This window comes from Copadichromis virginalis, linkage group LG3 (genome assembly GCF_057382275.1).
Source record: "Copadichromis virginalis isolate Kocher_CV1m ecotype Utaka linkage group LG3, C_Virginalis_male_GT1.1, whole genome shotgun sequence".
In the NCBI taxonomy this organism is placed as follows: Eukaryota; Metazoa; Chordata; class Actinopteri; order Cichliformes; family Cichlidae; genus Copadichromis; species Copadichromis virginalis.
Genome location: NC_140620.1, coordinates 12,625,164 through 12,696,045, shown reverse-complemented (window position 1 = coordinate 12,696,045; position 70,882 = coordinate 12,625,164). Strand labels below are relative to the sequence as shown.

The 70,882-nt window shown below is 41.2% G+C and overlaps 5 protein-coding genes and 1 long non-coding RNA gene across 6 annotated transcripts; 4 read left to right on the top strand and 2 right to left on the bottom strand.

Annotated features, from left to right (window-relative positions):
- Positions 1–12,696: 12,696 nt before the first annotated feature.
- Positions 12,697–14,064, top strand: LOC146712856 (P2Y purinoceptor 14-like). Its single transcript, XM_085452655.1, has 3 exons — positions 12,697–12,801; positions 12,901–13,160; positions 13,368–14,064. Exons 1-3 carry the CDS (start codon positions 12,697–12,699, stop codon positions 14,032–14,034), a joined length of 1,032 nt encoding a protein of 343 aa, XP_085308781.1. The 3' UTR covers positions 14,035–14,064.
- Positions 14,065–25,165: 11,101 nt separating this feature from the next.
- LOC146712855 (P2Y purinoceptor 14-like) lies at positions 25,166–27,131 on the top strand. Its single transcript, XM_085452654.1, has 2 exons — positions 25,166–25,457; positions 25,763–27,131. The coding sequence occupies exons 1-2, from the start codon at positions 25,228–25,230 to the stop codon at positions 26,409–26,411; spliced, it is 879 nt and encodes a 292-aa protein (XP_085308780.1). The 5' UTR covers positions 25,166–25,227; the 3' UTR covers positions 26,412–27,131.
- A 1,767-nt stretch (positions 27,132–28,898) lies between these two features.
- Positions 28,899–35,686, top strand: LOC146712854 (P2Y purinoceptor 14-like). Its single transcript, XM_085444813.1, has 4 exons — positions 28,899–28,974; positions 33,141–33,255; positions 33,353–33,612; positions 33,773–35,686. Exons 2-4 carry the CDS (start codon positions 33,151–33,153, stop codon positions 34,368–34,370), a joined length of 963 nt encoding a protein of 320 aa, XP_085300939.1. The 5' UTR covers positions 28,899–28,974; positions 33,141–33,150; the 3' UTR covers positions 34,371–35,686.
- A 4,894-nt stretch (positions 35,687–40,580) lies between these two features.
- LOC146712853 (P2Y purinoceptor 14-like) lies at positions 40,581–42,870 on the top strand. Its single transcript, XM_085437116.1, has 3 exons — positions 40,581–40,679; positions 40,771–41,030; positions 42,237–42,870. The coding sequence occupies exons 1-3, from the start codon at positions 40,581–40,583 to the stop codon at positions 42,868–42,870; spliced, it is 993 nt and encodes a 330-aa protein (XP_085293242.1).
- An 11,428-nt stretch (positions 42,871–54,298) lies between these two features.
- LOC146712852 (putative C-type lectin domain family 20 member A) lies at positions 54,299–55,672 on the bottom strand. The gene is made up of 4 exons (XM_085452653.1): positions 55,338–55,672; positions 54,903–55,247; positions 54,729–54,817; positions 54,299–54,645 (listed from the first exon to the last, which is right to left on the bottom strand). The coding sequence occupies exons 1-4, from the start codon at positions 55,663–55,665 to the stop codon at positions 54,520–54,522; spliced, it is 888 nt and encodes a 295-aa protein (XP_085308779.1). The 5' UTR covers positions 55,666–55,672; the 3' UTR covers positions 54,299–54,519.
- Positions 55,673–66,388: 10,716 nt separating this feature from the next.
- LOC146712851 (uncharacterized) lies at positions 66,389–69,412 on the bottom strand. Its single transcript, XR_014919261.1, has 5 exons — positions 69,330–69,412; positions 68,712–68,763; positions 67,879–68,026; positions 67,436–67,604; positions 66,389–67,324 (listed from the first exon to the last, which is right to left on the bottom strand). It is a non-coding gene; the product is annotated as an uncharacterized LOC146712851 (long non-coding RNA).
- Between the last annotated feature and the right edge of the window lie 1,470 nt (positions 69,413–70,882).

The following is a 70,882-nucleotide window of genomic DNA, read 5'->3' as shown; positions in this document are numbered from 1 at the left end:
TAAAAGGACCAGCAGCGTCTCCACTTTCTGAGAGTGCTCAAGAGGAACAACCTGGAGGAGAGGCTGCTGGTGACATTTTACAGAGCCACCATAGAGAGCATCCTAACGTACGGCATAACATCATGGTATGCAGGGTGCTCAGCTGCGGACAGGAAAGTACTGCAGAGGGTCATCAACACAGCCCAGAAGATCACTGGCTGCTCTCTGCCCAGCCTGGAGGTCATTGCATACTCTCGGTACCTCAGCAGAGCTGGCAATATCATCAAGGACCACTCTCACCCCAGCAACCAACTGTTTGAACTATTACCGTCAGGCCGACGGTACAGGTCACATAAAACCAGGACAAACAGATTCAGGGATAGCTTCTTTCCCAGAGCTATCACCGTAGTAAATAAGCACAAAAACAATTGAACCTGCTTAGCTATACCATACCGTCACTGCCATTATATTATGCTGCTATTCATACTGTCATTATATTAATGCTGCTATCCTGTATATATCGTACTTACTATTGTTTGAGTACTTGCGATTATTTTATTGTACTTTTTATATTTTACATTTATATTTATTATTTATCTTGCACCAAGGGAGTGGCACTCCAATTTCGTTGTACTCTGTACAATGACAATAAAGGCTATTCTATTCTATTCTATTCTATTCTATTCTATTCTATTCTATTCTATGTTTCCCTACTGTAGGGGTCTGTTCAGGGCTCTGAGAGGGTACAAGATGACAACTTTGGAATTCTACAAGAAACAGTCGATCATATTTGTTTGTCAAAGCTGAATCCAGGGCAAACTACGCTAAATTAGCATTTTTAGCTAACAACTACAATAAGCATAAAAGTTACTGTACGGCTATCATTTGTCAACATGACGCTTGTTCTTTTACATGTAATACATTTATTAACAACCTGAGAGTTTATCCGCTGGTCATTCGACATGACGAATGATTTCTGAAGTCTTAATTCAGCTCAAGACGCTGTAGATTCCCGTCAGTAACACTTTCGGTCCGCTAGTAAAACGTAGTTCTATTAATCTGCGCTTGATTACTTTTGAACCGGAACCGGATGTAAGTCCCAAAAAAACAGAATTTTGGAACTGAAACTGAATTGTAGAACTGAAACTGAATGGTGAGAAGTGAAACTGAAATTATTCAAGAGCTAAATTTTTAAAGGATAAAATATGGTTTCAAAGCAAATGAATTCATTTTCAAACTATAAAATTCAATTTCAGCTTAGTGATGATCATTTTCAAACCAATAAATTGAATTTCAAATTAGGCTAATTCATATTCTGTTTTTAAAAGCATTTATTTAAGTTACAATTCAGATTCAATCCGAGCAATTCAAATTCAAATTGAACTTATTCAAATTCAGTTTCTGATGGCACAGATTTCTGCCCATATGAAAGGGCATAGCCTAACATATAAAACAGGAACAGACCGCTATGTAATTCATTTATTTCAACAAAGTAACTTTATTCTGAATATCACCTTTTTAAACGGTAACTGTAATGGACTACAGTTACTAAAATTTTGTTTTAAATATGTAATGCTGGTACATGCACTCTGTTACTCCCCAACACTGTCTGTGTACAATATATAGTGCTCTAGCATGGTCCATGGTAGTGATGTGCAAAAACACAGTGACTTCCAAACCCTTTTCTCAGTGATGATTCAGCTCTCATAACTCTCCTCCTCTCTCCTCTCAGTTCCAAGTTCCACTTAATACTTAATACTCCAGGGCTGACTGAGGCCCTCTGTTAAATAGTCAAGGCAAGAAGATTAGTGGCAGGTTTGACGTCTCCAGCACGGGAATGCTCCCAAGAGCGCGTGACCTTGATAAACATAAACAACACATACAGAGGGAAATGAGAGGGAGAGGAAGTGAGAACACCACACCAACGCAAGTCGACCGGTGAAGATCATCAGACCTTGACAGTTTCCATTTTGCATCATAGTCTAAACTTTGTGGTGACACCTCACGGACTAAATAATGAGTGATTTAGAAAAGTTAACATCTACAAAAGTGACCAAAGAAAAAACAAGGAGGATTTTGGTGAAACACCTTCAGTACAAGTGACTTTAACCAGCATTAGCCAAAGAACAACCAGCAAGTTTCATGTTGCCATGTTTTTATCCATGGCAACATGATGTTGCCAGGGGATCACCAACTGGTTTCTATGCTTAAGTAACTGTGGTGCAGCTGAAGTCATGTTTCCGATATCATTATTTTAACTATAACTGTGACTCTATTATTTTACAAACTTCAGCAACGTGTCTCATTACTGTCACACACAGGCATTAAAAACAGAAATATTATGTTCACTGTCATTAGTTCAAAATGAAAATATATTGTTCAAAAGGACAATTACTGAATTTTAACATTTGATATGTTCGCTTTGTGCTATGCTCCAGGACTTGATGACTCAATTTTCTTTTATTTATATTTAATTTGAGACAATTATTTACTGTACAGCTAACAGAGAGGAACTCATGTGTTTCCAGAACGATGAAGCCACTCACCCAGAAAGATGAGGAAAAACTGTGTGATATAGCTGACGTCACTACTGAGCATCATTTCTGGAACTGCCATATGTTGTTTCCTGATGTCTTTGTTTTTTTCTAACACAATAATTCCAGGTTTCAGTTCATGGCTTTGCTTTTGTTCCGGTTTGTTTGTGTTTTTCAGTTTGCCTATCGATAAAGATTTATTTTTTCAAGTTTATTAGTATTAAAGTTGGCATTGCAGGATAACATGTAGGTTTTCATTTTCAGATTCTCCCTTACACTAAAAAGTCGTCTTATCCCTCAATTGCAGCGGTGTGAAACATAAATCTGGTCCACTGGAAGGCACAAAATTTGGATTTTTAATTGTATTTTCATATGTATTACAGCTTTTCCTACTAAAGGTCATTCATACTACACCATGATAATGAAGTACAATACTACATAAACAATTAAATAACCAAGAAATGTTTTTCAATATCTAGTATAAAAAATAAAATAAGACATTTCTTGTAAACTGACAAAGATATTCTTTAAAAAAAATACAGGTCAATCAATGAATACATGAATGTAAATTTGACATATTCATATCCATTTTTCACGGCACGGTGGTTAGCACTGTTGCCGCACAGCAAGAAGGTCCTGAGTTCAATTCCACCATCAGGCCGGGGTCTTTCTGTGTGGAGTTCGCATGTTCTCCTCCTGAGGATGCATTTGTAGGCCGATTACGTCACAGCAACGCAACGAAGGCTGTCCAAATTCGTAGACTCCTCCGAATGCAGTCGACAAATGCGTCCTCTTTTTCCCTGAATTTGAAGGATGGGTCGGGTCTGTCATTAGTTGCCCAACCTATCCCAGAATTCATAGCGCGGTTCCAATTCCAGTTTCCAACAATGGCGGCCGCTACTAAGTTTTTAATATCACTCTTATTATTCTTTCTGGGTCAAAAAATAAACTTTTAACATATTTGCAGGCGAGGATGTAGCTGTGTAAACATTAAATATCTGCTCGGTTTATCAAGATATCACATATTTGCAAAAGTGCTCCGACGTTTTCGGAGATGTCTGTTATCCACCAGCTCGATAGCTATCCGAGAGCTCGAGGAGCAGAGAACAGGAAACTCCCGGCACATCATTTTCAGTTCACCGCAAGGAGCAGACGGCCGAGTTTATTAAACTCCACCGAGACAGCAGTGACACAAATCCAAAGGCTACACCGTCCAATTTCACAGGGGTTTACTTTCAGCCTACCCGACCTTTTGAGGATCCGGCCCACGTAGACCGTGAAGGCCGGGTCCTCAGGAGGATGCAGCCCATGAATTTGGACATGACTTATATACACACAATTTGTAGAACTACTTATTGAGATGGGCAGCTGGCTGCTTTCTGTCTCTGTCAAGGCTGTCCATATCTGAGAGGAGACCGTGGAGCTACAGTAGGAAACCATTTGATATTAAAGACAGAGCTTTATCAAAATACCACCATCCATGTGTGTAATGAACTGTTCAGATGGGTTACTGGAACAATAAATAAGTTTAAGTATAAATTTTCATAAGATAGAAAGAAAATGATGTTGGAGTCATTTAAAAGAAAAGTTTGTTGTGGAAAAACTGTTTGTTATTCTATAAAAAAGCTCTCGGCAAAGTTAGGACAATTGGAACAGCCCCACTCATCTTTCCAACACTGTAGCCAAAGACCCAGAGTTCAGTTCACTGAGTAGTCCCTTAACTGTAACTAGCAATTAATTTATGAATTATCTATCCATCCATCCCTCCTTATCAGGGTCAGATCAGAACTGGACACTATCCCAGGTACCATAATAATACATAATTCTTTAGGTTTTAGAGAACAAGACTGTGAGACTTTCTGCAGGTTCGAGTTAGACGAGATTAGACAAGGACCTAATAAGGCAATCAGGAATGATAAGGAAGGAGATGGTGAACAATGTGTCCGCCTCTGCCAGGGCCAAAGCAACACGTCCAGTGACCAAAAGACAGATGAAAAGTGAAATTCACATTTTTCTATCTTTACTATCTTTACTCTTCTATCTTGTAGCACATTGCATTGGACCCATTTATCCTTCAGAGACTAAAATAAAATAAAAAAATCTGAATATAATCCAAGTAAATAATATGATGACTGGTAAAAATAAAAAGATTACAGACAGTATTGTGGAGCCCACCATCTGTATCCCCAAAATTACCTGACTGTGGAATCTGTATCGTGAGGCCATGGGTCTTTCATCTAGTGTTTGCAAATATACACCCAGAAACAGGAACTTAGCCCAGACAGGCAGAACCTGGACTCATGGGCCAGAATGGAAACATACAGCAACACCCTTGACACTCAGCATGGACCATGACACTATTGATCTTGTTTTTAGAGTTTGTTCCTGTGTTGCTATGATTAGTGCCACTGTGCCATCTTTCAGCCCAGCTTTGTCCATCCACTGGTCCAGATTTCTAATATTAGATTAATATCAGCCACTTCTTCTAACTGTTGGTGCTAAATACCATGTTTTCATGTTTTCAATAATGGTTGCTCTTGCTCCTCTTTTTTCTCTGGCTTCGGCTGTCTGAGATAGTTACTAAGCAAATAATAAGTCGTAACTATCTTCCTGATGTATTCATGAATCTTTGTTGTTTCGTCCTGGAAAGGGGTTCAGACACTATCTAGTCTCCGGGTGCCTTCCTTCTGCTTAGTGTATGTAACACTCCCCTAGTAAGAGGGCAACAAACAGCTTATATATGGTCCTGAAAAAAAAGAGTAAATGATGAGATGGATGAAAGGTAGTGTGTTTTCCTCTCCCGCATCTGCTAAAGCTTTATTTATACACATTCACATGTTCACAATAGGTTACAAAAACTTCTTAATCTCTTGTGTCACATTACTAAAATCTGAGTAAACTAAAATAATATAAAAAAAATCTAAACAGTCATATCTGTTGCTTGTTACTCAAAGTTACACATGACACTCTTTTTCCCCACACATAGTTTAATAGAACAAACATTCGTACTGGTTCAAATACAAACTTGTATTGGAAATTTCCACATCAACATTTCAGAGTGACCAGAGTTGTTATTACACTAACTTTAGACAATTACAGTGGTAGAACATCAAACTGTCTCTGTGAACTCACTAATATAGAGGAGCTGTGGTGTACTGTTGTTACAAGAGAGTGCCTTCAGTTTAGAAGAAGCCACAGACAAAGGCTACTCCAGCATGCGGTGAGCTAAGCTAGCTCTGCTCTCTTAACCATAACACGTTTCAAAGAGAAAAAACAGACAAATACAGATCCCACCAAGACAAACTGTTGGTCGGGTTTTAACCCTTATTTGGCATCTTAATCATGTGGACCACATGTGTTGCCTTATTATTTACTAACCTGAAAAAAACAGGTGGACTACAGGTAGTGTGTTTTCCTCCCTCGTTTCGGCCAGATCTGAAGATGAGCAGTAGCTCACACTAAACCGTCTCACTAGGGTGGAGGTGCCCCCTTGTGGCGCAACTTGGGATTGCACAACATGTTGACTCTCCACCCAAAATCACCAAATTAAGGGCCTCCTTTAAGAAAAATACACCTGGAAACTTATACAATACACAAAAGGTAAATCACATAATAACGCTACCACACATTACGGTGTATCACATACGTTCTTTTTTTTTGTCCCATCTTATCTTAATGACCTTGTAGTACCATATCACCCTATTAGAGCGCTTCGCTCTCGCTCTGCAGGCCTACTTGTTGTTCCTAGAGTATTTAAAAGTAGAATGGGAGGCAGAGCCTTCAGTTTTCCGGCCCCTCTTCCGGCCCCAGCTTCCACTTTGGATTCAGGAGACAGACACTATCTCTACTTTTAAGATTAGGCTTAAAACTTTCCTTTTTGCTAAAGCATATAGTTAGGGCTGGACCAGGTGACCCTGAATCCTCCCTTAGTTATGCTGCAATAGATGTAGGCTGCCGGGGGATTCCCATGATGCATTGAGCTTTCCTTTCCAGTCACCTTTCTCACTCACTATGTGTTAATAGACCTCTCTGCATTGAATCATATCTGTTATTAATCTCTGTCTCTCTTCCACAGCATGTCTTTTATCCTGTCTTCCTTCTCTCACCCCAACCGGTCACAGCAGATGGCCCCGCCCCTCCCTGAGCCTGGTTCTATCGGAGGTTTCTTCCTGTTAAAAGGGAGTTTTTCCTTCCCACTGTCGCCAAAGTGCTTGCTCATAGGGGGTCATATGATTGTTGGGTATCGATGAAGCGCCTTGAGGTGACTTTTGTTGTGATTTGGCGCTATATAAATAAAATTGAATTGAATTGAATTGATGAATATCACATTATCAACTTTTTTTTTTTTTTTTTTTTTTTGCCTGTCCCTCTTTTGCCATCAGAATTATTGTCTAAAGGCAAAGAAAGATCACATACGTTCTTAAAATGCAGATAAGGAGTTTTCTTGTCTCTCCCCTTTGCTCTCTCTCTCTCCCTCTCTATAGACAGTGACATGTTTTTTGTGTGTTTCTAAATCTGTTGCACTTTTATTGCAGTGAAGACAAACAGGAAGTAAGTGAGAGTGCAGGGTAGAAGTGTGATCGCGGTGTTTCCAGATTTAAAGCAGTACGATAAAAGAGCACATAAAAGCTCAAGCAGCTTTTCCTACTCATTGACAACTGCAGAAACATAGGTGAGTCCTGCTTGTTTTTCATCTTCCACTTTTTTCTTCTACTGATTTCATGTTTACCTTAAAATATGCATATATAAAAAATACTTTACCAGCTCTGACACGCTAGAAGAGAAACACTATGTTCCTTCGATACAGCTATCGCAGCATCACAGCTGGTTTCTGGCAGTGTTCAAGATGCACAACCTACAGCTCTATAACACTTTTTTATTAACTAAGAGCTCCTAACTAGCCTGCAAATCAACCTTACACTCATTTTTTGCATTTATTATGAACAATCTGTGAGTAACACAACATTATATTTAAAAGTGTTGTATATTCAGCAATGCAATATATTTGGTCATTTTCCATCTGCATACAGGGATTTCTTCTCTGCATTTATACATGACACACATACTGTGGCCCTTGTTAACGATTTTATCCAGTTGCTATTGCAGATGACAGCTTTAATCTATGTACTGAGGCGTATGATGACCCAATTTCGGCTTTTCAATCGGCTTTTAGAAAAGCCAGATAGTAAGGAAAGTAACAAATGTTGAAACATTGATCAGATTAGAGAAGGAAGTTAAACAGTTGATACTTGTTTAATGTGCAAGTTATGATAGGGGGCAGGGGCAGGGAGGAAGCAATTGCATGGGCACTGCTGAGCAAGAATAAAGTAGTTGTGGTAAACCAGTCATATGACCAATTTAAGGCAGCATAGTAATAAGATGCTATGTACCCATTTTTAAATTGTGGTGATAGGCCAGGTAAAACCAGAGTCATGATAAAAAACAAAAAAAACAAAACGCTGTGTTTTTTCCTGAATACTGTCGTCACATTTACTGTCTAAGGACAGCGCTAGAAAGCAGTCTCTGCTGATGACCCCCCGAAAGTTTAGAAAACAAAAAACACCATTTCCTATCGGTGGAAAAAGGTACAATGTTGACCTATCAAAAAATGATATGGAAACATGGTATTTGTTTTTTTAGGAAGAGGGGGACGTTTTAGGAGTGATGGTTGTGAGAGAACAAAAGAGAGAGAGTTTTAAGATGTGAGAGATTTGTGACATTTAGGCTACGTTCACACTGCAGGTCTTAATGCTCAATTCCGATTTTTTGATCAAATCCGATTTTTTTGTCTGCTCGTTCACACTACAAATAAAATGTGACAGCACACGCGCTCTAGTGTGAACGCTCAAAGTGGCCCGCATGCGCAAAAGAAGACGTCACACACAACGCGCTCTGTTTAGACCAAGAACAAACAGCATTGTTTGACTGATGGTCTTAATATAAAGACTTCGGACTTGTGTTATTTTGTTATTTACATAATAATAGGGTCAGAAAAATCGGATTTGATGCGCTTTCGCCTGCAGTGTGAACGTAGCCTTAGTGTGTTTAGATAGTGTAATTGTTCGTGTTCAGGTTATTTTCTACGTGCTCGTGTTTATCTGTGCCACCTTTCTGTCTCTGTGCATTATGTTCTAGTTCCACTGCATATGTCATTAGTCAGATTATGTTCAGCCCTGTACTCACCCTGCTGACAGTACCCCCCACTCCCCCCGTCAAAGGCCGGCACTCGACCAACCAAAAAAGGGTGGGCGGATGGGACCCAGGACGGGGGGACAGACTCCAAAACAAAGACAGTTCAGGTGGGCGGCCACGTGACCAGTGGCTGAGACAAGAAAGACAGTTCTGGTGGGCGACCACGTGACCGGCGGTGATGCTGGAGTAGATATGGTGGGTGGCCGCGAGCATGGCAGCGGCAGCCGCGAGGAAGACGGCGGCTGCCACTGAGCAGGTCCGGCGGTGATGGAGGAGCAGCTGCAGGTGACGGCTTGGGAGGTGCAGGTGCAGGTGCGGAAACCTCTGGCTGAGGAGCGAGAAAGCTCACAGCTGGCTCCGAATGCTGTGGCGGCAAGTCAGGGAGCAGAACAGGATGATACATGAGTGACTGGGCCAAAGACTGGGTAGGAGACTGGACTACAGGCTGAACTGACTGGACTACAAAAGACTGGACGACAGACTGGACTGGCTGGAAGACGGGCAATTGGGGGACAGGAGGAGACTGAACCAACTGGACAGGAAAGGCCGGTAGATTAACAGAGGTAGGGGAGGCTAATGGCTGAGGTTGGTGAGGCTAATGGCTGAGCTATAGACTGAATTAGTGAGGGGATAAAGCTGCAGCTTGGGCTAGCGCATCAGGTGCTTGAGCGGGGAAGAGCTCAGCTAGCCTAACTAGAGATAGTGTGAGGGCATGAAAGGCTGGATCAGGAGGTGGATGGAGTGATAAACTAGCAGGTGGACGGGCTAGTTCTTCGAAGCCTCTATACAGGTCTGGTTGGGTTCTGGCTGCCCTCAGCCTGGGTGCTGGGGCAGGCATGGAAGGTGGCTGGACGCCAGTCACCTTCCCACCCAATGAACACGAACAGCTGCAGGAGTGGACTGGGTCGCAGCTGCCCTCGTCCTGGGCAGCTGGTACAGGTGTGGGTGTAGTCTGACTGATAGGAGTGGAAATAATGACTGGGTGAGTGATACTGAAAGGTAGGTGCAGGAGGATTTTTAAGAGTAGCCTGGGCTGATGAAAACTAAACAGGCTGACAGGTGGACGATGGAGCAGTCTCAGATAAAACAGTCCTAGAGTGAGCAGACCAAGGGCTTGAGTACACAGGGACCGTAATAGATTTATCAGAGAATGTTCTGTCCCTTCTGCCATCACCATTTACAGTCTTTAATTGAACAGTCTTCGGGGGTGTTGAAGTGCGGATATTGTCCTTAATAAATCCCAGCTCAGAGGGAGCAGAGCAGAAAAATTCTTCCCAGTTCACATCATCCTCCAGGAGGGAAACTCCCCATGGATCGGAGATTAGTCTATTATTTGTTTTAAGTGAAGAATGAAATGAGGAGGGTGGAAAACAGTCACTGGAACTCAACACGGGGAGTCGCTCAAAACGGTCCATTTTATGGTGGCATATGCACCGCTTTCTCCGGGAAGAGGAAGCGGACGGTGTAAACAACTGAGCGTCTGGTGCGGGAGCCTCCGTTGAGCGGAGGTGGGAGGCGTAGCCGCTGTGCCGTGGCGATGCGGAGAGGCCAGTGAGTGAAGCGGCCGGCAGGCGAGCGAGGAGCCGAGCGAGGGAGTGAGCGGTCGAAACTTGACCAGTGACACCCACCCGGCAAATGCTCTGATGCAGGGGAGGCAGCAGGTTCGCCCAGAGCCAGATGAGTCCCTGCAAAGATGTGTTCTCTCTCCGCGAAAAGTCGCTGTTTTCCCCTAAGCTCCTCCGGCCACCGAAGGAGCGCTGCCTCCTGCCGTTCCTGCTTTGTTCATTCTCTCGATCCAATAAATCTTTTTCACTCCTGACAGAATGACGCGACCGGTGCCAAGAAGACACACTTTTGACCCAGCGGACTCTGACTTTTTCGAGCGGCAGGAGGCAGCGCTCTCCATGTGGGCAGAGAAGCTTCAGGGGAAACAGGGAGCAAATCTTCGACATGACTCGTCTGGCTCTGGGCAGCCCTCGAAGATGCCAGGGTCCTCCACCTGCTGCCTCACCTGCTTCGGAGCATTCGCCGCGGAGAGTGGGTGTCACTTGCCAAGCTTTGGCCGCTCTCTCTCTCGCTGCTCCGCTCCTCGCTCGCCCGCCAATCACATCGCCCGCCTATCACAGGCCACTGCTCAAGACATTATCACTGCTAAACCTGGTAATTTCTCCCACTCAATCACCATTTCACCCATCAGTCAACCTTTTTCTGCTAGCAGGGCAGCTCAGAGACTGCCTTCCCTTCCATCTGTTTCACTTTCTCAGGTGAGGGCAGCTATTGCTCAGCCTGTCCCTGCAGCACCTCCTCGGGTGGCTAGGGACCAGCTAGCACTCACTCCTGTGCCAGCTCCCAGGACGAGGGCAACTGTGACCCAGTCTACCTCCACACCCATTCCTGTTTTTCAGGTGGGGGTGACTGTTGCCCAGCCACCTCCCGTGGCTTTCCTAGCACCCAGGGTGAGGGCAGCCAGAATTCCACCTGACCCCCCTAGAGGCTCAGCTGAGACTCTCCAGCTAGTGCCCTCATGCTCTGGAGGCTCGGAACAGCTAGCCTGTCCACCTGCTAATCCAACACCGCTTCCATCTCCTGATCCAGCCTTTCATGCCCTCCCACCTTCCCTGGTGCCTTCAGCCTGCCTTCAGCCAGAGGTTCCTGCACCTGCTGACCCCACTTGCCTTCAGCCAGAGGTTCCCGCACCTGCTGGCCCCGCAGCTGCCGCTCCGTCACCGCTGGCTACATCACCGCCGGCTCCTACACCGTCGTCTGAAGCTGCCCCTCCGTCACCTGCAGCTGCCCCCTGTCGCCATGCAGCTGCCCCTCCGTCACCACTGGCTCCCATGCTGTCGCCTGCAGCTGCTCCTCCGTCGGCTCAAACGCCGTCGCCGGCAGCTGCTCCTCCGCCGGCTCCCACGCCATCCTCTGCAGCTCGTCGTCTGCAGCTCGTCGCCGGCCTGGTCGGCCTCCGGACCTGCTCAGTCGCCGCCACTGCCTTCGGCATGGCTGGCTTCTGGACCTGCTCAGACGCCGCCACTTCCTTCTGTGTGGCATGCCTCTGGACCTGCTAAGTCGGCGCCACTGGCTTCCGTGTGGTGGGCCTCTCGATCTGCTTAGTTGCCTCAGCCACTGGCCGTGTGGCTGCCTGTTGGATCTGTGTTTCCACAAGCCCCGCTGGTTTAGAAACTTATTCTCGTTAACGACAAAAACAAGATGAACATCTTTTACTTGCTAGCAAGGGAAGTCTTTGGTTAAGAACCAGCTCTTGGAGCTCACGCTCCTAACCTGCCTCTAGCCCAAAGTCCTTTAAAGAGCAGCTCGCTGGCAGCTATTTATTGACAAACTGTTACAATACACAATACAACACAAGCACCTACCACCGTAAACCCCCACAATGGTTCTAAGACAAGGCATTATGTGTGTGTATGTGTAAGCATCTATATCCATGTGCAAGAACCTTCGGCCGCCAGGTACCGGCCTTTGAAAGGAGGGGCGGGGGGGTCATCTCTTCCTCACCTCCACACATGACACTCCTGACATTAAGCCACGAAAATGATTTTTTAAATATAAAAACTATGACTTTGATTCTGAATTTATGGTTTTTGTCTGTGTTCAGATCAATTGTGTTAATGCAGTATGTCAAAATGAAAAAGAAAAAAAGTACATTCAGACATGTGAGATCGTGCTGAAAAGAAAGCCAAGTAGGCAAAGTAGTCAAAAACGGCCAATTAAACCCTGGACCCCAGAGGGTCAGTAAAAGTTTAAAGTAACACAATGGTTACTTTTCCTAGTAATTACTTTTTCAAAGTACCTTGCCCAACACTGGTCTTGAGACACAGAGTATGGTGATTTAGATCTGAAAAAAAGAAGAATGAATTAAAAAACAATACTAATGATAAAGTGTTAGTATAATTGGTTATTAAGACTGAGCAGTGGATTTCTATGACTGCTCCTTCTTGAACTCAATAAATTGGATTTATTTTTCAGCTCCAGAAACATGGCTGACACAATAAATGTGACTTCATCTTCCAACCAGACCTGCGATGCTGTTAACACTTCAGCCTATCCTTTCTTTATGCTGGTCTACAGTCTAGTGTTCCTGGTAAGTTTCAAATCATCAGATCACTGTTAAAACTGTGTTAAAGGTTCTCAGTGTATGTGCTGAAGTCCTGTCCTCTCCATCCTTTCTGTGTTTCTTTAGGTGGGTTTAATCCTCAATGGCTTCATCATGAAGTTTCACTTTTGTGGAGCACAGCAGCGGGCATCGAGCAGCTTGAAGATCTACCTGAAAAACCTGACAGCTGCTGACTTCCTGCTCTGCCTCTCTTTGCCACTCCGCATCACCCACTATGCTAGCAGCTCTGTCATCATTCGGCAGCTCTACTGTAGTTTTGGAGCTTGTGCCATCTTCCTCAACATGTACGCCAGCATCATATTCATGGGCTACATCGCTGCCAACAGGTAAACGTCATGATGAAGATTAGAGGAACCTTTTACTGAATTCACACTGCATTTCATGACAATGTTTTTACTACAAATTCTGATAGCCTGACTAAATCACTGACATCACTTTTGACTTTATTAATTTCTACTGATCTGAAACCACTGTGACTGATTAATGAATAGTGACTGATTCATCTACTCAACCCCCGTTTCTTTTCTCTTCAGGTATCTAAAGATCATCCAGCCTTCAGGAACTCACATCCTGCAGACAGCAAAAACTGCCCACATCATTTCCATCATTACCTGGGTGTTTCTCCTGGTTCCGACTGTGACATACACCATCCTGTTTTTCATCACCCAGACCCCTGTGACCTCTAACCCCAGCTGCTGTGATCCCTTCTTTAGTGAATCAATCAAGCTGTTCTTCACAATCATCCACACTTTGTCTCCCATTATCTTCTTGTTGGTCTCCATATGTATGGTCTTCTTCTACTACAGCACCTCCCGCAGGGTGTTGCAGGCACAGCAGAGTCAGCTGGCCTCCTCTGGCTCCGAGAAGCTTGTGAAGTCTCGCAGGAACATGTTAGTGCTGGTCAGCATCTTCTGTGTTTGTTTTGTCCCCTATCACCTGGCTCGTCTTCCCTATAGTCTTCTGTGGAGCAATGACTCTGTAGGCTCAGTCTTGAACTATGTAATGGAGGTGACCACCATGGTGGCAGTTTTCAATGTCTGCCTGGACCCTGTTGTTTACTTTTTCCTCTGTAAGTCTTTCCGGGCAAAGATGAGGAAGGTGGCCATTGTGACCAATATCCGACAAGCAACTGAAGAGAGTGAGCTCAGCAAGGAGCATCTGGACATTAACAGTCTGCAGGAGACAGACACAACACTGTGAGCACAGAAGCAGGCATCAAGCAGCTTTCAACTCTGCCCTCAACAGTTCTCTACGTTTCATATACTGATATAATCTCAGCGATTTTAGTAAAGATTATTTACTTTTGTTACGTTAAAGAAAGAGGAATTTTCTGATCTTGGCCCATGAGAAGTCCATAACAAATAACTTGGTTATGAATGAATCTGTAAGAGTTTTTGGAAAGGAAAGCAAAAGACATCCCAGTGTACTTCAGACCCAGCAACACAATCAGACAGAAACTGGTTCATCCCGAACACAAAACTCCTAAACACAGACTTAACAATGTGGTGTATGCTGTACAGTGTAGCAAGGAATGCCCAGACCTCTACATCGGAGAGACCAAACAGCCACTTCACAAGCGCATGACACAACATAGAAGAGCCACCTCCACAGGACAAGACTCAGCAGTCCATCTGCATCTTAAGGATGCCAATGTTCACATTTTGGACAGAGAGGACAGATGGTTAGAAAGAGGAGTGAAAGACACCATTTTTGTCCACTGTGAGCGACCATCTTTGAGCAAAGACACCAGCTGTCTGCCATCTATAATCCAGTTTTGAGATCCCTTGCCAGACACCTTAACGCCCACTCACATCCTGGGCCATCTGGCCTCAGGAAATCACATGATGGGGTGGGGCCAGGTTTCACAATGAGCTCACCCGAAACCCTGGCTGATTGTGACCTAAACCCGTTTTCACACCTTGGCTCATGTGATTACGTAGAAGATCCCTAAGGGGTCCCTAACCCTCTTGGGGACACTCGCATAGGGCTTAAAATCTGTGACTCTCCTCCAATTGCTCTTAGAACATCTTGCTTAACTGTAACTAGCAATGAATTTAAGAATATCTTTAATCCATTCATCCATCTTCTCCTGTATATATGTGTATTACATATATCAATAATGTGATTAGGTAGAGGATCATTAGGGGGTCGATTGTCCCTCTCGGGGGAATAATCCCCAAATCTGGGACTCCCCACCATTTGACCTTAGAACTGAAGAAGCTTCTTGTATGAGAGGTGAAACGTCTTCAAACAACTTAAAGAAGTCCAGACGCTTTTCTTTCCAAGGTCCTTAGACTACGATGAGCTGGATGACTGAGAACCTTCACAGACAAGCAGGAGACTGTTGTTGTACAGTGGATTGAAGAGAGAGAGGAGCAGTTCGGTTTCAATCAGAGTTCAGTTCCTTGCAAAATAAATAAGCTTAAAACAAGACAAAATCTGTTGTTTTCTACAAACAGTGTTGGGGAGTAATGGAATACATGTACCACCGTTACATATTTAAAATCCAAAATATGAGTAACTGTTTTCCGTTAGTGGTACTGTTTAAAAAGGTAGTATTCAGAGTACAGTTGCTTACACAGAAGTCTGTTCCTGTTTCGTATGTTAGGCTATGCCCTCTCTATTTTAGGTAATTCCACGGTGGTGGAAACCTAAACAAAACACGCATTAAGAGGCTCTAATGCCTGTGTCTCAATCTCGAGTCTCATAATGGCGTGAGGAAATATTTTTAAGAATAATTTAATATGAAGGCAAAGCGGAGTGTTACAGGTATAGCCCTAAAGAATGTAGCCTCGTGGGTAGGGATGGTATCGTTTAGGTTTTATCTGATACCGGTGCTAAAACAGTACTTTTGAAATGGTGCCGGTGCTTAAACGGTGCTTAAACTGGTGCTTAAAGAATGAAGAACACAAACTTTGTCCAAAAACCTCTCACGTTTAGCTGTTTTTTTTTGTAAAAAGATAACAATGTTAGCCTTTTCTGCAGCTATAGGGCATATATGGTATCACTCTTGGCTGGAAGCAATGCTTAAACAGTGGGAAAAAATCCAAAAACCTCTCATATTTAGCTGTTTTCCACTTTTTCTTTGGTCATTTTAGCCTTTTTGGCCAGGGTGAAGAGAGTATCTGCCATCAAACAAGAAGACAGCCGCATGTAACTACAACGGTGTTTGCTAGTTCACCTTACGTGCATTAATGTAATAACGTGGTTAGCCTACTCAACGTAAATTACACACGAACAACATTAAGCTACTCGCCCAGAGAAGAACGGCTGCTGCTGCATCATCATCCTCATCATTTCTGCTACACTGGCAGGGCTAGGGGCCAGGACTCTACTCTTTGGGTTTTTGGGGGATGTTGCAAACTCCGGGCCCGATAACAGGCACCACACCTGCAGTAGATGTGCACAGTGTGAGGTCTCGCAGCAAGCTATCAAATACGGTGCATTTCTCGGCTTTTAACAAAACGCTATATGTCTCAAGGTTTGTCGTCAGATTCAAGGTGTTACCTCCTTTGACAGTATCACAGTATCAGCTTAAAGCACTTGTTGCAGGCTGCTGAGTTTGCATCTTTTGCTGTGAAGTACAGCCAGACTTTTGACCGCTTCGCCTTGGGCATTTTTAATCTGTAGCTCTTCTCTAAAAGAACGTACGTACCTTGGCCCGCTTACTATCCTTGCAAAGGTAAAATTATTGGCTAGAATCCAAAGTGTATCACATCTCAGGAAAAAAGGCAACTACCGTTTATGTCAGACCGGTACACATCCCTACTCATTGGCAGTGTAGTCTGTGCCGCAGGGAGAATGGACTGCCATATCCGTTATGTGTCTGTGAGCGCGAGGGAGGGAGAAAAAGGAGAGGCTCAGAGAAGAGCTCGAGAGGATGTGGAGGGTGAAGGTAACGGTGGTCCCCGTGGTAATCGGAGCACTAGGTGCGGTGACTCCCAAGCTAGGCGAGTGGCTCCAGCAGATCCCGGGAATAACATCGGAGATCTCTGTCCAGAAGAGCGCAGTCCTGGGAACAGCTAAGATACTGCGCAGGACCCTCAAGCTCCCAGGCCTCTGGTAGAGGACCCGAGCTTGAAGGATAAACCGCCCGCAGGGGCGTGCTGGGTGTTTTGTTTTTTTTTTTATATATACACACATATACATATATCACTGACTTTCAGCTTGTTGTGTTTGTGGATATATGACTGACTTTAATTATTAAACATTCGCACATAAATAAGTGACGTCATATTCAGTACTTTTGACAGTTCACTCTTCGGCCGCTCCATCTTATTAGGGAAATTCCATATACATAAATGTAAATTTCAAAACTCAACCCCATCATTTAATTTGTTTTTGATTGAAATTGAATATTACTTAAACTCTCTTAAATTAACTTCCACTAAAAAAGGTTTATCATTGATTGAAATTCATTCAGAAATGTTTAACGAATGAGCTGTCACAACTTTCAAGTACAAAGTTGTTATGAAGTCTGTCACATTCCCCCCCCCCCCCCCCCCTTTTTTTTCCCTTTTGTTATTTAAGAGATAAGATAAAACTTTATTAATCCCTCGGGTGGGTTCCTCTGGGAAATTCGGTCGCAGAGGATTTATCCTTCTTATTTCATTGTACTGTATATTGTTACTCTTATTTGCCTTGTATGTCTACTGTACAAACTGAAGTGGAATGACTGGCTGTTCGCTTTATAATTTCAATAAAGTTTGGAAAAAAAACAACTCTTCGGCTGCTCCCTTCTGCCGTATTTTGCGGCAAAATTATCCACACCCACCGCCGCGCTATGAATTGTGGGATATATGGGACCACGAAGTGTGCACTGGACCACGCTTGATATTTGGGGAAATCGACGGCGCATTTGTAGTATGCATTTGAAGCACACTTCGAATTGGGACAGCCGTCGTCGTGTGGCGGTGACGTAACCGCACTTAAAATGCGTACTTCAAACGTGCAGACCCTGAATTGGGACACAGCCAACATGTCTTGAAGTTCTCCACAGGTCTGGTAATGAGCTAATCATTTGATTCAGGTGTGTTTACCCAGGATGAGATGCAGGGACACCAGCCCTCATGGACTGGGATTGATTTATGTGATGGCATGCCATATCTGGCCCGATTTTGGTTTGTTGTATGTGGCCCAGGGCCATAGAAAACAGGTCTTCCCTGGATCCGGCATCAAGCTGGCAAATTAACACCAGTGAACTCATTGGGGTTTCTTTTCTGAATCTTATTAACAGTTTTTATAAGCAGGTCTTCTCTCTGTTTTAATGCCGAGAGGAACACACATCAAACCCTGAAGAAGAGTTAAAAGGGACTGCTGAATATTCTGTAGTAATCTTGTTTTTAACATTAAGTGGAGTTCACACTTTCATTTTTACAATAGAAAGGACATTGGTCAGGATTGTAGAATAACTACAGGTCTGGAGTGTAGAAAACCTTTTACATAAAGACATAACAGCTATTTCGAGGTTGATCCTAGAAAGTTGATTTTCCTTATCTGGATGTTGGTTTTCAGTGGGAGAAATGTTTTGTGAGTGCTTCGGTTTCTTTTAGAAATGTTTTTCCGAAAATACAACGGCCAGATCAAGAGAATGAAGTTTCTGGGATTTCCTTACCTGGATGATTGACCATGTATCAAGAGATTTGGGGGTTCGTGTGCGCAGATATCTGACAGGTGCTGTACACTTAATGTTCAGGTTCCTTGTCAGTTTGTTACATTCTGTTGTTTACTGTAGGAGTGTAATTTGGATTACCAATGGGAAAATGGCCTGTGTCTATATTTTATGCAATAGCAGTGGCCTGTGATTTTAAGAGATTGCAAAGCATTCTGGTTGGTGAAGGATTTTTTAATCGTTCAAACAACAGAGACCAACTCTGGGCTGTTTCTGTGGTTAGAAATAAAAAAGTTAAAAATTTAAAAGTAATTACAACATTCTACAGCACATTTGGCTTAATTTCTAACCTTTGTACCCTTTTCTCCACACTAACTTGTAGCTCAAACAGTTCACTACATTTATATCTCATTTGCTTTCTTTAAATTTTTTAGTGATGCAGTTTTTAAAAAAACAATTGTCACTAATAGCTGCATGGTCATCCACTTTCCTGCTTTTGAGAAACTTCAGTTTTACTGCAGGCCTGAACTCATGCACCTATGGACACACACACACGTACAATGTTAGACTTTTAGGAGTACATTAATCTTGTGGTTTCAGCATGTCTTGAAGTAGCTCAGCAGTCTGTCACCTCTCTGGCCCACATGAGTGTCCTTCCTCTTCATCTGGAGTGTTTTTATATTTCTCAGGTCTCATTAAAGAAAAGAAAACCAATGAAAATGTGAATTATCTACCCTAACACCTGACTAACTCGGGTGTCCCACCTGATGCCCCCCCATGTTAAAGTGGCTATTCTTCAGGGGGTAAACAGAAAACAAAGCAACAAAAAAAAAATAAAAATATTGCTTATCAATTTCTAAATAACCTAAAAACATGACATTTACTATAATTGGATGGCCTATGTCAAATATAATCAAGCACAATAATAACACTTCTTACTATTGCCAATATTAACAAAACTAAAAAGAGTAGGCCAAGTTAAAAAAAAGTCAATTCACCAGGCCTTGAAAATTAAAATTGAAAAATAGAAATAAAGAATAAAATAAGATATCCATCCAGATCTTTACAACCAACAACAAAAATTCTATCGTAAGTCTAATTCTGAAATGAATTTGCAAAATATAGTAAGAATAAAATAAGACCTCTCAATATAAAAAATATTTACAAACCTTGTTACGTCCTGGTCTAGTGGTGCCGGTGTAACATAAGATTCAAATGAAGAGTGACCCCACCCTGGTCCCCAAAACCATACCAAAACCAATGTGAAAAGTGGTTTATTGTGCCTAAACTGAAGCATGAATCTGGGGTGAACAAAGGCCAAAATTACAAACAAAACAAGGATAAACAGTCGGGGAGGTGCTACCTAAACCCTATGTGATGATAAAAAAAAAAAACGAAATCAAACAAAATGCAAATGCTACACCTAGCTCCCTAACTGGATAAACAGGAGAAAACAAGACAGAAAATAACAAGGCAGCTCCTCCCTTCTGCTTCAGTGACTACTTACACATGAATCTAACTGTACACTATATACAAATAGAGACATTCCTCAGAAAACACACACAAAATGTCAAAGGGTTTGGAGGCCAAGGATGGGTCTGCTGCTGCTGTCAGTGGCTGTGTCCCAATTCAGGGTCTGCACGTTTGAAGTACGCATTTTAAGTGCGGTTACGTCACCGCCACGCCACGACGGCTGTCCCAATTCGAAGTGTAATTCAAATGCATACTCGAAATGCTCCATCAATTTCCCCAAATATCAAGCGTGGTCCGGTGCACACTTCGTGGTCCCATATATCCCACAATTCATAGCGCGGCGGAGGGTGTGGATAATTTTGCCGCAAAATACGGCAGAAGGGAGCGGCTGAAGAGTGAACTGTCAAAAGTAAGTACTGAATATGACGTCACTTATTTATGTGCGAATGTTTAATAATGAAGAACATTAAAACATTGCTGTTGGCCACATGTCGGCAAAGCTATGTGACATTAGTGATGTTTGTACTTTCAGTGTTGACTTGGTTTTAATATATATATATATATATATATAACAACACCCAGCACGCCCATGCGGGCGGTTTATCCTTCAAGCTCGGGTCCTCTACCAGAGGCCTGGGAGCTTGAGGGTCCTGCGCAGTATCTTAGCTGTTCCCAGGACTGCGCTCTTCTGGACAGAGATCTCCGATGTTATTCCCGGGATCTGCTGGAGCCACTCGCCTAGCTTGGGAGTCACCGCACCTAGTGCTCCGATTACCACGGGGACCACCGTTACCTTCACCCTCCACATCCTCTCGAGCTCTTCTCTGAGCCCTTGGTATTTCTCCAGCTTCTCGTGTTCCTTCTTCCTGATGTTGCTGTCATTCGGAACCGCTACATCGATCACTACGGCCGTCTTCTTCTGTTTGTCTACCACCACTATGTCCGGTTGGTTAGCCACCACCATTTTGTCCGACTGTATCTGGAAGTCCCACAGGATCTTAGCTCGGTCATTCTCCACCACCCTTGGGGGCATCTCCCATTTTGACCTCAGGACTTCCAGGTTATACTCGGCACAGATGTTCCTGTACACTATGCCGGCCACTTGGTTATGGCGTTCCATGTATGCCTTGCCTGCTAGCATCTTGCACCCTGCTGTTATGTGCTGGATTGTCTCTGGGGCATCTTTACACAGCCTGCACCTGGGGTCTTGCCTGGTGTGATAGACCCCAGCCTCTATGGATCTTGTACTCAGAGCTTGTTCTTGTGCTGCCATGATTAGTGCCTCTGTGCTGTCTTTCAGTCCAGCTTTGTCCAGCCACTGGTAGGATTTCTGGATATCAGCCACCTCCTCTATCTGCCGGTGGTACATACCGTGCAGGGGCCTGTCCTTCCATGATGGTTCCTCGTCTCCCTCCTCTTTCTTGGGTTTCTGCTGCCTGAGGTATTCACTGAGCACTCGGTCAGTTGGGGCCATCTTCCCAATGTATTCTTGGATGTACGTTGTCTCATCCTGGACTGTGGTGCTGACACTCACCAGTCCCCAGCCCCCTTCCTTCCGCTTAGCATACAGCCTCAGGGTGCTGGACTTGGGGTGAAACCCTCCATGCATGTTAAGGAGCTTTCTTGTCTTTATGTCAGTGGCTTCTATCTCCTTCTTTTGGCCAGCCTATTACCCCAGCAGGGTACCTGATCACAGGCAGGGCGTACGTGTTGATGGCCCGGATCTTGTTGTTACCATTCAGCTGACTCCTCAGGACTTGCCTGACCCTCTGCAGGTACTTGGTGGTTGCAGCTTTTCTAGCGGCCTCTTCATGGTTCCCATTCACCTGCGGGATCCCCAGGTACTTGTAACTGTCCTCTATGTCTGCAATGTTGGCTTCTGGTAGTTCAATCCCCTCAGTTCTGACTACCTTCCCTCTCTTTGTTACCATCCAACTACACTTCTCCCATCCATATACAGGAGGTGGCTGACAACTGCTCCGTTCCGTAGTCTGTATCCGTAGCCAGTCTTGTTAATGATCTCACTGAGGGGGTTCAGGCCTATGCAGAACAGCAGTGGGGACAGAGCATCTCCTTGGTAGATCCCGCACTTGATGGTGACTTGTGCTATGGGCTTGGAGTTGGCCTCTAGTGTTGTACGCCACATCCCCATTGAGTTCCTGATGAAGGCTCTTAGGGTCCCATTGATCTTGTACAATTCTAGGCATTCCAGTATCCAGCTGTGGGGCATTGAGTCATAGGCCTTCTTGTAATCAATCCAGGCAGTGCACAGGTTGGTCAGTCTGGTCTTGCAGTCTCGGCTGACTGTTCTGTCTACCAGTAGCTGGTGTTTTGCGTCTCTGGTATTCTTGCCAATCCCTTTCTGTGCCCCGCTCATGTATTGACCCATGTGCCTGTTCATCTTAGCCGATATGATGCCTGACAGAAGCTTCCATGTAGTACTGAGGCAGGTTATTGGTCGGTAGTTGGAGGAGACCGGTCCCTTCTTGGGGTCCTTGGGAATCAGGACCGTCCGACCTTCGGAGCGGTATAATATTTATTTTTGTTTTTCCTGCAGTATATAAAAATTGGTGTATTTCAAAAATAGAACTATGAAGACACTCAAAATAAATTTCCTGTTGTAGGAAACTATTTTGTGCAACTTTTTTGTATTTACAGTTTTGAGGGATAAGCCTCTTAAATTTCTCTAACTAAAAATATATGTTAAAAAAGCAAAAACGATTTTCAATTTTTTTGTAGTTTATTGCACTTTTTTGCAATTTATGTAATTACTATGCACTTAATGAATACATATTATTAAAATCTGGGCTATAACAGCTGTATTGATGTATAGCAACTTGAAATGCTCCCAAAAATGGCACCACACCATGTAAAAATATAATATAAGCTCTGGCGGACTTGGTTCTATGGTAGGTCTTAAAGGGTTAAGACTGCACTAAACTAGACAGAGATCTTGGATGTCATTCCTTTTATGTACTGGAGCCATCTACCCATTTGGGGGTCTCTGCCCTGAGTGCTCCAGGTCATCCATCTGCATCTTGAAGTCCCACATGATCTCAGCCTTATCATTCTCCACCTTTGGGGTATCCAATTTTCACCTCTCTGGTCTGTGTCCAGATCCACCAGTTCTGCTGGAAGTGATGTGTGAATGCATGGTGAGATCTGTCTATACAGTCCTCTGTCAGGCACAACTTCTATTAGAATTTGATGTAGTTTGAAAACACGGTCAATAAATAATTTAGCGGTGTGTGACACTGTGGGCAGTTTTTCTAGGGCTAGGAAGTGTCATTTGGTACTGCTTTTATTGTTCTATGAGAAAAGGCGGTTCAGCTCCCTCCAACCAGTGTCACCATTTGTCCAGCTCCAGCCTAACCTTGAGTAGTTCACAATCACCCCACATTCTAATTTTGTTCTTTGGGGGTTAACTGACAGGAGGATAATGCACAAGGTTGCAGCCTACCCAGTGTTTAGAGACTCAAAAAAAAAATCAGAATATAATTCAAGTGAACTAAAATCAAAATGTTCAAGAAGTAAACGGCCTGCATTTGTATAGCGCTTTTCTAGTCCCTAAGGACCCCAAAGCGCTTCACACTACATTCAGCCATTCACACACACATTCACACACTGGCGATGGCAAGCTACATTGTAGCCACAGCTGCCCTGGGGCGTACTGACAGAGGCGAGGCTGCTGGACACTGGTGCCACCGGGCCCTCTGACCACCACCAGGAGGCAAACACGGGGTTAGTATCCTGCCCAAGGATATTTGGCATGCAGCCAGGAGGCAGCCTGGGATCGAACCACCGACTTTTTGATTAGTGGCTGACCTGCTCTGCCACCTGAGCTACAGCCACCCCTTAACACATCATTAAATAAGTCCTGGAAGACTGCAAGTGCAATTGTGATCCAAAAAGCCATCACAAGATCTTCAAAATGTCCTAAACATGTGTTAAACACAGCCTTACATTCATCCTCCTCCCTGATATGGACCAAGTGTAAAATGTTTCAGAGGTCAAACACTGGAGAGGCTCCAGAGCAGATCTAACGAGTGGCAAAGGATACTTACTCTTCAGGTTACAGTAGTCAGTGCATGGCCTACATGTTTTTTTTTTCTTCTTGGCTGCAAAGGGCATGACACTGTGTTTTTTTTTTCTGTGTTTTAAATATGTTGCACTATTTTGCAGTGAAGGCAAACAGGAAATAAGTTAGCGGGCAGTATAGAAGTGTGATCACTGTTTGTTTCCTGATCTAAAGCAGTACTATAAAAGAACACCTAACAGCTCAAGCAGTTATTCCTGCACACTGAAAACTGCAGAAATAAAGGTGAGTCTTGCTCGTTGTTCAACCTCAAGTTTTTTTGTACTTTTAGTGATTTCATGCTTAACTAAAAATATGATTTAACCAGCTCCTGACTCATGAGAAGAGAAGCAGTGTATAATCCTTCTGTACTGCCATCTCAATGCCAACGTTGGCTTCTGACTGTGTTCCAAATGGGAAACCTGTAACACTATAACAAATTTGTCATTGACAAAGGCCCAAGTAATGCTAACTGACCTGAAAATCAACCTTACACTCATTTGTAGCATTCATTATGAACACACCATTGTACGTAGCATTGTATATTCAATAATGTAATATATTCAGGAATTTCTTCTCTGCACGTGGATATTTCTTCATAAATTGTGCACCAATCCCATGTCACAAGTTCTTGATAAGGATTATATCCAGTTAAATGCTGGTATAGAAAACAGCTTATAATGTTCAGAGTAATGGGTCAGTTAAGAGTCAGTGTTGGATTGCATATGTAGGCTAAAGATGTGAGATGACATCTAACAGTGGTTTCTGTACTTGCATGTTAAGCTTTCAACTTTGTCTTCAAAGCTGCAAGACTGTAGGGAAAGCAACCTGAGACAACTGTAAACTGAATAGAATTGAACTTTCAGTAAACTCCTCCAGAAAGTAGCATGTATAAAGAGAGCTTTACTGAATCTTAAAGGCAACATTTAAAACTGGACTTTGATTAACACTAAGAGACTATGAAAGAGGGATCTCTGAAGGCAGATTTATTTTTCAGCTTTGGGAAAAATGAGTGACTTAAAAAATATGACTTCAACTTTGAGCCAGACGTGTGATGTTGTCGCCACATCAGTCAACTCTTTCTTATGGTCTACAGTCTGGTGTTTCTGGTATTTTTCAAATCTTCAGATTATGTTCTGTCAGAAATGTTATTAAAGATCGCTGTGCATGCACTAAACTCCTGCCTTCTTCATCTCTGTCCTTTCAGGTGGGTTTACCCCTCAATGGCTTCATCATGAAATTTTACTTTCGTCGTCAGCAGCAGACATTGAGCAGCTTGATGGTCTACATGAAGAACCTGGCAGCTGCTGACTTCCTGCTTTGCCTCTCCCTGCCACTGCGAATCACTTTCTATGCCAGCAAGTCTACCATTGTTCAGCAGCTCTACTGTAGTTTTGGAGCTTCTGCCCTGCTCCTCAACATGTATGCCAGCATCCTGTTCATGGGACACATCGCTGTTAACAGGTAAGTACAATCCCCGTTTCCCTGATCCAAGCATAGGCATCTCTTTGTAACTTTCCAAAAGTTGATCCTGTTCGTCTGGACGTAGCGTTTTGTCTCTGGAGACTGAAGAAATCGCTTGGATGAGTCACAAACGTTTCTCCCACAAAACGCTACGTCCAGATGAACAGAATCAACTTTTGGAGATTTACTTACCTGGACGATTGCAGGCATTTTAACCATCTTTGTAACTCAGTTATGTCTTCTGCAGATTCTCTTCCACTGTGACTGATCAGTGAAATTGCATACTGCCTCTTTTCTCTCTTCAGGTATCTGAAGATTGTTCACCCTTCAGGAACTCACATTCTGCAGTCAGTGCGAGCTGCCCACATCATCTCCATGGTCACCTGGGTTTGTCTCCTGGCTCCAGCAGTTATTTACACCATCTTGTTTTTCATCACCCAGAAGCCTCTGAACTCTATCCCCAGCTGCTGTGATCCATTCATTAGTGCATCAATTAGCCTGTTCTTCACAATCATCCACACTTTATCCACCATCATCTTCCTCGTGGTCTTCATATTCATGGTCTTCTTCTACTACAGCACCTCCCGCAGGGTGTTGCAGGCACAGCAGAGGCAGCTGGCCTCCTCTGGCTCTGAGAAGCTGGTGAAGTCTCGCAGGAACATGTTAGTGCTGGTCAGCATCTTCTGTGTTTGTTTTGTGCCCTATCACCTAGTTCGGCTTCCCTCAACGTTTTTGACAAGCAATCGCTCTGTTGTTTCAGTCTTGAACTATATGATGGAGATGACCACGATGGTGGCAGTTTTCAATATCTGTCTGGACCCTGTTGTTTACTTTTTCCTCAGTAAGACTTTTCGGTCCCAGGTGAGGATGGTGTCCTGGAGAGGCAACATTCAACAAGTGAAAGAGCAGGAAGGAGCAGCTGGACATTGCTACAGCTGTGAGTTAAGCCAGTAAGCTGTTGCTTTGATTCTGACAGCGTGTCATAGATCCAAGTCCTCGTGAACCACAGCAGCTTCTGCTAAGCTAAAAAATCAACACAAGCCTGAACTCAACACAACACATGGACAGCGTGAATGTCAGCACTGTTTCATACAGAAAAATATGTGAAAACTGAATTTCTGTGTGTCTTACAAGGCATTTGAGATATCAACCTTTCAGCATTGATTTGTGTTAAGATGTCTTAACTGCTGATGCTTATAAAGGAAAAAGATTTTAACTGTTTTGCTACCCTACTGACTGATTTCACGTTTTTGGTCTGAAGTATAGGAAATGCATTTAATGAAGACGTGTGATGACGTGTACAAATGTGACTCTTGTGTTGACATTTCCCTTTTGACTGGCGAAGCAACAATGTGACAAGCTGTACGGCACTATTTTGTTAAAACAGGACCTTGGTGTAAAGGCTCATATAGATGTAATTCATAAGTCATGTCCGTAAACTTAACAAAAAGCAACGATTCTCTTCTGATCCTGTTTGAATTACGGAGAATTCAGAGAAGAAAAGAAATTCACATTTGTACACGCAGTTCTTATTTTGTAAACTCCTCAAACATGCATGTTTTACAATCATTTCACCTTGAAAGTGGAAGAGTTCAAAGAAATCATTAAAAACCTAAAATTACCACGACATTCTTGTATAAAAAGTTTAGGCAATACCTATAAACCACCTTTGTAGTGGTTTTTCTAACCCTCAACCTTCCTGTCAGTCAGATTGAAAATGTAACTTGACTATGAAGAGTTTAGTTTAGTTCGATCAAGAAAACTTTGAGTCTTTTTCTTTTGTTTTATGTTTTGTATTTTTGCAGGTTGCTATGTTGTATGACAAGCATGTGAAACCACAACAGTTATTTCCTCTCTTTTTTTTTACTCTATGTGCAAAGCTATAGTGAGATTTTTTCACCACAGTGCTGAACATAGCATACTATCGCATACTGTGACAAAGTGTGGGTCTGTTTTGTACTTTGAGTCACTGTGTATTCATTTACACCTAAACTCACAGCACTGCTCTGTGCTTTAGTTTTTTAGAAAACAAAAACCCCATAAATCCTGTTTTTCATTGATGTTGAACATTACACTTTAGTATAACACCTGGGAGAATAACCACACTGATCATTTTACTGGAGCCAAAAGAATTTGGACTATTTTAATTCTCAGTCGTGAACTGCAGGATCCCCTGCATTTGAACCCAACATTCATTACTTTATGAGTTTATCGAGTGTTTGGCGCTCTCACTTAGAGTTGGCTCTCTCTGTGGTATTGTATCACATCCTTTTCCTGTTAAAGTGCACCGCGCTGTTTTGCCTAGCTTATCTCTGTACCTGTTTATTTAAAACCTTTAGAATACTCTTTTCATATTGTAATCTCCATGTGCTATATTCAAAGCACACTCTCCTAGCGAGGCACCTGTACCAGTAGCTTTTCCCAGCAAAAACCAGGCCGACTGGGTGACAGTGAGAAGGAGCTGTAGTCTTAAATAGAAGCCCCCAGTACGCCACCAACATGTTCACATTTCACATCATTTTCTGGCACTCTGTGACACACACACCAAAGAAAAAACTATTCTTATTGCCAGTTCCGTTTTGACAAACCTGAAGTGAGAAACACAAGCAGCCAATTACCAGGGGCCAGCGCACACGGCACTGAATGGAAACCTGAAACTGCAAATAAATGTAAACTTCACAAAATAATAATTCACTTCGGCAGTAATGACACTTGCCAAAACAAAGGTGAACTGTAGTTTTCTCTGGTCCCCTCCCCAATCGGACCAGAAGTGACATTTTTAGCTGGCTTTCTGAGTGAGCTGGTGTGGTCTTTATAGATAACAAAAGTTTGGGGAAGTTTGTGGGTGAAACCTGTGAATATTCAGAGATGGAACCAGGAGCAAAGTTGCAGTTTCTCTTCCTCTATCATCCCAGGAAAACACTATCCTAGAGAAACTGCAGGTGGTGCTGTTGCAGAAGCGATATGAGGATCAACCTAAAGATGATGGTGTGGCTGGCATAGATGATTTTGATGAACAGGCTGACTAATGCACTTAAAACTCAAAGGGGACTAGGGGAAAAATCTTTAAAACCATAATAGCCTCAGACCTCAAAGATGCCTCCCCCCCCCCTCCCTTCTTTTTTAACTTTAGATCACAGGCAGATTTTCAAATGAAGAACCTGAGATCAACTCGAACCATGGACGTGGAAGTGCTTTGCTTTGTTGCTGATGATAGATTTTCTGCTCGTGGATTGTTCTTGTAAGATAATGTGAGATCATCTAAGAAAAAACTGCAGACAGGTGAAGTAAGTATTATATATAAAGAACCTGTTGACCACATCTAAAAATGACAGGGTTTTCTGTGGTGGAAATGTGTTGAGACAGTCTAGCAGTGACGTCAAACAGAAAATAAGTACAAGTGCAGGTTAGCGGTGTGGTCTCTGTGTGTTTCCTGATCTTTAACAATAAAGTTAAATTGAGAAGGCATAACAACTCAAGCAGCCTCTTCTGCTCACCGAAGTCTGCGAAAACACATGTGAGTCTTGCTGTTTTTTTTATGAAACATACTCTGAAATCATATATATTTTTATACATACCTATGCAGGAGTGTTTATATACTGGAATTACAATGTTAAGCAAGTGACCCACATAGTTAAATTGTTTATGACCCATATACTTAGGTGCATCACTGGTGATGCGCAGCGGTTGCTTTAGCCTACTATTTTAGACTATGGCAGTTTTATGGGTTATGCTGACAGGTTTGTCTCTTACAGTTGGTAGAGTTTGGCTGATGTGATGCATCTGGTTTGGGTTTGTGTGTCCTCGTCTTAATCTTTTTTTGTCTTTGTTAGTTTTTGACGCACATGTGCTTAAAGCTTTTCACCCAGGTTTTCTTTGTCTTGTTCTTCTGTGATGTTCTGTTTTGCTCTACATATGGCTCTGTTCAGTAAGCTCTGTTTCAAGAACTCTGCTCTGTTCCAGAGGATCTTTTTGAGTGGTTTGATTTTAATTGGATTTAAAAAGCTGAATCGACAAATGATGTGCTGGATAAAGTTCATCATATTTGTCTTAAAATTGTGACCTGACACTCATCCTTAAATCTTTTGTACTTCTGTTGAATTCCTGCTTAACTTTACTCCTGTAATGGGAAAGACAGACAGCTGCCTCAGCACTACAGCTGGTTTCTGCCAGGCCCAAGGCATCTTGCTGCCAAGTGTGCTGACAATCTTACAGTCATATGTGGAGTTCATTATGAAAAATCTGTGATTAGCACATAATTATATTCACATTGAACAATGATATATTCAGTAATTTTTCTGCTGCACACCAGTGTTTCTTCCAAAAAATACATATAGAGTGGTCTGAGCCCAGACTTCTCAACCTCAAAGCTCTGATTACCTGTTCTGATCAAATTGTGCAAACAACAATGGAGGTGGAATATTAAGAAATGCGTGAACACAGTAAATCTAAAATTATCATCTGAAAACTTATTATTTGGCGCCATCGACAAGTTTCATCTTCTTGGCAAGAAAAGTACAGGATTGGAGATACCAATGACATATTCCATACCCATTATATTTTTGACCACTAACATAAATATCTGGTTGCAACATTTGTTTACATTTTCAAATAAATATACTCAGTGGAAGGCATGTAGATCTGCACCAATGCAAAACAAACACAGACTGTGAATTAATCTCATGTTACAAGTTTGATAAGAAGAAAAACAATTACTGTCCCCAGAAAGTTGGGTACATGTCAGTAATTGACTGTACAGGTGTGTTACACAGAATGCACCGTAAGACAAATGTTTTGAATGGAATTGAATTGTCAGAAAATACAAATATCTGCCTTAAAGAGGGATGTTGCCACGGACAGGTGCAGACCATGGAGTAGCAGTGAGGAGGACCCAAAACACTATACATGGAACAATATACAGAAATACATCACGCTTACGATGAACACTGGATTTATTTATAGTGAGTGGAAAAAAACACAACTATATAGAAATCCCAGCACTGTGGCCCCACCCATATGGAAAAGATATATATAAATCTTATAAAGTTTGTATCTGTCTTGTGGAAACTTGTATGAAAAGCATATAAGAGTGAAAACAGATATAAGATCCCTTGAAAAATTATATAATGCAACTTGTATGTTTTGGATACTTACTAAAACAATATATGAAGGTAGGGAGAAAGTGGCCACTTTCATGAGTAAATCATGTAAGCCTTATATGATTTACTCATGAAAGTGGCCACTTTCATGAGTAATCACATATAAGTTTTTACTATTTCTTTTCCATATGGGCAGTGGCAATTCTCATTGATTCCCACACAGTGGACATGTCCATGAAAGGTGAAAAAGTAACATCTCCAAAAACACCCTCCGCTCCCCAATTCCTGGTAACACACAAACATACTCAGCTTAGCAGGATCAGCTATAATCACGACAGTGTTCTTGGTCCACAGTTATACTAACAAGTTTTGCGTTAAGGATCTAGTGCCGACTAGAGCTCAGCCACCCTCTTAAATAGGGCGCTCTTGACGAGGCCATCAGCTACAGCTGGTGATGGCTGATGAGCGGCAGGTGTGGAAGTCTCCAGTGTAGGAACACATCTGAGAGCGCAAACGTACATAAACACACACAGGGAGACGGAGGAAGAAGCGAGAGGATACAACCAAAACACTACACATGGAACAATGAACAGAAATACATGAGCCCTGGATCCCTAGACCCAGGCCATGACAGACGTAGTGGATCTCAATGCAAAATATTTATAATTTGTTTAAATTTGATTTGACATAACAAACTAAGAGTCTACCAAGGTCGATCCTTCTGAGTATTTATGTCTCCCAAACCATCAATGTGTCTTTTAGACCCCATCCTACAAGACTGTTCAAGAAAGTACTACGATTAATTAATGTTTCAATCTGATCAACCTATCTCTGTTAATTATTTAATCTCCACAGGCCATCAGTAGTTTAACCGCAATCACTTTACCTAGCTGTTACAGCTAATTATAGGCCAATCTCCAACCTTCCTTTCATATCAAAAATCCTTGAAAGAGTAGTTGTCAAACAGCTAACAGATCATCTGGTGAGGAATGGTTTATTTGAAGAGTTTCAGTCAGGTTTCAGAGCTCATCACAGCACAGAAACAGCTTTAGTGAAGGTTACAAATGATCTTCTTATGGCCTCTGACAGTGGACTCATCTCTGTGCTTGTCCTGCTAGACCTCAGTGCAGCATTCGATACTGTCGACCATAATATCCTATTAGAGCGATTAGAACATGCTGTAGGTATTACAGGTACTGCACTGCAGTGGTTTGTATCACATCTATCTAAAAGACTCCAATTTGTGCATGTAAATGGAGAGTCCTCTTCACACACTGAGGTTAATTATGGAGTTCCACAGGGTTCAGTGCTAGGACCAATTCAGTTTACACTATACATGCTTCCCTTAGGCAGCATCATTAGAAGACATAGCATACATTTTCACTGCTATGCAGATGACACCCAGCTCTATCTGTCCATGAAGCCAGATAACACACACCAATTAGTTAAACTGCAGGAATGTCTTAAAGACATAAAGACCTGGATGGCCACTAACTTTCTGCTTCTTAATTCAGATAAAACTGAGGTTATTGTACTCGGCCCTGAAAAGCCTAGAAATATGGTATCTAACCAGATTCTTACTCTGGATGGCATTACCTTGGCCTCCAGTAACACTGTGAGGAACCTTGGAGTCATTTTTGACCAAGATATGTCCTTCAATGCTAATATTACAGAAATATGTACGGCTGCTTTCTTCAAGTTTTGCAGTATGTCCAAAATTAGAAATATCCTGTCTCAGAGTGATGTGAAAAAACTAGTAAATGCATTACTTCTAGGCTGGACTACTGTAATTGGTTATTATCAGGTTGTCTGAAAAACGCAGTTTTGATAAAGTGGTATAGTTTGCATTGGCTCAGGTAAACCTGACCCCTCTTTTAGTTACACTACAATGAGTGTAGGCTGCTGGGGGATTCCCTTGGTGCACCTAGTGTTTCTTCTTTAGTCATCTTTTTCAGTTAATATGTGTTCACACACCTTTCTGCATTTAATCATTAGTTATTGTTAATCTCTGGCTCTTTTTAACCACATTTCTTTGTCCTGTCTTCATCTGCACACCTGCAACCGGTCACAGCAGATAGTCGCCCCTCAGAGATCCTGGTTCTATTAGACGTTTATTCCTGTCACTGTCTCCAAAGCGCTTCCTAACAGGGGTCATATGGTTGTTGGAGTTTTCTGTTTTCTTTGTATTATTTACCTTACAATATGAACTCCCTTGAGGCAGCTGTTGTTGTGATTTCCTATAATCCTATAATTCCTATAATTTATAATCCTTATCTTTATAATCTCTTCTGCTATTTGCACATTCTTTACTGTAAATTCCTAAGTTAATTTGTAAATTTTTGTAGTAAATTGTAAATATTGTAAAACTTTTCTTCTGTCATTTAATGGTCGGGCATTGTACAGCTACAAGCATTTCACCCCCATGTCATACTGTGTATGGTTGTGTGTGTGTGACAAATAAAATTTGAATTTGAATTTGAATTTGAATTTGATTTGGTACTATAAAAATACATTGGATTGAACTGAATCTTTTTCAAGATGAAACTTGCATTTATATGCAATGTATTTATTATCTATTTTTCAGCTCCACAAACATGGATGGCCCCAACAATTTGACTTCCATTATGAACAAGACCTGTGATCCAGTTGTCCCATCAGTTAACCCTTTCTTTATGCTGGTCTACAGTCTAGTGTTTGTGGTAAATTTTCAGTTTCAATTTTTTTTAGAAATTGGTATAAGGTTCTCTGTGCATCTACCAAAGTCCTGTCATTTCCATTTTCTCTGTGTCATTTCAGGTGGGTTTACTCCTTAATGGTTTCATCATGAAGTTTTACTGTTGTCGAGTTCGGCAGCAGGCATCAAGCAGCTTGATGGTCTACATGAAGAACCTGACAGCTGCTGACTTCCTGCTCTGCCTCTCTCTGCCACTCCGCATCACCCACTATGCTAGCAGCTCTCTCATCATTCAGCAGCTGTACTGCACAGTTGGAGCTTATGCCCTGTTCCTCAACATGTACGCCAGCATCCTATTCATGGGGTACATTGCTACCAACAGGTAAGGAACCTTTACTAATTTCAGACAGTATTTCTTGTCATCATTGTTAATTTCAAAGCCCAGACATCTCTCTAGAAGTCAATAATGTCTTCGGAAGATTTGGCACCACTGTGACTGATTAGTGAATTTTTCTACACCTTTCTTTCTATTCTCTCTCCAGGTATCTGAAGATAGTCCATCCTTCAAAAACTCACATTCTACAGAGAGTACGAACTGCCCACATCATCTCTGTGGTCACTTGGGTTTGTCTCATTATTCCAGCAGTCACCAGCAACAGCCTGTTTTTCATCACCCAGAAACACCTGAACGTCACCCCGAGACGCTGTCGTCCCCTGTTTAGTTCATTGGTCAGGCTGGTCCAAAAAATCGTCCATATCTTCTCTGTTATCATCTTCCTCTTAGTCTTCATATCCCTGGTCTTCTTCTATAACGGCATCTCCCGCAGGGTGTTGCAGGCACAGCAGACACAGCTGGCCTCCTCTGGCTCTGAGAAGCTGGTGAAGTCTCGCAGGAACATGTTGCTACTTGTCAGCATCTTCTGTGTGTGTTTTGTCCCCTATCACCTGTTTCGACTCCCCTATATTTTTCTGTCGGGAAACTGCTCTGCTGTTAAGGTGTTGTACTACCTGAAGGAGGCGGCCACCATAGTGTCAGTTTTCAACGTCTGCCTGGACCCTGTTGTTTACTTTTTCCTCTGTAAGACTTTTCAGGCCCAGGTGAATCGGAGTATGGCCTCCATAAGAGTCAACGTTCAATAAGCAAATGAGGAGAGTGTGACGTAGGCCAGTCCACTGGCTGTCACAAGAGTGACAGCATAAAGAAGGAGCTGGAGCTTTTCGAGAGTGAGATGAGACCAGTAAAACCAGTATCATGTATGCTAAGCCCTCACATACTAGAGAACTTTCTGTGGCGCTGAGAGAACAAATCAGCCCAAACACACTCCCACACAGAGAGCATCAGTTTATGTAGCCAACTTTCAGCTATTAGTCTGTGTCAGTTTTAGCAAACAGAAACGGAACCAGTCTGTGGTTAAATTTCTACAAACAATATCCAATGTGTGAAATCTGAATTTCAGTGTTTATGAACAAAAATATTTTAACATTTATAAATAAAAACTGAAGTGAAAATTACTGCTGAAAATTTCGTCTGCAGCAATTTTTATGATTCATGACGAGAAGCAAAACATAGGCAATGCCTCAAGAAGAAGAAAATATAAGGTTTCCAGCCTGTTTTGCTACTTTAATAATTTTTCATTTCTTATTTCGAAGTTTTGTTCTTTCGAGTAGAAAATAGTTTAAATCAAGACAAAACAAGTGTTCCTCTGCAACTAGGAGTCATAGCTCTACATTACTAGAGGGGGTCCACACAGGAATCCTTGGAGAGCAAGCAAAAGACTTCACCTGTGCCTTCAACACAATATAATACACATTTATGCAGGTCATGTTTAAATAGCAGTAGTATAAAATGCCCTTTCATACTGAGGGACACTCAGTTCCTGGTTAACAACTGAACCTTCTCCAAGATCTTCCCATATGGCGTGCAGTAAATGCAGTCTGAGTGCTCATGGCTTGCCCATCGTCAATCATGTCGGCCAGCCAACAGCTGTAACCGCTTTCTTTCTTCCTCGATAAGGCAGGTTCAAGCCAGCTCTGACCAGGCAGAACTCTGTTGTCATGGTTCCTGTTTAATGTTATTGCTTGTCTAAATGAGTTGACTTATCAATTCATCTCTAAGAAGTTTTGAAGGATCCAATAAATGATCTAATGGTAGTGACCTATACCTTTAACAGATTGCAAAGCATTCTGGGTGAGCATGTTGAACAACAGAGACCAACACTGAGCTCTTTCTATAGTTATAAACCACAAAGTTTCAAAGTAACCGAACCGATTTACTGCACACATGGCTTAGCTTTTAACCTTTCTTCTTTCCACCTCACGCTAACACGTAGCTCAAACTATCTTTACTTCTGATTTGTCTTCTTTCAAATGTTTCGATGCTATAGTTCTTAAATCAATAAGTCGTTACCCTTCAGTTGTTCTGTGTTTTAAGAACAGTAAAGTGAGTCAGTTTCTTTGACGTGGACTGTTTTTTCAGCCTGCAGTTTGTCTGTGTAACAGATACTAACTCTAGCTCTGTGGTTGTTCAGTTTCCTGTTTCGAATCAAAACTTAGCTGCTCACATTTTACTGCAGGGTAAACTGTGTGGGTGTAGGTAAAATGTCCTATAAATGTCCTACACACACACCTACACACATTTCTACATTTTAAAGTAAACTAAATATATTCTATAACTTAAATACAGTTGGTACATTGCAATAAACCAACATGTATGAAAATCACATGTCAGCTTTAATTCTGTATAGACCGTAGAGTCCACAGATATACATGCACTGGAAGGCAATATGGCTGCTGCAACAGAAGCAGTTACCAGTGCCAGTCCCTCTTCCCTCTTTAATGGTTTTATTTCAACCCTCAACACAGCCTGCTTCCTTTCAGCCAGACTCATAGTTCGAAGTGAAAGATGAACTGATAAAATCTTTATTAAGGTATTCAGTAATCATAACTGGGTGTTCAATGTATTTAAAGAGTCATTTAGAAAACTTTACCTGCTCTTTATCAGTTGAATTGACAGGACAACATTGGAGCTTGCATGAAGTTCAGATTTACAGCAAACATGAATGCACCAAAAATGAATGAACACTTGTGTGATCTTTGATGTTTTGTGTGTTTGTATGTTGCACTTCTTCCTGCACCGAGGGAATCACTTGATAAAACCTGTTACTGTGGATCATATTTAAGCCTCTTTGTGGCATTGCTCCACCAAATGATCATGCTACTTCACCAAATGTATAGATCTGTATTGTGAGCAACATGTGAGCTGAAACGAAATAATGTTCAGGGTTTATGCTCATATTTTAAGATTTACGATACATGTTAACAACTCATAAATTGTTAACAATCAGGAAGTGGTTTCAAAGTCTGAGACTGGGGTCAGACTCATTTTACATGGCGGGCCACATATAACCACATAAATATCTATGGTAGAAAGTGAAAAACAGAATTTCTTGTGGAATTTTTTCAACACCAAACACAACTGTAGACTTGGTCTCAAAGCATACTGAGAGACAGAGCTGTGCAGGAAGTGAGATTTTATCTTGGTGAAAGTAAAATTCATGATGTTTTTCAAATGTGGAGCCCAATTTTGATCTTCTGTTTCTGTTCAGGGAATTTTGGTCAGACAGTGATAAAAGGTTTGGGTAGTTTGACAGCATGTCCATGTACGTCTATCATGTCCATCTTTTTTCAGAGTCTGTGTACCTGCTCTTTAATCGTTTGCTGTTTTGGCTTTTTGGTGGTTGTTGATTCTGACGTTTCTGTGGATAACACGTGTCTATATTTAAATAACAGATCAGTGATACATCCTGTTAAACTAGATGTTCTTCCTCTCACCCCCAAAAGGTTCAACAATTCATAACTTTATAAATTCTGCTCTCAGCTTTGTCTCTAGTATCACTGAAATGCAGCCAGATGCTCATTTTATGTTTCCACTCGTTTCTTCACTTTTTTCCAACGTCCCACTCTGTCTTTGCATGTGATTGGCTGCATGGTGCGCCCATCAACATAAAGCCCCGCCCCTGCCTGCATGGATTCTCAGCAGGGCTGGAGATTCAGCTCCTACATACCTAATTAATGACTGACATTTGAAATTATCACAAAACAAAACAAGAGACGTACATATGTTACTTTTGAAAACAAAAGTCTGTGACTGTGGGTCAGCCGGATTGCCCGACACTCAAACACCCACCTGTTCCTCGGGTTTACTTCCTGAAAACCTCTGAAACGTCTGCTCATCTTTCCGGGTTTACGGAGCAGCACCAGCTATGGGAGCACAGAGAAAACCCAACACAGACCTCTAGCATGACCGGATTGGACTGCATGAACTGCGCTTCAGTAAAACAAAGAAAAGACAGGTGGCGTGAGCTGAGCCGTCACAAGTGCAGCTCAGTGACGTGATATTAGTGACACAGCCACAGACTTTGCTGAGACTCTCTTCTTTGATATCAGTTACCACACTAAACACTTCCTGCTGGATCTCTTTCAGATTAAAAGGTTATTTGAAATGAGGTGACTGCAATACTTTTAATGTGAAATTAAGAGAGGAAGTGCTGCGTTTTATTCTTTGCACTCTGACATTGTGCAAGAGCGGATGTGGTTTTTCCTGTAATAAATTAGTAAAATATTATTTTAAATGGGTAAAAAATATTAGTGCATATATGAAACAGTATCATCGTGTTACCGTTTAGAAATGTACTCTTCAAATAAAAAAATACTGAATTTGTTCTCTTTGTGTCGTGTTCAGTTGAATGTTGGTTTAAATGTTTTACACATCACTGAAACTTCGTTAAATTTACATTTTGTTTCATACATTTATTATTTAGTGTACACCAAGTAGGAAAGGAGTTACATGTTTACATTACCCACTAATGTAAACTGTTTCCAGATCTGTTCTCTCTTTTCAAAAAAGAAGCCCTAGTTTTGGTTCAGTCCTTTGCTTTTCTTCTTGTTTGCATGTTTATTTCAGGACTTTTACAATACATTTTAAAAGTTGCCAAGTCATTTTTTTTTCTTCAAACCTGATATTTCTGACCAGATAAGGTGCTGTATTTCATTTAAGATTAAGCAGAAAATGTCAGGATAGGCTTTTATTTGTAGGCCTTCTTTTTGATATCAAAATCTGACAGTGACATCAAAAGCACTGTGGTGATTTGCTGCCACCTGCTGCCTGCTTCCTGTCACTGCTCAGGTTGTCCATCTCCCAGAGGAAACTGTGGAGCTACATCAGAAAACCAACTGTATGATATATGACCGTGATCCATGATGAGTCTTGGGTGGGCTGGCTCAGTAGTGAATATGGGGATTGTTGAGTGAAGACAAAGTCCTTCAGCCAGGTCAAGTCAGCATACTGGGGCAAACTGCAGATCCTTTGCCTGAATTCCTTCTACCTCTCGGAAAAAGGAAAAATCCACCGCCCACGGAGCTGATTCTGAAACTCCTCAAAATTTACAAAACAAAATCTGCTGGGTCCACTCTAGTCGGAGTCTGCTGTCCGGATCATGGATCCGGATCATCAGGGTCATCAAAAAAACACCAAAACATAACAAATAACTTAAACTGGGAAATAAAATAAAAAAGACACGTGACATGTGTAACAGGAAATAAGTGCTGGTTAGCGGTGTGGCCATCATTTCCTGATCTACAGCAGCACTGTTACACCAAGAGCACAAAACAACTGAAGCAGCTTTTCCTGCTCACTGAAACCTCCAGAAACACAGGTGAGTCCTGCTGGTTAATCATCCCTGAATCTTTTGTGCTTCTACTAAATTTATGCTTGACTTCAAAGATGACTTAACATTTCCTGACCTGGGGACCAGAAACACTTAAAATCAACTCCACACAGCTGCCTCAGCACCACTGCTGCCTCTATCAGGATGCATGTGTAATGACACCATTACAAATTTCTCACTGACTAAGGCCTAGGTGCGTCCTGGTGCCACGTGGTGTAATAGTCATCCTTACACTTATATATGTGGTTCATAATGAACAGTCTGTCATTAGCCCATCATTACATTCAGTGCTGTGTGTTCAGTCATCCAATATTCAGTCATTCTTCTGCTGCACAAAAGCGTTTCCTTCAAAAAATACATGTACGGTTATGCAAGCAGTGAACCTCAAAGCTCTGCTTATCTGTGCTGAGCAAAGGTTTAGAAAACGGTTTAACAGTTGAACCACTTTAATGCTGTTGTTACAGCCACACTGCAAAATGAGCTGTGGGAGGGTGGGGGGCAGGTGTAAAAGGCATGCAGTGCTTATTTATCACATGTTTCAACAACAATCAAGAAAAAAACAGAGGTGGGGGAGGAGGACCAGGCGGCTGAGCCAAATTAGAAAACTCAATAATAAAACAAAACTGGTCTACAGCTTCTCGAAAGGTCATGTCTATCTACAACAAGTTCAGTCAAAACCATACAGATGTAGCATCAACCGCATAGGGTAGTGTTTCTAACATGTGTCTGTCTATGTGCTTTATATGTATAGAGTACCCTAGAATTAACCTACACACCTGCCCACAATAAAGACGCTACTAATACATAGAAAACAGGAGCTGCCCCCTTTGTAATGATCCCTGGTGAGTGATTGGTCGCCTTTGTCCAGATCAGCCAACACGCATGTACCAGTCAATTTTGAGAGGTCTAGCAGGTGGAGACTCGAGGCGCTAAACCTGGAAGACAAGAGAGTGACAGAACAACCAGTTGAATATAAAACTGGGTTCTGAAAACTAAGAAGGAGCTCCTGATGAGATTCATATCAACAAATTTAATCCTCATGGCATGCTGTCTAAAGCTACGTGCAGGATCTGAGAAAACAGTGAAATATTTAGCACTGTGCTGTTCTTAAAGAAGATATGAAACACTACACAGTTAAAGAGTAATTTAATCCATTGAGTCCTGCTCTTTATAAACTGACACAAAGTTTATGTTTAGCACCATCTTCTGTTGGTACAGAACATCATGTGGTTGGTTGGTTGTAGCTGATAGACTTACATTAGTTTATGTTAGCTAACTAGTGACCAAATCAATTACTCAGAGGAAAATAAGGAAACTAAAACTAACAATCAGTTTACAGGGATCACTTTAGTGCTGAAACAGTGAGTTTGATGTTCAGAAATATTCAGAAGATATAGTGTCCACTTTCATTGCCCGTCTCTTTAGCAGTAAGTAGCAGAAACATTCAGCCATAACTGAATAACTGACCAGAAGATGACATTTATCAAACTTTCTGAGGGATTTAGGGGATCTCAACATTATATTTAAAATTAGTTTGACTTTTGATTTACCTAAAATAATATGAAGGTGTATCCTATCAAAGAGAGATCTTAATGAAGGGGATTTATTTTTCAGCTCCAGAAACATGAATGAACCAATAAATGTGACAGATGGCCAGACCTGTGATTATGTCAACACATCAGTCAACTCTTTCTTTATTCTGGTCTACAGTCTGGTCTTTCTGGTGAGTTTTAAGTCTTCAGATTGTGCTCTGATGGAAACGAGGTTCTCTGTGCATCTACCAAAGTCCTGTCGTCCTCTCTGTGTCTCTACAGGTGGGTTTACCCCTCAATGGCTTCATCATGAAGTTTTACTTTTGTGGAGCTCGGCAGCAGGCATCAAGCAGCTTGATGGTCTACATGAAGAACCTGACAGCTGCTGACTTCCTGCTCTGCCTCTCTCTGCCACTGCGCATCAGCCACTATGCTAGCAGCTCTCTCATCATTCAGCAGCTCTACTGCAGCTTTGGGGCTTCTGCTTTCTTCCTCAACATGTATGCCAGCATCATATTTATGGGGTCCATTGCTGCTGACAGGTAAGGAACCTAGTAAAACCAGAATAATGTGTTAGTTATGAACCCTGTGCTCCAGATCAAAGTGTAGAAATCTCCTTTGGACTTAATAATTAATTGACCGGCCCACCAGGTATTAAAGCCATAAAGACTTTGAATGAAAACAAACCCTGTTGTGACAGTGATGTACAGTCTTGTTGGTATATGTATGATTTCTATACATTTTACATCACATACAAACTTTAGTTGTAACATTCAGATAATTATTTATTAAAAGCTAGATATTTTAAATAAGAATAAGAAAGAAAAGTATTTCTTTGTGCCCCCCTCTCCCTGTTAATGCCTACCTGCCCCCCTGGCAACACTTTGCTAGATCCGCCCCTGCACAGTTACCAACCGTCAGCTACTTAGAAAAGGATCCTGGTGTTATTTGTCTCTCAGAAAAAGTTCATAACTTCCCTTCAACTCATTCATGTCACCTAAAAGGTAAACCTGTTTCTCCATCACCTGTTCAGCTCTGATGATTCAGTAAGGACGTCTCCTGGTTTCATCTTCATGTTTCCCTCTCACCACATAACCAAACCATATCATGACCAGCAGCTTTACAGCTGTGGCTCCAGCAAACATCAGCTGATACTAGAAATTAATATTAAATAAATTCTAGCAACAGCTGATCAAGCTTAAACGTGCTGCTGTTGTTTAGCGCGACCTCCGCCTGTTTCCCCGTTCTGGCGCAAAGTGCGCAAAACAAAAAATAGAGACGGGACCTGCGACAGAAAAGCTGATCAGCTGATCATTGATCAGTTTCATGATTGAAGTGGGAGAGGGAGGGGGAGAGAGTGAGAGTAGAAAAGGCAGCTGTGCAGCATAAAGACACAGAATAACTCCAGCTTTGTGTCTTTTTCATTGTAGCTGAAGTCCGGGACAAACTGTGTTCCTTTTCAGCTCAATACCAAACGCGCCCGCCACGGATCTCTGCTCCTCCTGGCTTCCCTTTTGCTCACCACCTGCTGGCCTCTGTGGGAGCTCTGCCATAGCCACCACCAAACATCAGAGTTATTTTTACACATCGACCTGCATCTGGCCAATCCACCACCTTTCATTTTTTATACCGTTACAAAAACAACAACAACAACAAAAAGAAAAAAAGATTGGCCCATAATAAGCTATGTTGGCACCTCTGTAACAGCTTAATTAAGTTGTCTCCTGCCTCCTGTCTCTTCTCGCTAGGTATCTGAAAATTGTTCATACTTCACAAATGCACATGCTGCAGACAGTACAAGCAGCAAACATCATCTCCACGGTCACCTGGGTTTTTCTTCTGATTCCTGCCATCACCTACACCATCCTGTTCACCCAAGAACCTCTGAGTTCTACCCTGAGCCGCTGTGGTTCCCTCTTTAGTGCATCACTCAGCCTGGTCTTCAAAATAATTCACATCAGTTGCACTATCATCTTCCTCGTGGTCTTCATATCTTTGGTCTTCTTCTACTACAGCACCTCCCGCAGGGTGTTGAAGGCACAGCAGAGGCAGCTGGCCTCCTCTGAGAAGCTGGTGAAGTCTCGCAGGAACATGTTGGTGCTGGTCAGCATCTTCTGTGTTTGCTTTGTCCCCTATCACCTGGTTCGACTTCCCGACACTTTTCTTTTGAACAGCTGCTCTGTGGGGCCAATGTTGTTCTACCTGAAGGAGGCAGCCACCATGGTGTCAGTTTTCAATGTCTGCCTGGACCCTGTTGTTTACTTTTTCCTCAGTAAGACTCTTTCGGGCTCAAGTGAGAAAGGCGTCCAGGAGAGCCAACATTCAACAAACGGACAACAGGTCAAATTGGTGAGCTGTGAGGAAAACAATGCACTTTATTAAATGTGTGAAATGTGAGTTTTGTCTAAGATTCTGCTTTAATAGTTACACATGTCTGGATGACTGCATCACTTTTTAGCACTTTTTATTTTTGATAACAAAAAAATTAAATATAGCTAATATCTTCATTTCTTTTCCTTATAAAAAATCCAGCATTCACAACCATTTTTTGCTTTACTGACATCTTATTTCTCCATTTTGTTAATAAGAAATAAGAAATTTATAAATAAGGATAAAATGAGAGTTGATGTGTTCACATGTTAAACTGGTGCTTTACGCAGTCTGGGAGCTGCTCCAGACTCCTTCACCTTGCTTCAGTAAGGCTTGTATCAACATTTTATGCACTATCAGTGCCCGAGGTTATAACAGGTATTAAAGGATTCTGGTTGTTTTGATTTTCATCGTCTGAGCAACTGAAACCAAAGCTGCTCTCCATCCATCCATTCGCTTCCGCTAATACTTTTCAGGGTCACGCTGCTGGAGCCTATCCCAGCTGTCATAGGGCGAGAGGCGGGGTACAGCCTGGACAGGTTGCCAGTCTGTCGCAGGGCTAACACACATCATTTTATTGGAGCTCAAACTCTCAGTCATGCCTCCATGCTGGTTGGGAACTGCAGAAACCCTTGCATTTGAACCCTTAAATGGCATTCATTACTTAATGACTTAATCAAGTGTTTGGAACTCTCACTCAGTGTTGGCTCTCTCTGTGGTATTCTATCACTTCCTGTTCATGCTACAGTGCACTGTGCTGTTTTGTGTAGCTTTTGTGTGTACTTGTTTAATTAAAAACACTTTCAATTGAAATTAACTGCCCTTTATATTCACAGTACTTTTGTCTTTTATTTTAGTCTTTCGACATTTGCTAGCTTAGCTTAGTAATAAATTTATTTGTATTAAATGCAGCCTATTTGCAGCTCTGGAGGCCAGGATCACTGAATTGGCTCAGAAACCTGGAAATCCTGTAGGTAGCCTGTAGTTGGTAACTTTGCCACCATTAGCTTTCTCCCAGCAGAAACCAGGCTGGCTGGGTGATAGTGAGGAGGAGCTGAGTCCTAATTGGAAGTCCCCGATTCACTTCACCATGTTCATGTGTCTAATGATTTTTCCCCACTCTGCGACACACCAACTAAGGAACAACAACTGTGATTCTATTTTAAGAATCATGAAGTGAGAGACATCAGCACCCATCACCAATTGTCTTCCAGAGCAGGCGACACCTAACAGAAACCTGAAACTACTGGCTCTGGATAAATGTAGATTTAATAGAACAATAACTCCTGCTGGCAGTAATGACACCCAGTTACCTCAATTGGAGTCTAGGTATTGTTACAAGTTCAAATATTGAGGGTGAGCACAAAAACAGCAATTGGTCCAGGAGAGTCGGTCAAACAATGATTTTAATGAACACACGCGTGGGGAGATGAACACTGCACACAGACAGCATCGATCAATCGATCACTGAACAGATGATGGATCAATAACTGCAGCTGGATTGTGTTTGTTCTCTTCATCAGATTCCTGTCAACTCAGAATCGACACAAACACAGTAAACAGACACATTAAACTGTCTGACAACAACAGGAAGATGACACATGTGGAGGAGGTTCAGTCATATCCTGATCATCTAGACAGATTTGATTATTTTTTTCAGCTGATGTGTAGTAATGGTCTGACTGGTCGCTGTTACTGGGAGGTCGAGTGGAAAGAAACAGTTGAGATATCAGTGAGTTACAGAAGAAAAGGAAACAGTTATGACTGCGTGTTTGGATGGAACGATCATTCCTGGAGTCTGATCTGCTCTGAATATGGTCCTCATTATGTGACATCCATCTCCTCCTCCTCCCCCTCCCCTGTCTCTAACAGAGTAGCAGTGTATGTGGACTGTCCTGCTGATCCACCTCCACACCTTCAACACCACATTCACTGAAACTCTTTATCCTGGGTTTGGGTTCAATCCTGGTTGCTCGGTGCGTCTGTGCTGAGTTGGGTGTAAAGAGTGTCTCCTGTTAGAGAAACACTCTGACTGCTGAACAGTTCAGTCTGTACATGTCTGTCTGTTTCACTCAGAAACACGTTTTCAGATTCATGGATTCAATCAGTTGATGTTTTCAACTTTTCTAAATGATTCCTTGTGAACTTCTTCCTCTTCAGTCCTTTAGCAAACAAACATGTTAACATGTAGATACTAGACTAAGATGAATATATCATCTGAATGCAGGGAATGTGAACTTTGATTTTTAGGAAATTAACATAATTCCTCTCATCATCTTATAATATTAGAATATTTCAAATCAATCCAATGTATTTGAAATGTCAGATATAAAATCGAGCACTTCACTCTCGCTCTGCAGGCCTACTTGTTGTTCCTAGAGTATTTAAAAGTAGAATGGGAGGGAGAGCCTTCAGTTTTCAGGCCCCTCTTCTGTGGAAACAGCTTCCAGTTTGGATTCAGGAGACAGACACTATCTCTACTTTTAAGATCAGGCTTCAAACTTTCCTTTTTGCTAGAGCATATAGTTAGGGCTGGACCAGGTGACCCTGAATCCTCCCTTAATTATGCTGCAATAGGTGTAGACTGCTGGTGACTGAGTGTTTCTTCTTCATTCACCATGTTTGTATATACAACTCTCTGCCTTTAATTATGAGTTATTGTATTATTGTCTTTACCTTACAATATAACATGTGAATATAAAGCACCTTTAGCTGACTGCTGTGCTATAAGAATAAAATTAAACTGAAGGTAACACTGTAATATGTGTGTCTGTGTTTGTCTGTGTGTGTCCTGGAACTACCTGCTGTACTGTAAGACAAATATGAAAGCTACTGGACCAGTTCTAGGTTGGCAGGAGTGGTGGAGCAAAGCACCGTGTAAAGATCAGAACTGAAAACCTTTGAATGAAAAGTCGGCATCTTTAATAAAACACAAACAGGTCACACTTAACCGTCCATAGATTAAGATCATTTTAGTTATCCCAGCTTTGTTCTAAATGACACACCGAGGTTATTCTTTAAGCTTTAGTTCTTGATTTACAAATAAGATTGAAACTAAAACCTTCAGTTTCACAGTTTCACAACTTATTTAAGACAAACTGAGAGTCTGAGAGTCTAAAACCGGTCTGTTCTGCAGGGCAAATAAAGCCAACTTAGTGCTATGAGCTCAATGAATTTATGCCCACTACTGATCATGGTGAGCAGTTTCTGTCTTTGCTTGCAAGAATTCTAAATTGTTCTCAAACCCAATTTGGTGCTTAAACACAGAGTTCCTATAGAAAAATCTAATTTGGCTCAAAACAAGAAAATAATAATAATCATTAGCATATAACATGAGTCAATAGTTCAAATAATCACACTTTCAGTTCAGTTCTATGTCAGTGTGATCAGATCAAAGCACCCCTCCAATCCGGTCGTTAAGTCTGACGTCACTAGCCGTGTCTGGGCCTAAACTCCGCTGCAGGTCCATATATATAACGATCACTATGGCATTACTGAGTTGAAAAACTGTCTAAAGTCTTTCATCTTTAATAAAATGATCAGCGTTCTGCTCTACCAGGTGTAACAATTGAGTTTAACATCCAGGCATCCATGAAAACTGAATTTATGACATTTAACGGAGTTAGAAGTTAGCAGGAAGTTAGCTCGCTAGCTTCTATCTAAATACAATATAGCATATCCTGACTGCGGGGTTTTGGAAACAAATTAAAACGTACAGCTCTGCTATCACTTCCAGCATAAATGAAGACAGAAAACTAAAGAGCAGTGACGTTTGTAGGGTTACTAAAGTTTGGTCAGCTGGTATATAATGATGTGCTAGCGACACAGCTATGTTAGCATAATATAAACAAGCTAACTTTTTTTCCACTCGACAAAAGTTAACGTGAGTGTTCTCAGTGGTCAGGAACAAATGTAATCGCATGGCAGGATGCTGTAAAAGGAACATGGGGGAACATGTTCCCTCTAAGCCTGAAGGAAAAAATAAGGAACACACACATGTAAAGGAAGCACTCAAAACGTGCGGCTATCCTAAATGGGCGTTCTTAAAGTCAGCAAAGAGGCACAGAAAAGAAGACCAGACACCAGCGAGGGAGGATAAGAAGGACAGACACAACAACATTGTCATCCCCTATGTAGCCGGTGTATCAGAAAAACTCAGGAGAGTTTTCTCCAAGCATGACATCCCGGTGCATTTCAGACCCAGCAACACGCTCAGACAAAAACTGGTTCACCCGAAAGATAAAACGCCAAAACACAGACTTAACAATGTGGTGTATGCTGTACAGTGCAGCGAGGAATGCCCAGACCTCTACATTGGAGAGACCAAACAGCCACTTCACAAGCGCATGGCACAACACAGAAGAGCCACCTCCACAGGACAAGACTCAGCAGTCCATCTGCATCTTAAGGATAAAGGACACTCTTTCGAGGATGCCAATGTTCACATTTTGGACAGAGAGGACAGATGGTTTGAAAGAGGAGTGAAAGAAGCCATCTATGTCCACTGTGAGCGACCATCTTTGAACAGAGGCGGGGGTTTACGACACCAACTCTCTGCCATCTATAATCCAGTTTTGAGATCCCTTCCCAGACACCTTAACGCCCACTCACATCCTGGGCCATCTGATCTCAGGAATTCGCATGATAAGGTGGGGCCAGGTTTCACAATGAACTCACCCGAAACTCTGGCTGATTGGGGCCCACACCCAGTTTCACACCTTGGCTCAGGCGATTAGAGGATCATCAGGGGGTCCTTTTGTCCCTCCGTGGGGGGTCACTCCCACTAGGTTTATATCTGGGACTCTCCACCATTTGACCTTAGAACTGAAGAAGCTTCTCGGATGAGAGGTGAAACGTCTTCAAGTAACTTAAAGAAGTCCAGACGCTTTTCTATGCAAGCTCCTTTGACTACGATGACCTGGATGACTGAGAACCTTCACAGACATGCTGTAAAAGGACCAAACTTCAGCCAGGAGAACAACTGAGATGATCAATCCACAATACGAGGTTAGTCATTCATATACTGCTGCATGGGCTGGGCTGTAGTTACATCGTAAGGTTTTAAAAACTGAGCTTAAATAAATGATTAGCAGGGAGGTCAACAGTGATCACTGACTGTTTTAGGAGCTTTTTGAGATTAAATAGAAGAAAATACAAAACATTAAACATGTTAACAACACAAAAGCCATATTAAATGCAGACTACTTTAGGCCCAGAAGTAGGATTCCTCACGTCATCACTTAACGACCGGATGGCCAAACCCATCTGTTCTCTGATTGGATAGTTAAATTTGTGATTGACAAGACATTGGCCAATCAGATGAAAGGAAGAAAAAACGGGTCAAAATTCATACTTGTAACTTGATACTTGAGTGCAGAATTTGACATGTATTTTTTGGCTAAGTCCACACACAAATTCTTTTTACACATACAAATCCTGATTTACAAGTACAAAATATTTACGACCACAATTTGAGTCGGGAGATGGCAGGACTGGTTGCTTGTTTCCCAGAAAAGAGTCATAATAGTATTTGTTTTTGTTGTGGTATTATACTGTATTGCCCACTTACAGGGTCATCCTGTTTGTGAAGCAGATCACTGATTCACATTGAAGTTCAGCATGCTGGAACTTCTAATTTCAACTGCTGAAATGAATTAAATCTTTTAAAAGGTAGTCATTGTCCTGTACTTCCCGAAAGAAAGAAAAAACCAAAGAACACTAACAGAGGTCAGGTTGCCCAGGTGTTTGGCCTGGTCTATCAGAGATCCTGAGGGCAGCTGTGGATCATCCAGCAGGGGGCAGCCTTATAGCAATCGGAATATGAATGTGAGTGAATGTTAGATAACCAGCATTTATACAGAAGTAAAAGCTTAGAAAAAGTGTGTGTGTGTGTGTGAATAATGCAAGTGGTGTAACTTGCTTCATTCACCCACTCTGAGTAATGAGAAAAACGCTATATAAGAACCAGTCTGTTTGTTATTTACACAAATATCAAAGCTGAATCTCTCTCTATTCCACTTTTCTTAACACCTGCCATGATATTGAGAGAAGAGTAAGGTTGCTAGCATAGCTGAAGATTGAGGTGATGTTTGCATGCTGGTGCCTTTTAAGCTAATGTCAATTGGTAGGCCCATGAACCTGCTATACAGGAAGTCTGGTTCAGCTCCTTGAAGTTCTAATCCCTGATCCTATGAGTCGATGTGGGTGGGAGGACTCACACAGCCTGACTGCCTTGACATCTGCGTGTCTTCCCTGCTCACCCTGATATAAAGAAATCTGAGTAGTCTCGCGGGTCAAATCGCATCAGTCACACCTACTATGGCAGCTCCCCTGTTGATCATGGCACTTTGTTTTTTATCTGACTTGGTTTCAGAGTCTGGACAGCAGGCCCCAAAGAAAGATATTACTTGGAAAGGCTAGAGCAATCTATTTGAGCTATTTGGACAAATATAGATTAATAGTTGTTTGTATATATATATATATATATATATATATATATATATATATATATATATATATATATATATATATATATATAACAACACCCAGCACGCCCCTGCGGGCGGTTTATCCTTCAAGCTCGGGTCCTCTACCAGAGGCCTGGGAGCTTGAGGGTCCTCCGCAGTATCTTAGCTGTTCCCAGGACTGCGCTCTTCTGGACAGAGATCTCCGATGTTTTTCCCGGGATCTGCTGGAGCCACTCGCCTAGCTTGGGAGTCACCGCACCTAGTGCTCCGACTACCACGGGGACCACCGTTACCTTCACCCTCCACATCCTCTCGAGCTCTTCTCTGAGCCCTTGGTATTTCTCCAGCTTCTCGTGTTCCTTCTTCCTGATATTGCTGTCATTCGGAACCGCTACATCGATCACTACAGCCGTCTTCTTCTGTTTGTCTACCACCACTATGTCCGGTTGGTTTGCCACCACCATTTTGTCCGTCTGTATCTGGAAGTCCCACAGGATCTTAGCTCGGTCATTCTCCACCACCCTTGGGGGCATCTCCCATTTTGACCTCGGGACTTCCAGATTATACTCGGCACAGATGTTCCTGTACACTACGCCGGCCACTTGGTTATGGCGTTCCATGTACAGTGGGGCAAAAAAGTATTTAGTCAGCCACCGATTGTGCAAGTTCCCCCACCTAAAATGATGACAGAGGTCAGTAATTTGCACCAGAGGTACACTTCAACTGTGAGAGACAGAATGTGAAAAAAAAAATCCATGAATCCACATGGTAGGATTTGTAAAGAATTTATTCGTAAATCAGGGTGGAAAATAAGTATTTGGTCAATAACAAAAATACAACTCAATACTTTGTAACATAACCCTTGTTGGCAATAACAGAGGTCAAACGTTTACTATAGGTCTTTACCAGGTTTGCACACACAGTAGCTGGTATTTTGGCCCATTCCTCCATGCAGATCTTCGAGAGCAGTGATGTTTTGGGGCTGTCGCCGAGCAACACGGACTTTCAACTCCCGCCACAGATTTTCTATGGGGTTGAGGTCTGGAGACTGGCTAGGCCACTCCAGGACTTTCAAATGCTTCTTACGGAGCCACTCCTTTGTTGCCCGGGCGGTGTGTTTTGGATCATTGTCATGTTGGAAGACCCAGCCTCGTTTCATCTTCAAAGTTCTCACTGATGGAAGGAGGTTTTGGCTCAAAATCTCACGATACATGGCCCCATTCATTCTGTCCTTAACACGGATCAGTCGTCCTGTCCCCTTGGCAGAAAAACAGCCCCATAGCATGATGTTTCCACCCCCATGCTTCACAGTAGGTATGGTGTTCTTGGGATGCAACTCAGTATTCTTCTTCCTCCAAACACGACGAGTTGAGTTTATACCAAAAAGTTCTACTTTGGTTTCATCTGACCACATGACATTCTCCCAATCCTCTGCTGTATCATCCATGTGCTCTCTGGCAAACTTCAGACGGGCCTGGACATGCACTGGCTTCAGCAGCGGAACACGTCTGGCACTGCGGGATTTGATTCCCTGCCGTTGTAGTGTGTTACTGATGGTGACCTTTGTTACTTTGGTCCCAGCTCTCTGCAGGTCATTCACCAGGTCCCCCCGTGTGGTTCTGGGATCTTTGCTCACCGTTCTCATGATCATTTTGACCCCACGGGATGAGATCTTGTGTGGAGCCCCAGATCGAGGGAGATTATCAGTGGTCTTGTATGTCTTCCATTTTCTGATGATTGCTCCCACAGTTGATTTTTTCACACCAAGCTGCTTGCCTATTGTAGTTTCACTCTTCCCAGTCTGGTGCAGGTCTACAATACTTTTCCTGGTGTCCTTCGAAAGCTCTTTGGTCTTGGCCATGGCGGCGTTTGGAGTCTGACTGTTTGAGGCTGTGGACAGGTGTCTTTTATACAGATGATGAGTTCAAACAGGTGCCATTCATACAGGTAACGAGTGGGGGACAGGAAAGCTTCTTACAGAAGACGTTACAGGTCTGTGAGAGCCAGAGATTTTCCTTGTTTGAGGTGACCAAATACTTATTTTCCACCCTAATTTACGAATAAATTCTTTACAAATCCTACCATGTGAATTCATGGATTTTTTTTTCACATTCTGTCTCTCACAGTTGAAGTGTACCTCTGGTGCAAATTACTGACCTCTGTCATCATTTTAGGTGGGGAAACTTGCGCAATCGGTGGCTGACTAAATACTTTTTTGCCCCACTGTATAAATGGCTGAATTTCCATATTGCCAGCGCCCTGAAATTTTGCTAGCAGTTTTTACCAGAAGTCCCAACTGATTCTTATTCTTCACAGTCAAGGTATTGAACCAGGTAGCGATACAAAAACATAATGGATTACATAAACCTTCTATAAAACAAAGACAACATGTCAGATGAGACATTACTCCGCACAATCCCAATATCAGCAGTTTTAATACTAGTACAGTAATAGTAAACAAGAGGACTTCCCAAATCAATAATCATGTCTTTAGTTTTAGACACATTGAGTGAATAGAAGGACTCACCACACCAAGCCACAAAATCTGTCACCAGTCTTTCCATTTTATTATTATCTCATAACACTTGTTTCTTCAGCTACCATGTCTCATGTGGACTTTACAGTGTCTACAGTCTCAGATCAACACATCCCTGCCCTCCAGCACAATCAGCAGCAGGGGCAGCGACTCCTCAACAGCAACATTGTACCCTTTAGGTAAAACATAGAATATGCATGATTTGCATTGTTCCCACATAATGTCAGTGATCGTATGATACAATTCCACATTAGATTCTTGATGAATGTAGGTTATTGTTATTCAGCCCTGTTCTAATGTGCCTCTTTATAACTTTGAGCATCTGCCCCTTCAAACATATCTGCACAGCCCTGAACCTAAGCCTGATATAAGCTGGTGAAATGTTAACTTATAACAAGGTGTTGTTGTTTATCCGGTTCTTCTCAGCTGTCCAGGGAAATGCAGAGATTGTCTTCCTCAAAGTCAAATATTTGAAATGGAGACAGCTTTAATGTGTCAAGGACATTATGTCATTACAACATGCCAAAGTGCAACAATAACATGTTTTCTCTAAAGTGAAGTATAACGAATTTAAATGCAAAAAAAGAACAGTTTGAGCTCTTTATCTTATTTTATTGATGTTCAGTGACGTACAGCAATGCATTTTTAATCTGTTACAGTTTATTTTCCTACAAGTGTGGGATTCAGCCCAATCCCAAGTCGACCCTAAGATTTAAGAGTTAGTTCCTTCTCTCGTGCTTATTTAAATTTAGTTTTTTGTCTTGTGTTTTAACGCTTGTCGTGGTTAACCTGTGGTTAACATCACAGCGCTATAAACTGCAGGTCATGCCTTAAGTCAAAGTCTGCAGACATAAAGACTCACAGAAAGTTTTTCTCAAAGACCTCAGGCTTCTCATCTGAGCAGGGCCATTGGGATTGGACCGCTTACTGTCATTAATAGAAAGTTATATATTTTATATTTGCATATATAAATATATTAAACACAATTCTACTATATAACATAACAGCAACATGCATATATTATACTTCCCAACACCAGTTTAACTAAACATATATAAATTTCTCTCGAGTTTACAGTCCGGTCTCTTTTCCCAACCTTCCTGTTTCCACTTGAGCTGCTCTTTTTTAGATTGTAGAAATCACATTCAGGTCTTTTACATTTTAAAACCGCTGAATTTAACACGGGCCTCAAACGTACACAGAGAGAAAAAAACTAAAGAAACAGAAAACTTTATTGTCAAGAGTTTTTATGTTTATAGATCTGTAACAATGTTACCTGATTTATTACTCTGTAAAAACCCACAAAGGACTCATTGTTTTATTAATAGAAAAATAAGCTCAAATCACCAAGAAAACACATTAAGATCAAAATAAAAGAAGTGAAATTATCAGGACTTGAGTCTAACTTAGCATTTTAATTTACGTGTTTCATTAAATATTGCTTCTTGTATACTTGCCTATGTGATGCATTTGTGTAAGTCAGCAGAGGTTGCTGTCACAATGAAACAGAACTATGGATCCTAATAAACTGCACACAGACAAAGCCTGTGCAGTGACGTCCACAGATGGACAGGGTCTAAGGTGTTAGAAGCCTCACTGAAAAACAAAAACAAGAGACTAGAGCCTATCACGAAAACTAGTGAGTGGACCTCTGATTAAAGAATTTCTACCAAACTACAACTGCAGCTGAACAAATGAGCTGTAGGTGGAACTTTACACTCTGAAATATTGAAAGATTTAAAGGATGAGACAGCTCAGCACAGCATGTTATTAACTTCACACATCAGTAGGGCTGCCACAAGCGATTATTTTGATAGTCGACTAGTCACCGATTATTTTTGCGATTAGTCGACTAATCAGATCGTCATCCATTGGACGTAAAACGTACAGCTTATTGCACCAGCAGCATCTGCTCTCATATAACTATCATTAGCTTACAGGTTTAAGTGTTTAAGGTCTGTGCTAACTAAAAATAAAGACAAGATGGTAGTTTATTAAATTTTAATGAAATTTGCAGATTGTTTCGGTGGAGTTTAATAAACTCAGCCGTCTGCTCCTTGCTATCTAAAGTATAACAGGACACCGGAGTATATTCTCGAGCATCTCACACTTCTTATAGTAAGTTGTCTGCTTGACGTTTATTCAGCTGCCAGGAGTCCGGTGTTTTCACCGGCGCTAGTGAGCCTTGCCCCCGGCTCGCTATCGAGCTGGTGGGTAACAGACGTCTCCGAAAACGTTGAAGTGGTTTTGAAAATATGTGGTGTCTTGATAAACTGAGCAGATATTTGAGGTTTACACAGCTACTTTCTCACCTGAAAATATGTTATACGTTTATTTTGTGACCCAGAAAGAATAATAAGAGTAATATTAAAACTAACTAGCTGCCACCATTGTTGGAAACTAAGCTGGGCCGCGCTATGAATTCTGTGACGCTGCTTCTTCTTCTTCGGGGTTTAACGGCAGCTGGCATCCTTGTACATGCAGTGCTGCCATCTTCTGTTTCAGTCCGTTATTACACTCTTAAATCCTACTACTTATTCCTGCATCTTTTGGGATCTTACAAAGCTTCAAAGGACGTGTCGACTATTAAATTAGTCGTCGACGATTTTGATAGTCGACTAATCGTGGCAGCCCTTCACATCAAGTGGTTCAGTCCAGTCAGTCTTCAGTTTTGCAGCCACCATCCACATCCTGCTTCTTCAACTGGTCGTCATGGTAACTCTGGACTTTCCTCCAACGAATCCTGAAGTCTGTCAGTCCTTCTGACAGCATGAGGCCTGACAGCTGGACAAAATGTGCAGATGATGAAAAACATGAAGCATAGTTTGAACTTGTGTCAAGTTTGTGTTGGTGACTGAACTGCTGACCTGCTGTGAAACCTGCTGCTGGATCTCTGTGCTGTGCATGTCTGCCTCTGACTGAAGCTTCATTTTCACCACTGTTTGCTTTGTCACTGCTAAAAATGAACCACGTATAACAACACAAACATTAGTGTTTTACATGATGACAGGATCTTACAGTGTTTGCATTCTGGACCTCACCTGTGAAACAGAAAAAACTGAAACTGAAGGTGCTGGAGCCATCTTCCCATGTCCCCGTCTTTAAATAAAATACTCCATAGTACTCAGTGTGATAATAGTTACTAGGCTGAGAAGACTTCCAGTTAGTGAATGTGGAGGTTGTGTTGTCAGACCAGAAGGCCCAGGGATCCCTGTAGAGACCAATCCACACATACTGAACCCCTGATCCATTCAAAGTGAGCGTGATGTTGGATTTCTCCTCTTTGCTTCTTATACTGGTCAGGTCTGTGTGGTATGTCCTGCAGTACGACTGAGCCGCTGACCAGGAGCGGCTCTCCTTCACTAAGATGTAACTTGTGTTTTTGGCTGCGAAAGATTCAGAAAATGATTAATTTTGAAACATGCCTAGTCTCATAGAATTGTAGAGATAAGTAGGCCAACAAATCTTTTTCCTACCATTGTAACACAGGAAAGGGTAAGAATCTCCACAGGGTCTATCATCCATCTGTGTTTGTCCCTGAAGAGCCACACAGTATTCATTTGCATTTACAATGTCTGGTTGGCCGTTAGCCCAGATCAAAAATTCATGTGTACTGCCAACATAGAAAAGTTTTTCCTCCATGGACCACTTCCAGCTGTAACGATCATCATAGAGCCCTATCCAAGCCCAATCATGGACCCTTGGTGAAATTGAGAAAAGCAGTTGGTTGATGTCGCTGTTGTAGATGGTGACCAAGTCAGTGAAGTGTTCTCTGCAGTAACTCTGAGCTTCAGTCCAGGTCATTTTCTGGTTCACAAAGTGATATTCTCTGGAGTGGGGAGGAAGAGTGGAAAGTCCTCCTGAGAAAATGAAAAGATTTTATTTATGTATAAACATATATTTTATATTTTCCCTTAAATTTTTACAAATATTTAAGTCATTTTATTTATTTATTTTTATAATGTTTGGTTTACCACATTTCTTGGTTCAAACTGTTTGAGGGAAGTGTTTTATTTCACATCACTGCACACCTTCAAACTTCAAACTTGTTTGAGTCCAAATGGAGGAAATGATAGCATATGAAAGAAAGTCCAACTGGTGAACGAGCTGTATTTTTAATTTTATTTATTTTTCTCTTCTCTGTAGTCAAACTGCAACAAGTATGTGTAGTGCAGCCATGTACAACTAATATAGTTCAACTAATAATACATGTATTACAACATTTTTGGAACATCATTTTAAAGGAGTGAGTACAAAATTGAATGTTTCTCAACTCTCAAATGACCTGAAGACAAAGATTGTTCACCATCATGGTTCAGGGGACGGATACAGAAAGATGTCTCAGAGATTTAAGCTGTCTGTTTCCACAGTTAGGAACATATTGAGAAAATGGAAGACCACAGGCTCAGTTCAAGTTAAGGCTCGAAGTGGCAGACCAAGAAAAATCTCGGAGAGACAGAAAGGACGAATGGTGAGAACAGTCAGAGTCAACCCACAGACCAGCACCAAAGACCTACAACATCATCTTGCAGCAGATGGAGTCACTGTGCATCGTTCAACCATTCGGCACACTTTATACAAGGAGTGAGAGTGATGCAGAGGAAGCCTTTCCTCCACCCACAGCACAAACAGAGCCGCTTGAGGTTTGCTAAAGCGCATTTGGACAAGCCAGCTTCATTCTGGAATAAGATGCTGTGCCGGGGCTGGATATTTCAACAAGACAACGACCCGAAACACTGCTCAAAATCCACTAAGGCATTCATGCAGAGGAACAAGTACAACGTTCTGGAATCTCAGTCCCCAGACCTGAATATTATTGAAAATCTGTGGTGTGAGTTAAAGAGAGCTGTCCATGCTCGGAAGCCATCAAACCTGAATGAACGAGAGATGTTTTGTCAAGAGGAATGATCCAAAATACCTTCAACCACAATTCAGACTCTCATTGGAACCTACAGGAAGCGTTTAGAGGCTGTAATTTCTGCAAAAGGTGGATCTACTAAATATTGATTTCATTTCTTTTTTTGTGGTGCCCAGATTAATGCACCTGCCTGGTTTTGTTTAAACAGTTATTGCACACTTTCTGTAAATCCAATAAACTTCATTTCACTTCTCAAATATTACTGTGTGTCCCCTATATGATGTATTTAACTGACATTTTTTTATTGTAACAACCAACAATTTATACAGGAAAATAATGACCATTAACAAGGTTGCCCAAACTTTGCATCCCCTTTTTGGCTCCTACCTCAAAGCACACTGTGTGCTGTCGATCTTATGTGCTGCACAATAATGTTTAATATTTAGTATTTACTGTCATATTCCCATATATCATTGTGATGTTGTTTATTCTATTACTCTTGTTCTCTTCTGCTTGTTTTCTTTTTTCTTTCTCAACAGGTGATCCAGGTGATCAATATATGCATTTTTTTTCCTCTGCTCATTCTGTTGGTTTTTGTTTTTCGGCCCTTCTCCCCCGTCCCTCTTCTCAGCTGTTTCTCTTTCCCTCTTTCTTTCTCCCCTTCTTTCCTCCAGTCAAGTCTGTCCCGTATTCAGCAAGTGAAAATGAAATAAACAATAAAAGGTGAATCAAATGGACCATTACGGCAAGGCTGGGATGGTCAATTTGGTAAAGTAAATCCGTTGGGCATCTTTCTTCGCCTTTAGACAATAATTCTGATGGCAAAAGAGCCAAACGGGACAGGCAAAAAAAACAAAAAACGCACGTCCTTTGAAGCTTTGTAAGCTGAACGATAGGCTATAGGCTAATTGCTAACTAGAACAACAATACGTTGTTCACGTGGAACAGAAAGCGCAAGTACGGAAGACAAGGGGTTGTCACATGATTCGGAAGGCATTGTGGGCATTGTAGGCTCGGCATTTTGCCGTAACACGGGCAGAAATATTGCAGTTCAGTGCATTCGTTACTGGAATTTTTCGTGAAACGGGGTATTTGTAAGTCGGGGTTCCACTATACAGCAAAAGTAATTTCCCCCAGGGATCAATAAAGTATTCTGATTCTGATTCTGATTCTGATTCAGTTCAAAAGTTATAGTGCTTCTCCATACAATGGGTTTTGTTAAATAATATCATGGGTTTGTATTAACTTTAGCTTTAACTGAGCAGACCAGCAACATATTCCTCCCAAAAAGTTCAGCCATTTGTGTACATGGCCATATCACTAAAGGTTAACTTGACTTTAACCATCTCATGTCACTTACCTACCAACTACTCCTGGCCCTTTTTTTAATCAGTTCTGAATTCTTCAGTAAATCCTTCTTTTACATTTTAAAAGATTAGATTTCATTATAATGTCTGTACACCATAATAAGCATCGTATCAAAAAATGAAAAAACAAATCAAATTCCTGAAAATATCACACTATGTATAGTTTAAAAACTTAGCATATCTATCTGTCTATCACAGCTACTGCTGTGAACTCAGTCCACTATCTTAGTGAAGTGGCTGTGTTAGCTTGATAGCTGTTAGCTTATTAAGTATTGGTGCCAGTGAGAATTGGTTTGCTGGCATGTCAATAAAACTGACTTGGAAAACATAGAAATCTAAAGAAAATTAGCATACTTACTGTGATACAAATAATACTGGTAATGGTCAACGCTTTATAGCTGGTGTTCCTGGGCTTTCAATGAATCTCCACTCCCGCCCACTCATATTGCAAAGCAAACAACGGCAAAAAAAGTGGGCGAACCTCCATACATCACACAAAATTACCTCACAAGTTGAGTTTTTCTTGGAAGAAATACATTCAAAGCAAACAGCTAGTTGACTGTTTTTACAGCTAGCAGTTGATATAGGCTTTTTTTTTAATCATAAATTCACTACAGTAAATTCCTAATTTTTGTCATATATTTTTATAACAAACTTTATGTGATGTTTCAAAAAGAAATTTGTTAAACAGTGTGCATAATGTTAGTGCAAGAACCTGTGAGCAACTGATAATAGTCAAGGTCAATCTCAAAAAGACATAAAAAAAAAATCTATTTTATGTTTGTGGTCAAATTGACCCCACGAATCGAAACATTCTAAAGATGGCTGCGATATAACTGAGATAAATATGTGAAATTAAATGAAGTTTTTAAGTAGCGGGTATTTTTTAAGTTGTCTTAAACTTTTGATCAGGACTATATGCACCTTCATTCTCTGCAACACATCAGCCAGTGCTTTCCCTTTACAGTCATAGTCCCTACATTTAAAATCCCTACTCTTACACACCATACTGCCTTTACCTCCCTATATTTATACACCTTCCCCTATCCTCCTCCTTTGTCAAAGCCCAGCAGTTTGTAATGGCACTGAGCTTATCAACAGCACTGGTGCTGGGAAATGTTAACTCAGGGCGCTAACAATCCAGTATGGAAATGTACTTCTTATCCACATATTTGACTGTGACTTGATGTCAGGTGCCATTCCTGGTACAAGTCTTCTTATTTTATCTGGGCTTAGGACTGTCATGATACAGGATACATTGGCTGTTGTTAAAAACTGTAATCCACAGTAACTATTTAGTTTAATAGCTAAACTAAATAGTAACACAATTTAAAGTGAATGCAGGTATTGTGGTATAAGTAGGTAAAGATTTTCTCTCTGTCATTGTTGTAAATGTGTTAATAAATACATTTATTTTTAAAAAAAAACTTAACATGTAATCTGATTACCCAAATGACATTAATCTGTCTCAGTAAGTTTATAAACTATATTTCAATGTTTAATATTTTATATTACTGACCTGAGAGCAGCAGGATGAGCACTAAACAGGTTTCTTCCATTCTTTGCTTCTGTAGAACAAATATAGTCGTCATGATTATTTTTGTCATTTTTTATCATTTAGAATCAGAATCAGAAAAGTGTTTGTCAGATATTGAGCAGATTTACAACATTAGGAAATTGCTGCGGTACTTAGTGGGAAACATACTATAAGACAAACACTTAGATAAAAAAAAAATATATGAAAAGTGCTAAGCAGATTGATATATACATTAATGTAGGTGATGATCGGTGCAAAAATGGAACAGATGCAGAGAACACAATACAGGTCATGTGTTTGTGGTGGGACCAGTCATATGGTTATTGTTCATGAGTCCAACAGCAGAGGGGAAGAAACTGTTCTTATGGCGAGAGGTTCGGGTCTGAATGGACCGGAGCCTCCTGCCTGAGGGGAGCAGGTCAAACAGACAGTGTCCAGGGTGAGAAGGGTCAGCTGAGATCCGAGCTGCACGCCCCAGTGTCCTGGAGCTGTAGGTTTATTATCTCCAGTCTGATAAGATGCTTAATATAGAGTTTAGTGTGTATATCCAAAATAATTATACCTTTTGAATATCTAAAAGTCTATTGTATCTTTAAATGGTTTCAATCATCAATCATAAGTTTATATGTTTTGTCATTAATAAATTAATGATGCGTAACTTACCGGGCAGCTCATCTAGTCATCTGCTGACTGGGGCTGACTTTTAACAAGGTTTTTGTTTGATTTCTTTGTATATTTTACTGTCAAATGAGGACATCAAGAGGGAGTGAACTAAAGTGAAGGTAATGTGGTAATGTTATGGTAATGGGGCGATCGTGGCTCAAGAGTTGGGAGTTCGCCTTGTAATCGGAAGGTTGCCGGTTTGAGCCCCGGCGTGGACAGTCTCGGTCGTTGTGTCCTTGGGCAAGACACTTCACCTGTTGCCTACTGGTGGTGGTCAGAGGGCCCGGTGGCGCCAGTGTCCGGCGCCTCGCCTCTGTCAGTGCGCCCCAGGGTGGCTGTGGCTACAATGTAGCTGCCATCACCAGTGTGTGAATGTGTGGATGCCTGAATGTGTAAAGCGCTTTGGGGTCCTTAGGGACTAGTAAAGCGCTATATAAATACAGGCCATTTACCATAATGTTATGGTAATGTTTTAATAAATGTTAATTAATAATATTATTGCATTCATGTTTTTAAGCCAATGCTGTAAACACACTTTTCTAAACTATTACAGTATAAACCAGTTTATTGATTATCACCTTACTCAGGCTTATCTGTAATTTTTGAAAAGGTAACAATTGTCAGTTTGTCCAGACAGTCTACAGAAGGTTTGGCACCACATGAAAAACCTATGCAAGGTTACAGAAAGGTGAATACTCTTTAACAATATTCAAATCATTAGGGAAATCAAGCCGTTAAAGCGGGAAACACACACACACACACACACAAAGAAGCTCAGACATGTTTCTAAGGATCAGACAACATGGGTGTTAGTAACAAGCGGGGAAGATATATGGAGTCTGTGCTTGTCATTTGTCTTCATCATTCAGGGCACTGTACAATTTATTAGGAGGCAATTCATTTTTGTCAATTATACTTAAAAAAATGTTAATGTTCTTGTAGGTAGAACTTAACAACAAAGCATTTTAACTTAAAAAGTACTTTGTGCACATGTCCATGTTTCAGTGAGCTGACTAATCATTTTAAAACTCAGTGCACCACAAAAGAAAAAACACTCCTTCACTTAAATTTTTGAGTATATTGAACAAAATCTTTTTGTCATCACTTAACAACAGAAAATATTAAGCTTGTGTAACACATAAAAGTGAGTCTGAAAACCCTTTGTGTTTGAATTGCATGCCCTGTACCATCAGAATCAGAAAGACTTTATTTATCCCCAAGGGGCAATTAACATATAACAGAGCAGCATGGCAATGAAGATAAGGATAGGGCAATAAGAGTGAGATAATAAATACACGGTGAATAAAGAACTGTAAATTAAAAATAAGTTAGTTAAGTGTCGGCAGTAGAAATAGACTGTAGAGTAGTTTATGTTTCTGGTGTGGGAAGTGTTCTTATCGGCTGGAGTTAAAAAGCAGAGTGCCTTTGGGGACAAAGGTGGCGCTCCTCCTCTCAGTCCTGCAGGAAATGCAGCGGAGGCGTCGCCCAGAGGGGAGCCATTGAAATGTGGGGTGAAGAATGTGAGAGGGGTCGTTGATGATTTTGGCTGCCTGTCTAAGGACCTGTTGGCTGAAAACCTGAGCCAGAGTTCTGACAGGCCAATGATTTTAGAGCACACTGATGCAGTGTGCTGCAGTCTGTTCCTGCTCTGAACGGTGAGGGAGTGGAACCAGCAGGTGATGGAGAAGGTCATGATGCTTTCCAGGAAGGCATAGTAAAAAGTCGTCTTGATGGGTGTGCTGACTCCAAAGGAGTTGAGTTTCCTAAGGAGGTATAGCCGGTGGTGGCACCTCCTGAGAATCTCCTCTGTGCTGCGGAGAATTTCAGGAGGTTGTCAAAGATGGTTCCCAGGTATTTGTACTCCTCAACTACCTCCACTGGCTTCCTGTGGATGGTGGTGTGACTGAAGCAGCCAGATCCCTCTACCTACTGGAGAAGGACACCACCATCTCTTTGGTTTTGCTCACGTTCAGTTCAAGTTTGGAGCTGTCACACCACTCTACAAACTCCTGAAGAGTGGGCCTGTGGTGTTGTGAGGGGCAGTGACATGAGAACTGTCGTCAGCGTATTTAACCAGGTGACAGTTGGGCTGTGTGGATCTGCAGTCATCAGTGTAGAGGATGAAGAGCAGGGGGGGAGCACACAGCCCTGAGGGGAGCCAGTGGAGGTGGAACAGAGACCGGAAAGACAGTTGTTGACCCAAACTTTCAGAGCCCTGTTGGTCAAAAAGTCCAATATCCACAGGATCAGCTGATCATCCAGGTGAAATTAGGAGGAAAGTTTAGTGGCCAGGATCTGAGGCTGCAGAGTGATGAATGGTGATGAGAAATCAGCAAACAGAAGTCTGGCCGAGGAGTCAGGGAGCTTAATTTGTTTGTGTATGGAGTCCAACATGAAGATTTTTGCATCATCAACAACTCTGCGTGCACGGTAAGCAAACTGGAGTGGGTCCATCACGGGGTCTTACGATGAGCTGTTTTATGATCTTCTCCATGGCCTTTATCACCAGGGAGCTGAGGGCCAGAGGACGAAGATCATTCAGAGACTTTGGGTTGTTTCTTCTGGGGATGGGGATGACTGTGGAGTGTTTCCACAGCTGGGGGACGGTGTGACTATCAATTGAGTGTTGAAATGGAGTCTGGAACACACTTCCTAGTTGCCCTGCGCAGTGCCTCAGAACTCGACTGCTGATGTTGTCAGCTCCTCTCCCTGGCCCTCCTGAGGGCTCTCAATAGGTCCTCATTCCTGAAGGTGACTGCAGAGCTGCCAGCTTTGAGTGAGGATCTGGAATCTTCAAGCTGGGCCATGTTGTCCATCTCAAACCATAATGAAAACATTATTACAACTGAAATAGGAAAAAACATTAGAGGAAACAAAAAAATCTGAGGTTGGCAACACTTCCTGGTAGGTTTCATGTTTTATAGTGTTTTATTAATATGTACTAGTTATATAATTTTAATGTGCAAAACATTTTTGTCACAAAACAAAAACTTTGTAGTTATTTTTTGTAATGTAGCAGAGTGAAGATGTTAAAAAAAAACTCTAGCTAGCCATGTTTTTTAACTAGCAAACATTCCTCAGAAATATGAATCTGTGATAGTTTCACAATGGCTGCTGAATGATATGAACTGAATAGCCCCCTAATAAACTGCCCTGAATCATAAAGACAAATGACAAGGTCAGACTTCCCCACTTCTTGCTACTCACACCCATGTTGTCTGTTCCTAAAAACACATCTGACCTCATTTGCTTTTAGGTTTGTACCTGCTTTAACAGCTTGATTTCCCTACTGATTTGCATGTTCTTGAAGTAGATTCACCTTTGTGTAACCTTGCTTGTGTTTCTTTGGCCCAGAGGCGCGTCATTTCCAGAGATATTTTTCTTTTAGACAAGCACAGGTATGGACACATCACCAAAAATACCACTATATGTATTTTTGGAGCAGCACCACTTCCACTACACTACATGTAGTTGTTTTATTGTCAATAAAACTCTGAAACATGAGCATTATAAAATTTATTGGTCAATATATCATAGAAACACGTTAAATGAAAGTTTAAAGTTTACTTTGGTGTGAAAACATTTGACGGCATAAAAATCCTGTTGGCACCAGTGTTGGGCAACTTACTTTATTAAAGAAGTAATTAATTATAGTTACTAGTTACTTCTTCAAAAAAGTAACTGAGTTACAATATTCTAAAAGTAATTAATTACTTGAAAAGTAACTATTGAGTTACTTTAAAAAAAAAAACTTTTAACCTTCTGGGGTCCAGGGTATTATTGTCCATTTTAACTACTTTTGATTTTCCCTCCACATTTCACCTTTAAACTATTTACTTTGCCTTGTTTGGTGTCATTCTTTTCAGCACAACCTCACGTGTCTGAATTTACAGTTATGTTTTCATTTTGACATACTGTATTAACACAATTGATCTAAAATCAGACAAAAACTGTAACAACCACAAACATGTTTAATGATCATATTTCACAACTTTAAATGCAAATATAAATTGTCAATTTTAAAATCCTATGCACAAGTTTGCAAACAACAAAGTTATTTGCATCCATTTACCTTTTACCTTAATTTTTTTAATAACCATTTCAAACTATTTACAGATCAGCTGTTCTTCAATAAGATGCCACAAATTATTTGTGCCACTCCAAAAACATAATTTCTGTCCACTATAAAGGAAACATCACAGCCTGATACCTGCAGGTCTGACAGCAGCAGGTGTATCACTCCTGTTTCTACCTGGAGACAGCAGTCGCCTCATTGTTCTGACACAACACAAAACTATCCACAACACTACACACTAACTACAAAAGACAACACATTAACTAAACACTCCAAACACGCTAAACGTCACAAATCTCTCACACCTCAAAACTCGCTCTCTCTCTTTCGGCTGTCTCTCTCTCTCTCTCTCCCTCCCTCTCTCCCTTTTTTGCTCATAAGCAGAGAGTGCTCGCTGCGCTGTCCTTAGACAGTAAACGTGACGAAACTATTGAGGAAAAAAAGCCGTGTATATATTTTTTATCATGACTCTGGTTTTACGTGGCCTATCAACACAGTTTACAAACTGGTATATATCACCTTTACTTTGTCTTTAAGTGGTCATGTGATTGACTTACCACGACTCCTTTATTCTTCCTCAGTCAAACATCATCACTCATGCGATTGTTTTGTACATAAAACAATCTAATAGGAAAATAAGGATACTAAGGATATTGATTTCATGACATTACCGTCCGCGGGAGCGCGCAGCTGCTTAAAGCTGTATCGTCTAGATTACTTACATAGTCAGCTACTTCCGTGCAACTGATATAAGATGCGGTAAGCTGAGCACAGCTTCAACCGTCTGTTTGTTGAAAAATAGTAACGGACCACATTTCCTTGTTAGTAACTCTAATGCCGTTGTAAGGATAGGAATAGTAATTAGTTAGATTACTCGTTACTGAAAAAAGTAACGCCATTACTAACACCGTTACTTGTAACGCCATTATTCCCATCACTGCTCGACATAGAGTTTTCAGTGGGAGAAAGGATGCTGAATGGAGGATAGGGACAAGTGGATGAGAAATGTGTCTGACAGCCAACTGACTCAAACAGAGACAAACATACGTGCAAAAGGGTTGAACTTTCCTGTGGCGCTGATACTAATCCCACTAGTGGAACTGATCACAGCAAAACAGAAACAGCCCACGTAATCCAACATCAACACGAAGGATAGGAATGCACTCACAACACTTAGTATTGACAACAACAACATTATCATCCTTGGGGCAGACAAGGGTATGTTGCTAAACCAGAAAGACTGAAGCAGTTAGAACAAGACAATGCTATTGACCGGACCTCGTACCACAGTCTATACCCAGAGAAATCTACACCAAGTCTGTAGGGTTTACCAAAGATACATTAACAGGGTGCAACTTAAAGACCAATTGCCTGTATGATCAACACAGTGACCTATAACGTCTCTAGGTTTCTGGCTTTGATCCTCAACCATTTGTAGACAGTTTTGAACACCACATCCAGATCACTTTGGATTTTGTTGAAAAGGTGAAAGATGTCATTATGGAGGCAGATGAAACAATGGTTGTCAGGGTCCTGGGTCTGAGCAACCCAGGATCCCTGAGCAGTTATGAATTATATTTTTATTATTATTATTATACACTGTAAAAAAAAAACAAAAACTGTAGATTTTACGGTAAAACGCTGGCAGCTGTGGTTGCCAGAAATCTACCGTAAAATTACGGGTGAAACATTTTCTTCTTTAACGGTAAGAAGGTATTGTTATTGTTGATTTTACGGTTAAAAATAGTGCTAGGGTCAATATTTTACCGTAGAAGAAAATGTTTTAACTTGAAGAAAAAATAATGTTTTTCCCTAGAATTAACATGAAAATAACATATAAAATAAAGTTTGTGCTAGAAAACGCAACATTTTTTCCCTGTAAAATTAACTATCAAAAAATAATAAAATACAATTTTATTCTGTAACCGTTTTTAGACTAGAGTGCTTTTAATTGTTCTACTCTGTAAGCTTAATACACAAACCATGATTGTATTCAAATTACTAAATGTAACACAAAAATGTCCACCTTAAATTTCCAAAAAAGTATTTTATTTAACATATTTGATGTTTTGAACATCAAACATTTACATTTGTACTCAACAAATCACAAATAGTTACTAGTTATCTCCATGACAGTAACAGTGAGGAATCACAGAATTCTTACAAGTTCTATTCAAACTGTGCAAAACCAGTGCTGTAAGTTGAGCACACATTATACTTCACATTACCTTTAGCAGACAATTCAGACAAATTTAAGTGTTTTGGTGCTGTTCTCACTACATAAATGTCAGTACACGTAGAATCTTGACTTTTCAAATTATCCAAATACAAATATAGAGAATGAAACATTTTTTCTATAATTGAAAGAAAATCTGAATTGAAGAAATTACAGGAACAAGTTTACACCCACATATTTTGCACACAGAACTGAGCAGTAAACCTGAAAATGTACATCTTAAAACTGCATCAGGTAACAAACAAAAACTTTACATTTGTTTTGAGAACTGCAAATTTTTGGATAACTACAAAATGCCAGCAATGTACATGCAGCATACGTTTACACTATTGGAATACAAATATCTTTAAAACTGGGAAAATTAAAATCCAAGAAACAAAATCGCAGGTTTACCACATTTTTACCAGATCCATTTTTCAGATATAAAACAGTGAATCAAAAGTAGACCATGTACTTTTACAAATTGTGTCTAGTAAAACTTCACATTGTTAAAAACTTCCCACTCACAATCAGAAATGTAACAATTGTTTCAAAAACAGAACATCTGTAGAGTATGTAACATAGTATACCTTTATCACTTTGTCTCAAACAAGAGGGGTAGGACTAGATCCACTCATGGTCAGCAATGTCCGAGATGAGAGTGAGGACTCTGGGATTGACTGAGAACACTTTTTTCTTCTTGGATTCAACCTTGGTGCCTCTCTCAGGATTTATGGAAAAGAAACACCTTCATGAAAAAAGGGCGAGAGAGATTGAGGAAATTAACAACCTGAGGTGGGATATCAAATGGCCAAGTTTGAAAAGCACAAAAATAAATCCATAATAAAATAAATTTTACCGTTGAAGGAACTCCAGTGTTGATCGTAGTTCTACAGGGTAGTGTATGTTAAAGCAGTAGTAACTGCCAAACATTAGGCAGATAGCAGAGGTGAAGGTTGTGATGCGGTTGTTGACAATCTTCTTGTCAATGCTCAACATGAATGGCTCAGCAGCGAAGCAGGAGGAACCTGAGAATTAAAACAACAACAACAACAACAACAAATTAAAAACTTTAATAACAAGAACTTTAATGTCAGTCATATATACAAATACAGAGATGAGATACAGAGACTTGTTACATGGATCATAGGATGAGTTATGTAACTAGTTGAACTTATATGGTTGTGTTATCCAGTGTATTAGTGAGGAAGCAACAGAACATGAAACTAAACAAGCCAAGAGTACAAGAACGTGGCAGTTACAACAGAAAAAAAAAAGTTGAATTTTGCTCTTTCAGCTTACCGCAAACGATGATGAAGGGTGTTAGTGGGATGTTGAGTAGAGAGAAGTACACAGCCAAAACCTTGTGCTTCTTTTTGGCAGAACCAAGTGGGTTCACTACTTCAAATGCATCCTGGTATAGAACCAACTTGAGGCAATGTGGATTTTCCTGAAAAAATTTGTTTGACACAAACACATTACCATCACAACAGTCCCTGAGAACATCTGGTCTTGAAACATTATTAGGATTCACTGATATGAGACCTTGCCAAAAACTTGATTCCAGCATACCCTTCAAAATATTTAGCAGAGGAACATGATAAGCAAATCTCTCCATCCTGTTCTCGTCCCTGCTCAAAAACACTTTTCTGGGTTCAACATACTTGAACACATCTTTAAAGCACTGAACTCTTGAATAAGCAGTTCTCAGGGGCCCTGTGTGACAAGCTGAGAACAAGTTAGATTGTTTTACTGTGTCACAGATTTTTATAATGTCTTCATCTGAAACTGACATATCTTTTAGAAGTGACCTTAGTCTATTCAATGTATACATCTGTCCCAATTCATGTATATTTTGTATTTCTTCAACAATGGTTTGAATGGTAGATGCTGGCAGAAGATGCTGTCCCTGTAGTTTAATGTAAAACATACATACATTTCTGAGATACAGGTCACTGAAATTAGACCCATCCATACCAGGGTCTTCTATATCTGATACACTGGCACCTTCCTGTATGGTGGCACTTGTAGATGGACTCTCTGAGTATCTTTGTTTAAACCACAAATCACATTTTCCTAACGTTTGTGTTTTCTAGACATATGGGGGGTAAATGTAGATTTTACAGAGAACTCACTTTGGCATCCTCTCACTGGACAAGTTACATGCCGTCCCTCTTCTATGTGTTCCTGTAAGTGAGCAATCAAAGCTTTAGTTCCCTCACATTGGCGTTCACAAAGTGAGACAGTGCAATTCAAACCCATTAAGGTAGCATTCTGAGAAACAGTTGCGGTACCAGTGTGGTGGCGGTAGAAGTGAGACTTTAAAGCAGCATATCCAGAAAACACCTGCTTACAACTTACTTCAACACATTTAAAAATACACCGGGGTTCATTACGATGCAGTCTGCAATGCAAAACATAAGCTGCAAAAATACATAATCAATATGACACAGCTGCGAGGCTAGCTAACTTAAAGCTTCAGCCGGATGTCAAACAAGGCGGGAAAATCCAGGCCGCATTTAGACAAAGCATTCAAATATAGCTATACTAATTAGACGGTTTCCATTAATACACCCGTCTCCAAAACATGTCTCAAAACGAGCACTGCTGGTTTTGCAAGGCTCTTTTCAGCCTGATGTAGCTAACGCTAATACTAGAAATGAGCTAAAGCTAACGTAAATTTATCATTTGCGCCTTCACTGCCTGCAACACAATGCTGTCGATAAATAAACCAAGTTGGATTATTTTCTTACCGTAGTAACTGAAAATGAGCTGTGGCAGACGTTAAATTTAAAAAAATGAGAAACAAGTCCACGAAAATGAAGATAGCGTGCTGCCGTAGTAGTCCAAAGCAAAACTTGTGTGGAGCTGTACAGACGTTATCTGCGGTGGAGCCTGATGCAGTGCGCTGATTGGCCCGTTTGAAATCAGGCGCCTTGATGTGAAACGGTGCTCTAAACATCAGGGGAAAACGCCTAGTTTTGGTAGGAGGTGCTTTTAAAATCTTTTTTCTTCATATGATAATTAACTATGAATAAATAGAACAGACAACAGATTATTGTTTTAACACTTTTGGGATTATATGAATTCACTCAATAATATAGTAAGCCTATCATTAGCTGTAGGTCTCTCAAGTTGTTGTTAGCTTTTACATTTTAAACTCATGGTTTATTGAGTTCAACAGAATGTAGATTTAACAGCTACATCCCATATTCTTTACAAAAACTACATCCAAAAATTGCCCTAATACATTTCTAGTATAAAGATCTTGGGACATATGTACCTGTTATATGAATATGCTGTATTAAATGTGCTATGAATCAAGAATGGATTTAATGTAAAGTGCTTTGGGCTTCTTGAAAACCGCTATCTAATCCATTATTATTATTATGTGAAATTAATGCAAAAATCACAAAGTCATATTACAGCATGTATCCATTACCAGCACAACCATGCTTACATTCAGCAATTAAAACCTGTATTTTTTTCAATAAATAAATGTAAAAAAAAATTGTGTTTGCCTGTTCTAAAGTTTATTGGAATCTTCCGTTAAAAAAACTATGCAAGAGTGATTTACAGAAGGTTTATGTATTTTTTTCAGAGAAAAAATGTACATATTACGGTTTTTCTACATTTCTTTATTTACGGCAATTTCACATCAAATCAACAGTTTTAAACTGTTATATAGTTAACAGGAAGGAGCAGTTAATGGGGAGAACTGTAGATTTTGGCCAGTTAATTGAATAATCTGAAACTCTTGAAAACCAGTTTATTAAAGTAATTACCTCTGAGAGGTTGGTTTGTGTGTTTTGTAGAAAAAGCAACACATCATCCGCATAGAGACTGATTTTATGTTCTATGTTCTTACATTTTATGTCCTTAATTGTTGTAGCCTGTCTAAATGCTGCTGCTAGAGGTTTGATAAAAATTGCAAAAAGTGAAGGGGAGAGTGGGCATCCCTGTCTGGTGCCCCTCAGGAGACAGAAGCTGGAGGATGTCTGGTCATTTGTTCTGATACGAGCTGTTGGGGAATTGTATAATATTCTTATCCAGTTTATGAAAGAGTTTCCAAAACCAAATTTGTGTAAAGTTGCGAATAAAAATTTCCAGTTAACTCTGTCAAATGCTTTTTCTGCATCTAGAGATAATATTATGGTTTCGATGTTTTTATCGTATGGTAGTCTATTAAATTAAGTAATCTACGAGTGTGTTAGGATGCCTGGGTCGTTGACCCAGGGTTTTTGAGTTTTTGATATTATTTCTACTTCCTAGTTTTTGGTTTCTTTGAGTTCTGTCTTATGGCTTA

Excerpts from the sequence above, each read along its gene's own strand:
- LOC146712856 (XM_085452655.1), top strand. The coding sequence starts at position 12,697 with ATGGCTGACACAATAAATGTGACTTCATCTTCCAACCAGACCTGCGAT. Across the intron at positions 12,802-12,900 it reads TCTACAGTCTAGTGTTCCTG|GTGGGTTTAATCCTCAATGG; the intron begins GTAAGTTTCAAA and ends GTGTTTCTTTAG. Across the intron at positions 13,161-13,367 it reads GGCTACATCGCTGCCAACAG|GTATCTAAAGATCATCCAGC; the intron begins GTAAACGTCATG and ends TTTTCTCTTCAG.
- LOC146712855 (XM_085452654.1), top strand. The coding sequence starts at position 25,228 with ATGAAATTTTACTTTCGTCGTCAGCAGCAGACATTGAGCAGCTTGATG. Across the intron at positions 25,458-25,762 it reads GGACACATCGCTGTTAACAG|GTATCTGAAGATTGTTCACC; the intron begins GTAAGTACAATC and ends TTCTCTCTTCAG.
- LOC146712854 (XM_085444813.1), top strand. The coding sequence starts at position 33,151 with ATGGATGGCCCCAACAATTTGACTTCCATTATGAACAAGACCTGTGAT. Across the intron at positions 33,256-33,352 it reads TCTACAGTCTAGTGTTTGTG|GTGGGTTTACTCCTTAATGG; the intron begins GTAAATTTTCAG and ends GTGTCATTTCAG. Across the intron at positions 33,613-33,772 it reads GGGTACATTGCTACCAACAG|GTATCTGAAGATAGTCCATC; the intron begins GTAAGGAACCTT and ends TTCTCTCTCCAG.
- LOC146712853 (XM_085437116.1), top strand. The coding sequence starts at position 40,581 with ATGAATGAACCAATAAATGTGACAGATGGCCAGACCTGTGATTATGTC. Across the intron at positions 40,680-40,770 it reads TCTACAGTCTGGTCTTTCTG|GTGGGTTTACCCCTCAATGG; the intron begins GTGAGTTTTAAG and ends GTGTCTCTACAG. Across the intron at positions 41,031-42,236 it reads GGGTCCATTGCTGCTGACAG|GTATCTGAAAATTGTTCATA; the intron begins GTAAGGAACCTA and ends TCTTCTCGCTAG.
- LOC146712852 (XM_085452653.1), bottom strand. The coding sequence starts at position 55,665 with ATGACCTGGACTGAAGCTCAGAGTTACTGCAGAGAACACTTCACTGAC. Across the intron at positions 55,248-55,337 it reads CCCTTTCCTGTGTTACAATG|CCAAAAACACAAGTTACATC; the intron begins GTAGGAAAAAGA and ends AATCTTTCGCAG. Across the intron at positions 54,646-54,728 it reads AGCAGCAGGTTTCACAGCAG|CTGTCAGGCCTCATGCTGTC; the intron begins GTCAGCAGTTCA and ends CATTTTGTCCAG.